Source organism: Aegilops tauschii, chromosome 4 (assembly GCF_002575655.3).
Source record: "Aegilops tauschii subsp. strangulata cultivar AL8/78 chromosome 4, Aet v6.0, whole genome shotgun sequence".
In the NCBI taxonomy this organism is placed as follows: domain Eukaryota; kingdom Viridiplantae; phylum Streptophyta; class Magnoliopsida; order Poales; family Poaceae; genus Aegilops; species Aegilops tauschii.
Genome location: NC_053038.3, coordinates 14,175,964 through 14,237,305, shown reverse-complemented (window position 1 = coordinate 14,237,305; position 61,342 = coordinate 14,175,964). Strand labels below are relative to the sequence as shown.

General features: G+C 46.0%; 3 protein-coding genes across 3 annotated transcripts; 2 read left to right on the top strand and 1 right to left on the bottom strand.

Annotated features, from left to right (window-relative positions):
- Window positions 1–14,769: 14,769 nt before the first annotated feature.
- Window positions 14,770–16,135, top strand: LOC109786371 (1,4-dihydroxy-2-naphthoyl-CoA thioesterase 1). Its single transcript, XM_020344941.3, has 3 exons — window positions 14,770–15,016; window positions 15,145–15,336; window positions 15,805–16,135. Exons 1-3 carry the CDS (start codon window positions 14,879–14,881, stop codon window positions 15,955–15,957), a joined length of 483 nt encoding a protein of 160 aa, XP_020200530.1. The 5' UTR covers window positions 14,770–14,878; the 3' UTR covers window positions 15,958–16,135.
- A 4,963-nt stretch (window positions 16,136–21,098) lies between these two features.
- LOC109786369 (receptor-like serine/threonine-protein kinase SD1-8) lies at window positions 21,099–25,075 on the top strand. The gene is made up of 7 exons (XM_020344937.4): window positions 21,099–22,561; window positions 23,124–23,243; window positions 23,347–23,474; window positions 23,611–23,824; window positions 23,910–24,147; window positions 24,280–24,412; window positions 24,582–25,075. Exons 1-7 carry the CDS (start codon window positions 21,190–21,192, stop codon window positions 24,891–24,893), a joined length of 2,517 nt encoding a protein of 838 aa, XP_020200526.3. The 5' UTR covers window positions 21,099–21,189; the 3' UTR covers window positions 24,894–25,075.
- An 887-nt stretch (window positions 25,076–25,962) lies between these two features.
- Window positions 25,963–30,342, bottom strand: LOC109786373 (receptor-like serine/threonine-protein kinase SD1-8). Its single transcript, XM_045227209.1, has 7 exons — window positions 29,058–30,342; window positions 27,986–28,105; window positions 27,757–27,884; window positions 27,411–27,624; window positions 27,088–27,325; window positions 26,823–26,955; window positions 25,963–26,621 (listed from the first exon to the last, which is right to left on the bottom strand). The coding sequence occupies exons 1-7, from the start codon at window positions 30,325–30,327 to the stop codon at window positions 26,310–26,312; spliced, it is 2,415 nt and encodes an 804-aa protein (XP_045083144.1). The 5' UTR covers window positions 30,328–30,342; the 3' UTR covers window positions 25,963–26,309.
- Between the last annotated feature and the right edge of the window lie 31,000 nt (window positions 30,343–61,342).

The window sequence follows — 61,342 nt, the reverse complement described above, 5'->3', positions numbered from 1 at the left end:
AGGAAAGTAGAACTTGATGAGGTAACTGTACCTGCTCCCTTATTGGAAAGTAGTTCATCACAGAAACCGGTTCCTGTGACATCTACACCAGTTAGTGAGGAAGCTAATGATATTGATCATGAAACTTCAGATCAAGTTACTAACGAACCTCGTACGTCAACCAGAGTAAGATCCGCACCAGAGTGGTACGGTAATCCTATTATGGAGGTCATGTTACTTGACCAAGGCGAACCTACGAACTATGAAGAAGCAATGGTGAGCCTAGATTCCGCAAAATGGCTTGAGGCCATGAAATCTGAGATGGGATCCATGTATGAAAACAAAGTGTGGACTTTGGTGGACTTGCCCGATGACCGGCAAGCCATAGAGAATAAATGGATCTTCAAGAAGAAGACTGACGTTGATGGTAATGTTACTGTCTACAAAGCTCGACTTGTTGCGAAAGGTTTTCGACAAGTTCAAGGGGTTGACTACGATGAGACTTTCTCACCCGTAGCGATGCTTAAGTCTGTCCGAATCATGTTAGCAATTGCCGCATTTTATGATTATGAAATTTCGCAAATGGATGTCAAAACTGCATTCTTGAATGGATTTCTGGAAGAAGAGTTGTATATGATTCAACCAGAAGGTTTTGTCGATCCAAAGGGAGCTAACAAAGTGTGCAAGCTTCAGCGATCCATTTATGGACTGGTGCAAGCCTTTCGGAGTTGGAATAAACGTTTTGATAGTGTGATCAAAGCATATGGTTTTATACAGAGTTTTGGAGAAGTCTGTATTTACAAGAAAGTGAGTGGGAGCTCTGTAGCATTTCTAATATTATATGTGGATGACATATTGCTGATTGGAAATGATATAGAATTTCTGGATAGCATAAAAGGATATTTGAATAAGAGTTTTTCAATGAAAGACCTCGGTGAAGCCGCTTATATATTGGGCATCAAGATCTATAGAGATAGATCAAGACGTTTAATTGGACTTTCACAAAGCACATACCTTGACAAAGTTTTGAAGAAGTTCAAAATGGATCAAGCGAAGAAAGGGTTCTTGTGTTGGAAATATGCCCTAGAGGCAATAATAAATTGGTTATTATTATATTTCCTTGTTCATGATAATCGTTTATTATCCATGCTAGAATTGTATTGATAGGAAACTCAGATACATGTGTGGATACATAGACAACACCATGTCCCTAGTAAGCTCTAGTTGACTAGCTCGTTGATCAATAGATGGTTACGGTTTCCTGACCATGGACATTGGATGTCGTTGATAACGGGATCACATCATTAGGAGAATGATGTGATGGACAAGACCCAATCCTAAGCCTAGCACAAGATCGTGTAGTTCGTTTGCTCAGAGCTTTTCTAATGTCAAGTATCATTTCCTTAGACCATGAGATTGTGCAACTCCCGGATACCGTAGGAATGCTTTGGGTGTACCAAACGTCACAACGTAACTGGGTGGCTATAAAGGTGCACTACAGGTATCTCCGAAAGTGTCTGTTGGGTTGGCACGAATCGAGACTGGGATTTGTCACTCCGTGTAAACGGAGAGGTATCTCTGGGCCCACTCGGTAGGACATCATCATAATGTGCACAATGTGATCAAGCAGTTGATCACGGGATGATGTGAGTTACGGAACGAGTAAAGAGACTTGCCGGTAACGAGATTGAACAAGGTATCGGGATACCGACGATCGAATCTCGGGCAAGTAACATACCGATAGACAAAGGGAATTGTATACGGGATTGATTGAATCCTCGACATCGTGGTTCATCCGATGAGATCATGGAGGAGCATGTGGGAGCCAACATGGGTATCCAGATCCCGCTGTTGGTTATTGACCGGAGAGTCGTCTCGGTCATGTCTGCGTGTCTCCCGAACCCGTAGGGTCTACACACTTAAGGTTCGGTGATGCTAGGGTTGTAGAGATATTAGTATGCGGTAACCCGAAAGTTGTTCGGAGTCCCGGATGAGATCCCGGACGTCACGAGGAGTTCCGGAATGGTCCGGAGGTAAAGATTTATATATGGGAAGTCTTGTTTTGGTCGCCGGAAAAGTTTCGCACTTTATCGGTATTGTACCGGGAGTGCCGAAAGGGGTCCGGGGGTCCACCAAGGGGTCCACCAGCCCCGGGGGGGCCACATGGGCTGTGGGGGGGTGCGCCTTGGCCTATATGGTCCAAGGGAACCAGCCCCAAGAGGCCCATGCGCCAAGAGATAAGATAAACGGAGAGTCCTAAAGGGGGAAGGCACCTCCGAGGTGCCTTGGGGAGGAAGGACTCCTCCCTGGCCGCACCCTTCCTTGGAGGAAGGGCCAAGGCTGCGCCCCCCTCTCCCTTGGCCCTATATATAGTGGGGGAAGGGAGGGCAGCAGCAATCCAAGCCCTGGCGCCTCCCTCTCCCTCCCGTGACACCTCTTCCTCCCCGCTTGCGCTTGGCGAAGCCCTGCCGGGATCCCGCTACTTCCACCACCACGCCGTCGTGCTGCTGGATCTCCATCAACCTCTCCTCCCCCCTTGCTGGATCAAGAAGGAGGAGACGTCGCTGCTCCGTACGTGTGTTGAACGCGGAGGTGCCGTCCGTTCGGCGCTAGGATCATCGGTGATTTGGATCACGACGAGTACGACTCCATCAACCCCGTTCTCTTGAACTCTTCCGCTCGCGATCTACAAGGGTATGTAGATGCACTCCCCTTCCCTCGTTGCTAGATTACTCCATAGATTGATCTTGGTGATGCGTAGAAAATTTTGAATTTCTGCTACGTTCCCCAACAGTGGTATCAGAGCTAGGTCTATGCGTAGTTTCTATGCACGAGTAGAACACAAAGTAGTTGTGGGCGTCGATTTTGTCAATTTTCTTGCCGCTACTAGTCTTATCTTGTTTCGGTGGCATTGTGGGATGAAGCGGCCCGGACCGACCTTACACGTACTCTTACGTGAGACAGGTTCCACCGACTGACATGCACTAGTTGCATAAGGTGGCTAGCGGGTGTTTGTCTCTCCCACTTTAGTCGGAACGGATTCGATGAAAAGGGTCCTTATGAAGGGTAAATAGAAATTGGCATATCACGTTGTGGTTTTACGTAGGTAAGAAACGTTCTTGCTAGAAACCTATACAAGCCACGTAAAAACTTGCAACAACAATTAGAGGACGTCTAACTTGTTTTTGTAGCATGTGCTATGTGATGTGATATGGCCAGAAGATATGATGAATGATATATGTGATGTATGAGATTGATCATATTCTTGTAATAGGGATCACGACTTGCATGTCGATGAGTATGACAACCGGCAGGAGCCATAGGAGTTGTCTTTATTTTTTGTATGACCTGCGTGTCATTGAATAACGCCATGTAAATTACTTTACTTTATTGCTAAGCGCGTTAGCCATAGAAGTAGAAGTAATCATTGGCGTGACAACTTCATGAAGACACAATGATGGAGATCATGATGATGGAGATCATGGTGTCATGCCGGTGACAAAGATGATCATGGTGCCCCGAAGATGGAGATCAAAGGAGCAAAATGATATTGGCCATATCATGTCACTATTTGATTGCATGTGATGTTTATCATGTTATGCATCTTATTTGCTTAGAACGACGGTAGCATAAATAAGATGATCCCTCACTAAAATTTCAAGAGACGTGTTCCCCCTAACTGTGCACCGTTGCGAAGGTTCGTTGTTTCGAAGCACCACGTGATGATCGGGTGTGATAGATTCTAACGTTCGAATACAACGGGTGTTGACGAGCCTAGCATGTACAGACATGGCCTCGGAACACATGCGAAACACTTAGGTTGACTTGACGAGCCTAGCATGTACAGACATGGCCTCGGAACACAAGAGACCGAAAGGTCGAACATGAGTCGTATAGCAGATACGATCAACATGGAGATGTTCACCGATGATGACTAGTCCGTCTCACGTGATGATCGGACACGGCCTAGTTTGACTCGGATCATGTATCACTTAGATGACTAGAGGGATGTCTATCTGAGTGGGAGTTCATTAATTAGATGAACTTAATTATCATGAACATAGTCAAAAGGTCTTGGCAAATTATGTCATACGCTTTAGTTCTACTGTTTAAGATATGTTCCTAGAGAAAAATTTAGTTGAAAGTTGGTAGTAGCAATTATGCGGACTGGGTCCGTAAACTGAGGATTGTCCTCATTGCTGCACAGAAGGCTTATGTCCTTAATGCACCGCTCGGTGTGCTGAACTCAGCGTCGTCTGTAGATGTTACGAAACATCTGACATACACGTTTTGATGACTACGTGATAGTTCAATGCGTAATGCTAACGGTTTAGAATTGTGGCACAAGAGACGTTTTTTAAACGTCGCAGAACATATGAGATGTTCCGAAGACTGAAATTGGGATTTTAGACTAGTGCCCACGTCAAGAGGTATGAGACCTCTGACAAGTTTCTTAAGCCTGCAAACTAAGGGAGAAAAGCTCAATCGTTGAGCATGTGCTCAGATTGTCTGAGTACTACAATCACTTGAATCGAGTGGGAGTTAATCTCCCAGATGAGATAGTGATGGTTCTCTATAGTCACTGCCACCAAGCTAGTAGAGCTTCGTGATGAACTATAACATATCAGGGATAGTTATGATGATCCTTGAGCTATTCGCGATGTTTGACACCGCGAGAGTAGAAATCAAGAAGGAGCATCAATTGTTGATGGTTAGTAAAACCACTAGTTTAAGAAGGGCAAGGGCAAAAGGGATACTTCATGAAACAGCAAGTCATTTGCTGCTCTAGTGAAGAATCCCAAGGTTCAACCCAAACCCGAGACTAAGTGCTTCTGTAATGAGGGGAACGGTCACTGAAGCGGAACTACCCTAGATACTTGGTAGATGAGAAGGCAGGCAAGGTCGACAGAAGTATATTGGATATACGTTATATGAATGTGTACTTTACTAGTACTCCTAGCAGCACCAGGGTATTAGATACCGGTTCGGTTGCTAAGTGTTAGTAACTCGAAATAAAAAGCTGCGGAATAAACGGAGACTAGCTAAAGGAGAGATGACGATGTGTGTTGGAAGTGTTTCCAAGGTTGATGTGATCAAGCATCGCATGCTCCCTCAACCATCGAGATTTGGTGTTTGCGTTGAGCATGATTGGATTATGTTTATCGCAATACGGTTATTCATTTAAGGAGAATAATGGTTACTCTGTTTATTTGAATAATACCTTCAATGGTCTTGCACCTAAAATGAATCTCGATCGTAGTGATACACATGTTCATGCCAAAAGATATAAGATAGTAATGATAGTTCCACATACTTGTGGCACTGCCATTTGAGTCATATTGGTATAGAACGCATGAAGAAGCTCCATGTAGATGGATCTTTGGACTCAATCGTTTTTTGAAAAGATTGAGACATGCGAACCATGTCTATTGGTATATATGCATGAAGAAACTCCATGCAGATGGATCGTTTGGACTCACTTGATTTTGAATCACTTGAGACATGCAAATCATACCACATGGGCAAGATGACTGAAAGGCCTCGTTTTCAGTAAGATGGAACAAGCTGAGGCATGCAGTGGATATCGTTATGTTCTTACTTCACAGATGATTTGAGTAGATGCTGAGTGTATTTACTTGATGAAACACAAGTCTGAATTATTAAAAGGTTCAAGTAATTTCAGAGTGAAGCTGAAGATCGTCGTGACAAGAGGATAAAATGTCTATGATATGATCATAGAGATGAGTATCTGAGTTACGAGTTTGGCACACAATTAAGACATTGTGGAAAGTGTTTCACAATTAATACCGCATGGAACACCATAGTGTGATGGTGTGTCCGAACATCATAACTGCACCCTATTGGATATGGTGCATACCATGATGTTTCTTATCAAATTACCACTATCGTTTATGGGTTAGGCATTAGAGACAACCGCATTCACTTTAAAAGGGGCACCACGCAATTCTGTTGAGACGACACCGTTTAGAGAAACCTAAGTTGTCGTTTCTTAACAGTTTGGGGCTGCGATGCTTATGTGAAAAAGTTTCAGGCTGATAAGCTCGAACCCAAAGCGGATAAATGCGTCTTCATAGAATACCCAAAACAGTTGGGTATACCTCCTATTTTAGATCTGGAAGCAAAAGTAATTGCTTCTAGAAACAGGTCCTTTCTCGAGGAAAAGTTTCTCTCGAAAGAATTGAGTGGGAGGATGGTGGAGACTTGATAAGGTTATTGAACCGTCGCTTCAACTAGTGTGTAGCAGGGCACAGGAAGTTGTTCCTGTGGCACCTACACCAATTGAAGTGGAAGCTTATGATAGTGATCATGAAACTTCGGATCAAGTCACTACCAAACCTCGTAGGACGACGAGGATGCGTAATACTTCAGAGTAGTACGTGATCCTGTCTTGGAAGTCATGTTGTTGGACAACGATGAACCTATGAGCTATGGAGAAGCGATGGTGGGCCCATATTCCGACAAATGGTTAGAAGCCATGAAATCCGAGATAAATCGATCTTTAAGAAGAAGACGAACGTGGACGGTAAGGTTACCGTCTATGAAGCTCGACTTGTGGCAAAGAGTATTTCCACAAGTTCAAGGAGTTGACTACGATGAGATTTTCCCATCCGTAGCGATGCTTAAGTCCGTCGGAATCATGTTAGCATTAGCTGCATTTATGAAATCTGGCAGATGGATGTCAAAACAAGTTTCCTTACCAGTTTTTGTAAGGAAAGGTTGTATGTGATACAATCAGAAAGGTTTTGTCGATCCTAAGGATGCTAAAAGGTATGCTAGCTCCAGCAACCCTTCCATGGACTAGAGCAAGCATCTCGGAGTCAGAATATATGCTTTGATGGAGTGATCAAAGTTTTTGGGTTTATACAAAGTTTGTTAGAAACTTGTATTTACAATAAAGTGAGTGGGAGCGCTACAACATTTCTGATAAGTATATGTGAATGACATATTGTTGATCTGAAATGATGTAAAATTTCTGGAAAGCATAAAGGGTTGTTTGAAAGGAGTTTTTCAAAGGAAGACCTGGATAAAGCTGCTTACATATTGGGCATCAAGATCTATAGAGATAGATCAAGACGCCCGATGATACTTTCAAAGAACGCACACCTTGACATGATTTTGAAAGAGTTCAAAATAGATCAGCAAAGAAGGAGTTCTTGGCTGTGTTACAAGGTGCGAGTATTGAGTAAGACTCAAGACCTGACCACAGCAGAAGAGAGAGAACGGACGAAGGTCGTCCCCTATGCTTTAGACGTAGGCTCTACAGTATGCTATGCTGTGTACCGCACATGAAGTGTGCCTTGCCATGAGTTGGTCAAGGGGTACAATAGTGAACCGGGAATGGATCACATGACAACGGTCGAACTTACCCTTAGTATCTAGTGGACTAAGGAATTTTCTCGATTATGGAGGTGAAAAGGAGTTCGTCGTAAAGGGTTACGTCGATGCGAACTTTGACACTAATCCGGATGACTCTGAGTAGTAAACCGGATTCGTATAGTAGAGCAGTTATTTGAACTGGCTCCAAGTAGCGCGTGGTAGCATCCACAAGATGACATAGATATTCGTAAAGCACACATGGATCTGAAAGGTTCAGACCCGTCGACTAATAACCTCTCTCACAAGCATAACATGATCAAACCAGAACTCATTGAGTGTTAATCACATAGTGATGTGAACTAGATTGTTGACTCTAGTAAACTCTTTGGATGTTGGTCACATGGTGATGTGACCTATGAGTGTTAATCACATGGTGATGTGGACTAGATTATTGACTCTAGTGCAAGTGGGAGACTGTTGGAAATATGCCCTAGAGGCAATAATAAATTGGTTATTATTATATTTCCTTGTTCATGATAATCGTTTATTATCCATGCTAGAATTGTATTGATAGGAAACTCAGATACATGTGTGGATACATAGACAACACCATGTCCCTAGTAAGCTCTAGTTGACTAGCTCGTTGATCAATAGATGGTTACGGTTTCCTGACCATGGACATTGGATGTCGTTGATAACGGGATCACATCATTAGGAGAATGATGTGATGGACAAGACCCAATCCTAAGCCTAGCACAAGATCGTGTAGTTCGTTTGCTCAGAGCTTTTCTAATGTCAAGTATCATTTCCTTAGACCATGAGATTGTGCAACTCCCGGATACCGTAGGAATGCTTTGGGTGTACCAAACGTCACAACGTAACTGGGTGGCTATAAAGGTGCACTACAGGTATCTCCGAAAGTGTCTGTTGGGTTGGCACGAATCGAGACTGGGATTTGTCACTCCGTGTAAACGGAGAGGTATCTCTGGGCCCACTCGGTAGGACATCATCATAATGTGCACAATGTGACCAAGGAGTTGATCACGGGATGATGTGAGTTACGGAACGAGTAAAGAGACTTGCCGGTAACGAGATTGAACAAGGTATCGGGATACCGACGATCGAATCTCGGGCAAGTAACATACCGATAGACAAAGGGAATTGTATACGGGATTGATTGAATCCTCGACATCGTGGTTCATCCGATGAGATCATGGAGGAGCATGTGGGAGCCAACATGGGTATCCAGATCCCGCTGTTGGTTATTGACCGGAGAGTCGTCTCGGTCATGTCTGCGTGTCTCCCGAACCCGTAGGGTCTACACACTTAAGGTTCGGTGACACTAGGGTTGTAGAGATATTAGTATGCGGTAACCCGAAAGTTGTTCGGAGTCCCGGATGAGATCCCGGACGTCACGAGGAGTTCCGGAATGGTCCGGAGGTAAAGATTTATATATGGGAAGTCTTATTTTAGTCGCCGGAAAAGTTTCGCACTTTATTGGTATTGTACCGGGAGTGCCGAAAGGGGTCCGGGGGTCCACCAAGGGGTCCACCAGCCCCGGGGGGGCCACATGGGCTGTGGGGGGTGCGCCTTGGCCTATATGGGCCAAGGGAACCAGCCCCAAGAGGCCCATGCGCCAAGAGATAAGATAAACGGAGAGTCCTAAAGGGGGAAGGCACCTCCGAGGTGCCTTGGGGAGGAAGGACTCCTCCCTGGCCGCACCCTTCCTTGGAGGAAGGGCCAAGGCTGCGCCCCCCTCTCCCTTGGCCCTATATATAGTGGGGGGAGGGAGGGCAGCAGCAATCCAAGCCCTGGCGCCTCCCTCTCCCTCCCGTGACACCTCTTCCTCCCCGCTTGCGCTTGGCGAAGCCCTGCCGGGATCCCGCTACTTCCACCACCACGCCGTCGTGCTGCTGGATCTCCATCAACCTCTCCTCCCCCCTTGCTGGATCAAGAAGGAGGAGACGTCGCTGCTCCGTACGTGTGTTGAACGCGGAGGTGCCGTCCGTTCGGCGCTAGGATCATCGGTGATTTGGATCACGACGAGTACGACTCCGTCAACCCCGTTCTCTTGAACGCTTCCGCTCGCGATCTACAAGGGTATGTAGATGCACTCCCCTTCCCTCGTTGCTAGATTACTCCATAGATTGATCTTGGTGATGCGTAGAAAATTTTGAATTTCTGCTACGTTCCCCAACATCTTGCCCGTGTTACAAGGTGTGAAGTTGAGTCAGACTCAATGCCAGAAGATAGAGAGAAAATGAAAGATGTTCCCTATGCTTCAGCCATAGGCTCTATCATGTATGCAATGCTGTGTACCAGACCTGATGTGTGCCTTGCTATTAGCTTAGCAGGGAGGTACCAAGTAATCCAGGAGTGGATCACTGGACAGCGGTCAAGAACATCCTGAAATACCTGAAAAGGACTAAGGATATGTTTCTCGTTTATGGAGGTGAAAAAGAGCTAGTCATAAATGGTTACGTCGATGCAAGCTTTGACACTGATCTAGACGATTCTAAATCGCAACCCAGATACGTGTTTACATTGAACGGTGGAGCTGTCAGTTGGTGCAGTTCTAAACAAAGCGTCGTGGCAGGATCTACGTGTGAAGCGAAGTACATAGCTGCTTTGGAAGCAGCAAATGAAGGAGTCTGGATGAAGGAGTTCATATCCGATCTAGGTGTCATACCTAGTGCATCGGGTCCAATGAAAATCTTTTGTGACAATACTGGTGCAATTGCCTTGGCAAAGGAATCCAGATTTCACAAGAGAACCAAGCACATCAAAAGACGCTTCAATTCCATCCGGGACCAAGTCCAGGTGGGAGACATAGAGATTTGCAAGATACATACGGATCTGAATGTTGCAGAGCCGTTGACTAAGCCTCTTCCATGAGCAAAACATGATCATCACCAAGACTCCATGGGTGTTAGAATCATTAATGTGTAATCTAGATTATTGACTCTAGTGCAAGTGGGAGACTGAAGGAAATATGCCCTAGAGGCAATAATAAAGTTATTATTTATTTCCTCATATCATGATAAATGTTTATTATTCATGCTAGAACTGTATTAACCGGAAACATAATACATGTGTGAATACATAGACAAACATAGTGTCACTAGTATGCCTCTACTTGACTAGCTCGCTGATCAAAGATGGTTGAGTTTCCTAACCATAGACATGAGTTGTCATTTGATTAACGGGATCACATCATTAGGAGAATGATGTGATTGACTTGACCCATTCCGTTAGCTTAGCACTTGATCGTTTAGTATGTTGCTATTGCTTTCTTCATGACTTATACATGATCCTATGACTATGAGATTATGCAACTCCCGTTTACCGGAGGAACACTTTGTGTGCTACCAAACGTCACAACGTAACTGGGTGATTATAAAGGTGCTCTACATGTCTCTGAAGGTACTTGTTGAGTTGGCGTTTTCGAGATTAGGATTTGTCACTCCGATTGTCGGAGAGGTATCTCTGGGCCCTCTCTGTAATGCACATCACTATAAGCCTTACAAGCAATGTGACTAATGAGTTAGTTGCGGGATGATGCATTACGGAACGAGTAAAGAGACTTGCTGGTAACGAGATTGAACTAGGTATTGAGATACCGACGATCGAATCTCGGGCAAGTAACATACCCATGACAAAGGGAACAACGTATGTTGTTATGCGGTTTGACCGATAAAGATCTTCGTAGAATATGTGGGAGCCAATATGAGCATCCAGGTTCCGCTATTGGTTATTGACCGGAGACGTGTCTCGGTCATGTCTACATAGTTCTCGAACCCGTAGGGTCCGCACGCTTAAAGTTCGGTGACGATCGGTATTATGAGTTTATGTGTTTTGATGTACCGAAGGTAGTTCGGAGTCCCGGATATGATCACGGACATGACGAGGTGTCTCGAAATGGTCGAGACATAAAGATTGATATATTGGACGGCTATATTCGGACACCGGAAGTGTTCCGGGTGGTTTCGAAGAAAACCGGAGTGCCGGAGGGTTACCGGAACCCCCCGGGAGAAATAGTGGGCCTTATGGGCCTTAGTGGAGAGAGAGGGCTGGCCTAGGGCAGGCCGCCCGCCCATCCCCCTCTGGTCGGAATTGGACTAGGAGAGGGGGGACGGCGCCCCCCTTTCCTTCTCCCTCTCGCCCTTCCTTTCCCCCTCCTAGTAGGAGTAGGAAAGAGGGGAGTCCTACTCCTACTAGGAGGAGGAGGACTCCTCCTGGCGCGCCCTACAGGGCCGGCCGGCCTCCCCCCTTGCTCCTTTATATACGGGGGCAGGGGGGCACCTCTAGACACAACAATTGATCTCTTGATCTCTTAGCCGTGTGCGGTGCCCCCTTCCACCATATTCCACCTCGGTCATATCATAGCGGTGCTTAGGCGAAGCCCTGCGTCGGTAGCAACATCATCACTGTCATCACGCCGTCGTGCTGACGGAACTCTCCCGTGAAGCTCTGCTGGATCGGAGTTCGCGGGACGTCATCGAGCTGAACGTGTGCTGAACTCGGAGGTGCCGTACGTTCGGTACTTGGATCGGTCGGATCGTGAAGACGTACGACTACATCAACCGCGTTGTGCTAACGCTTCCACTTTCGGTCTACGAGGGTACGTGGACAACACTCTCCCATCTCGTTGCTATGCATCACCATGATCTTGCGTGTGCGTAGGAATTTTTTTGAAATTACTACGTTCCCAAACAACCGGCCGCCTCATCGTCATGGACACATGATGTAGGTTCTTGATTCTTCCAACTAGTGCCATCTCTAAGCAATAATACCACCTACTATGTATGACTATGCCAATACAGTATTGATTGATTGGCACCTAATTCTCCACTTTTCCTATGTCCATATATCCCCATTTTCGCTATATAACACGTCCAAACATGCAACACCAAAACAGTAAGAAAAGGAAAATAGAAGAGAAACACCAATTAGAGAAAAAGATCTATGATCACAATAAGAGAGACGAGAGTCAGATCATCAAATGTTTCAATTGTCTTCATTTGTTCATGTTAGCGTAAGGATGGGAGGCATCGGGGAACGGATTTCTCCAGCATCATCATAATAAGCAAGACTAAATTGTGGTTTTCTCTCAGAGAAAACAAGCACCGAATTCCTTAACAATGCATTATACTAGGTGATGGAGTTGTTCCTTGGTTCGACTACTCAGGCACGTAGTTCACTGTGCCATTGCATTTGTGTGATGGTGTGAGTATGGGTGCGTCAGTGCGTGTGTGTACGTCTGACTTGTAATCTACAATATGTTTCTAAAAAAAAAACTGTTGGTAAGTCCGGGTGTTCTTAAAAAACCCAACATATCAAAAAAAGAAAAAAGAACGGTTGTTCTTAAAACCCCCAACATATCAACTTTCCAAAGGCCATACATATAAACATGGCGCTGACCCATTTGCAATTTCCCACGGGCCACCACACGCACACCTGCACAACACCCACACCTTCTCTTTGAATTTTTGTCCAAAAGAACCACCCGACGAATGCAATTGACAGAAAGGACCATCAATGAGTCAAAATGGCAAAAAAGACCAGTTGGGCTGTTACGGCAGGCGCGCCAGCCAACACGTGGCACATGCCGCCATGTGCGGAGCTGGCAGGCCCTGCCCCAGGCGGCAGGCGCCACGTAATAGGTTTCCGCGGCCCCGGGCGAGCCACGACGAAACGGGGCAGGGCAAATGGGCCCTGCCGCAATGCTGTGAGGCGGCATCGGTTCGGGCGATGTGATCGAAGCATCTTGGCCCCGACGTACGCCACCACAAGGAGCTGATGATAAGGCATGGACTACCTGAGCTCGTGCCAACTCAAGCATTGTGGTAGAATATTAGCATCACCTAATGTTTATGTTGTATTCATTTATCCATGTCGGCTTAAGGATGCGAGGCATCAAGGAAATGATTTTTGAACTGTTATCCTAAATTAGACTAACTTGTGGTTTTCTCTAAGAGAAAACGGACACCCTAGCAATGCATTGTCCTTTTCTTTTTTGCGGGTAGCAATGCAACATAGTCGATAGAGTTCTTGCGTTTATTGGATTTGACTTTGCAGCAAAGAATCACTGAATTGTAGGTACATACGGGTGTACTCTCACTATCTGGTGGCGTTGGCTCCAAAATACAAAAAAGGTATTAAGGACTTAATTGGTTGGTGACTAATTTTGTTACTGTTTGCCATACTATTTTTGCTTTACTTGTCTTACCTTGGTTGTTCAAAATCTTAACCACATTTTTGCTTGCCTAAGGGAATTTTGCGACACTTTTCATGTGTATGACATATGTGTTTATTTCTCAAACAAAAAAAATCTTCGCTTAAATATTGTTAAAATCAAACACCTGCTAGCTAAGTTGATTAAAGTATCTAACTTAAAATGTGACATAGCATGGTAAGATGTGATTAGGAACCAAATAACCCCTTATTGCTCCACGTCTCTCGCCAAATTCTCCCAACCTCGACCGTGCCAGTCACGCTCAGCTATACTAATAACTTTCAAAAAGTCCATACATACACGACCCTGACTCATTCCTCACCCGCGAGCACACACACACGCGCGCGTGCATAGAACCCGCACCTAGACCTTCCCCCTACCACGCCGTCACGGCTCACCGGCCGCCTCGTCGTCATGGAGACATGCTGCTAGGTTCTTAATTCTTTCAACTAGTGCTATCTCTAAGCAATAATACCACCTACTATGTACGACTATGCCAATACATTATTGATTGATTGACACCTAATTCTCCACTTTTCATATGTTTATATATCCCCCTCTTCGCTATATAAAGCGTCCAAACATGTAGCACCAGAAAAATAAAAAAAAGAGAACAAAAGAGAAACACAATTAGAGAAAAAGAATTGATGATCACAATAAGAGAGACGAGAGTCACATCACCAAATGTATCCATTGTCTTCATTTGTTCATGCTAGCTTAAGGATGGGAGGCATCGGGGAATGGGTTTCTCCACCATCATCCTAAGCTGGACTAAATTATGGTTTCCTCATCGAATTCCCTTGCAATGCAGTGTAGGTGATTGAGTTGTTTCTGGGCTCGTCAACACAATCGAGTATCACTAGGTCTTCAATAGGCGTTGTGTGAGTGCATTCGTGTGATGGTGTGAGTGCATGCGTGTGTATCTGTATTCGATGTTTCTAAAAAAGAAATCGTGGGTAAGAGCATCTATAGCGGACCCCCTACTTCCCCCTCAATCATCCAAAACGCACATCTGGGCACTGACCGGACGCGTTTGTGGATGTTTGAGGGACGAAATTTATACATTATGGATGTAGATGCTTTAAGGCGGGGTGTTCTATCTGGTGGGGTCGGCTCGAAAAAATGAATTCTCCCTGTCTTGATCGTGCCAGTCACTCTCAGCTAAACTTTTCGAAGGCCATACATACATACATACGCGCCGCTGACCCATTCGCAGTTTCCCACTGGCCACCACACGCGCGCGCACACGTGCACGGCACCCGCACCTTCCCTTCCCCCGACCGCGCCTCGGCTCGGCCAGTCAACCCAACGAACCCCGGCGGCGCCATGGGCGACGCCACGGCCCCGGCGGGCAGCAAGACGGCGGAGCTGGACGCACCGCTCAGCGCCCTCGGCTTCGAGATCGAGGAGGTCTCGCCGTCGCGTCTCACCGGCCGCCTTGTCGTCACGGACACCTGCTGCCAGGTCCGTTCTCCTCTCTTGCAGCCATCGATCAGCGAGTCCCCTCGCGAGCTTTTTTTGGTTTCTTTTGTGCGTGTACCGAAACTGAAAGAAGCCGCGTGTGCTTGCTCTCGTGGCCGGCCGGCCGGCAGCCGTTCAAGGTGCTCCACGGCGGCGTGTCGGCGCTCATCGCGGAGGGCCTGGCAAGCATGGGCGCGCACATGGCGTCGGGCTACCGCCGCGTCGCCGGCATGCAGCTCAGCATCAACCACTTCCGGAGCGCCGCCGCCGGCGACACCGTCCTCGCGCGCGCCGTCCCCATCCACATCGGCCGCTCCACCCAGGTTATATTATTTCGCTTCCCCCTGCTATTTCCTCTGTTTTTTCTGTATGTAACTATTGCTTAGTCCAACCACTAGGAATTGTCAACATCTTCTCTAGCAATTTCGGGTGGATTCCCTTCGATTCCATTGTGTTTTTACTGAACCAACTGATTATGCTTTTTTTTTTACTGAAGCATGCTGTATGCTACAGATATTATACTGTATTTCATTGATACTCTGAAACAACTGTCAGAATTCCACTTCATGTTAGTATCAAGTATGGTAGTTTGGCAGTGTAATTAACGTGGCTGGCATAAACAACCCGCAACTTGTTCTGTGGTGTTTAAGAGGAGAATAATGCGACATATCCTGATCTCACTGACATTGAAGGAATTGTTAAAGCTATCTTCCATAGATGCGTATCGCTATCAAATCTGAATGATGAAAGGATGCTAGAAATTAATAGTTGCTGCTGGAATGGGTTTGAAGGTATGGGAGGTGAAGCTATGGAAGATGGATGCATCCACACAGGGGGAAGGGCCTCAAATCGCCGAGGCAAGGGTCACGCTCCTCTGTAATCTACCCGTGCCGGATGAGATGAAAAGTGCGGGAGAATCCCTTAGAAAATACTCTAAACTGTAAAACTCGGGACAAATTAAGCTTGACATGGGATGATCCATTGATATGTGATTCTGTGAAAAAATATTCTTGTAAGCTTCTTACTTTTCGCTTGTGTGAACACTGATGGATCAACTCGGCAGAAACAATCTTCCTGTGTGTGGTTGATGAACCTCACTATCCAGCAATTACTAATTTCGAATGTGCTTCCATTTTGTATTTATTCATCATTCCAGTATATATATTAAAGGGCCTTTGAGCCAATAAAATTCACCCTTTGTCAACAAAAATATATTAAAGGGCCTACTATGTAAAGGGCTATACCATAAATACCAGGTCCCCTTTTCCCTGTCTTCCCAGTCTTGGTTATAAAGTCTCGTAAAGGAACATAAGAGATCAACAGACATTAAGAAAAGATACACAATGTGCACAAAAGTCTGTACCGCTTTTCTTTGTTTCACAAAATCGGAATTTGAATAGTTTGATCTTAAAATACTACGCAAGAAATGGGCCATACAATGTTCACATATACGCTTAGATATCAAATTTGACTGTTGGAAATACTCTTAGATATCTCTTTCTTAGTGACTGTAAGATAAGTAGCAGAGTAACGGACATGACATAAATAAACTGCAGGTTCTGTTCGCTTAAGAGAAAGTAACGCAAAATAAAATTTTGCTCTCGAGATGAAACACCCGAAAATTTTATCCGTGAGCTCATCAGCACTGACGGAGCTGTTAAAACTACTTTCTTTAGGCGCTTATCCCTATGAAATCACATAGAATAAATTATGTGTCCTTTTAGAACGTTTAAACCATTGCTGAAATTAAGCAGCCGTATTTTGCAGTAACACGAAAGTATAAGGAAAAGGGAAATAGTAATCATATATACCTTTTGTATTTGGATTTATTCCTTTTACAGATATATGCAGATCTGTTGGCATTTTTAAATGGTGTACGACTGTGCGTCAATGCCGGGTCCACTTGTCCATATATACATACGCCTTTCTTCCCATCTTGGCTACATATATTGTTCACTGAGAACATAGGAAAGGAACAAAATTGTAGGGTACAACAAAGACATCAGGTGTGGAAATTGTATTTCATGGTTTTTCCATTTCACGTCATTTCTGTCGGCATAAGGATGAGAGGTATCAGGAAAAGGATTTCCATTCTGCTAGAGAGTGAAGGTGCGCAACAATCTAAATCGTGTTTCTTTATTTCGGGAACTTTGCATATCATATTGCATTAGTTTGAACATGGAAACGAAAATGAAGGTACCTAAAAATTACTATCTTACTCAGACATTTGGACTGATGCTGGATAGACCGCAACTCAGACATTTGGCGTGCAGGTTCACAGGAAGTTTGAGCACCGGGTGATTGCTTTGGTCCTGGGGCAACCACTTTTCAAGGACAAGTCATGTTTGGTGCATCGCTGTATTCACCATTTAATTCAGTTGCTACGTATTGGCGGGAGCCACATATTTCAGTGTCTTGGCGATCAGTTCCTTGTACGCGCTTAATCTATCTTTTAATTTGCAATGGTCTTGCTGTTTTCCTTCACTCTTTTTCTGAAGTCTTGTTTAAGCTTTTCGTGTGGATTCCCTTTGATTCCAATTTCTTCTGCTAGCATTTACTTATGTCAGCGAAAAACTTCCTTCATGTGGAAGCATATGGCCGATACGATGGTTGTTATTACATAAGGTCCCGCTTGGGACTACAGTGCAGTACAGTGTTATTTCACTGGTGTAAACTGGACAATCACAAATCAATAGACTAAAGTTAGCACTCAACCAAGGAACCGGTCCATACATCTCTAGCAACACCAGATCAACAACTGAACCGTGCGTCCAGTCATAGAGTCGGCTTCAATAATTACAAGAATTGGAAAAATAATTGATTCCAGACGTCAAAGTTCGATTGCTAAACATACAAAGATATCAACTGACTGGTCTTAAACCGGCTACATGATAGCCTTGGTGCATGTCTTGATGCCCACATTCTCCTGACGAGCGTTTGCAATTGCTCATCACCATTCTTTGGTGTTCGGCACAAACTAATGCATATACTGTTTTGTTGTGGTACACTATGGAGTTTATCTGCTCGATGATGCTGCTCTAGAGTTTGGGAGATGGCGCCCTCTTAGAGATGAACCATACAAAGCTATTTAGGTACACTCAAAGGGCCGTGAATCTGGTTAGTGTCCATATGACTTCTGCAAATTTATTGGTCGAGGATGAGCAAAGTTATGACTGTATGTCTTGGACTTCAGTATAACATGTTGAACTGATAATATATCTATACTAAGTAATTGTTAGTAAAAAATACATATTAGTCTATGTGTATCACTACTGCAATTTCCAGGTTTCCTTAGTTCTTGGAAAACTCGGGGAAAGTCAGTTCCAACTCGGCAAAGCATTAGTGTTGAAATTGCAATTTCAGGGTATTTAAAAATCTCTTTGGCAAAAATATCTGAAACTTACCATAATGATCACTATATTAGTGTTGATTTTACAATAGTTTTTTCAAATTTTTTAGACACTTTCATTTTTTTGGACAAAAAAGGGCTGGAATTGAACTTTTAGGGTATTTTTTAATTTGTTAGGCAAAAATATCTGGAATGATCACTATATTAGTGTTGATGTTACATATTTTTCACATTTTTCTGGGCACTTTTTTTTTACAAAACTTGACAAAAAAGTTGACTAAGATAACTGATTCGACAATCAACGAGTCAAAGCCGGCTTACTCGGTGAAAATTGGTTCCAGGAGCGTGGAAGGTTGAATCTTAGACGTTTTCGATAGTACATGGTTGAATCTTAGACGGTTTCAGTGTTCAAGGTCTTAGCCAAACGGACTTCACTCGAGACTCAACTATGAGGAAAAGATTGTTGAGCCAAGAGTGAAAGTTGTGTCTGTGGCATTTTGGTTGTCTTCATTTGCGCTTGCATCATTGTGGAACATAGGAAAGGAACAAAAAGTAGGGCACAACAAAGATATAAGGTGTGGAAATTGTATTTCATGGTCTTCCCATTTCACTTCATTTCTGTCGGCATAAGGATGAGAGGTATCAAGAAAAGAATTCCCATTCTGCCAGAGAGTGAAGGTTCGTAACAATCTAAATCGTGTTTCTTTATTTGGGGAACTTTGCATATCATATTGCATTAGTTTGAACATGGAAACGAAAATGAAGGTACCTAAAATTTACTATCTTACTACAATCCTATTTCCATCTTGTCCACATGCCATCCAACACCAGGTGAGGAAGCATGTAAGACAACCCTCCTAGAACTCACGAGGTAAATTATTGTGGACGGGGATAAGATAAATAAGAAAGACGAAGCAAAATCAACACATATTGGTAAACGGTTTTACCTCGACCTAGTGGTAAGTTTTTAGATTTGTATCAATGATAATTATTTCACATGAGTTCTATGTCCTGGAAGGTCTCGCAAAGGGTTTTACCTCGACCTAGTGTTATTTTTTTAGATTTGAGTCAATGATAATTATTTCACATGATTTCTATGCCTTTTCTTCTAAAACTATATTTCTGACGCCTTGAAGGTGTTGGTTCTTCTTCTACCTTTGATATGTTTATGGGAGCCACAGATGAAGGAAATAATTGATTTGGTACTCTTTTGTATCCCACCATTATTATTATTATTATTATTATTATTATTATTATTATTATTATTATTATTATTATTATTTTATGTTTTATCTATGTTGTCGGGTCGTTAACCATTGAGTTTAAACTCTAGATTTATTGAGCAATTGAGATTTAGTTTGTTTGTTTACGAATGGGTTTAATTTTGGGGAATGTTACGAGGTATTTTTGGGTACTTATAACTCAAGATTCATCTATGTTTTGAGGGGGAAATGGGCCCGGGGTTTGCTTCAATCCTGGCTTCGCCACTGGTCCCGACGAGCGCCCGCGCCCGGCTCTTGGAGATCAATCGCCGACGACGTTAGCTCCCGGCACATCTCGTCGACGACTGAAGGTACGACGTGGACTCGCCCCTTTGGGATACCTCGTTCCGGGATGAGAACTACGTGTGGCGGCCGTGCTCATAGCCCGTCACCAGTGCACACCTCGTAAGCGTCCTCCCAACCCTCCCCGTGCGCGCAGGCGCCCTCGCTACCCCCATTACGACCACATCAACCGATGACGGCCGAAGAGGAGGAGCCAATGAGGAAGGTGCTCGAGGACTCGAGAGGGAGTACGAGCGGAGCCAACGGGAGCAGTGGGACGACCTTTAGGTTCAGATGGCACTGTCAGCCGCCGGTGACGTCACCATCCCGAAGCTCGAGGGGATGGAGGAGTCGGACGACGCGGAGCCGCGGTGGAACACGGCGGCGGTGGCCAGTCGAGAATGTGGACTTCGATCGTGCTGTGTACGCCGGAGTTGGTGTCAACGCCGGTCGTGTGGGTTGGTGCTGATACATGGTCACCGCCCCGCGTGCCACTAACGCCCCGTTGGAGTGTAGCCGCCGTAGGCGCCACCAGCCCATCTATGGTAGTCGCCTCCTTTCATCGACCTTAGCACGGGCGAAGGAGACGGCGACGACGGCATCCAGTGAACACGGCAGTCAGGATGGCGGCAACGGCCATTCTAGGGTTTCTTTTGGAGTTTAAGTTCATTTTTTTTAATGTTTTAAGTTTAATGCATGTGAACCGTTCGGCCGTGCATTGAACGTAATATATAGTCATCATTTTAAATTTAGTTGCTTTATTATGTCTTTTTTAGATTTGAATTTAAGTTTAAATCCGGATGCTTTTGTCAAATGTGTCGGGTCGTTGGGTGCGATGACCGGCGGACGACCGCAAACGGACACTCATGTCCGTTTTACCCCCGCAAACGAACCAGACAAAACGGATGTCCATTTACCGTCGGGCGTTGGAGTTTTGTTTTTAACATCAATACAGACGCAAGCGCTCATACATACGCGCATACACGCATCTCTATGAATGCACATAGGCACACTCTACCACTATTAGCACCTCCGAGAGACTGAGCCGGCATGTCATCTTTAAATTTACAAAGTCACCGTAGGCGCCTCGTCGTCGACAGGGACGTCTCCTCCCACGAAAAGCGCATCGCCGAAAATCCTAAAATAAATCCAGAAATAATGCGAGCACGAAGACTTGAACCCTGATCCCTCTAATCATTCAACCACAGGTTGGCTCGCGTCTGGCGTTGGAGTTGGCCCAAGGTTCAGCGTACACCTGGCAGCCGGACCAGTTCCAGCGTGAAATGGTCAAATCACGATATCACCAAGGTTCAGTGCTGAGCGACTTGTTGATTGCTACATTCCTCTACTCTCGGCGAAGCTACGACGCGCGCAAGACCATGAGGCCGAGCCAGAGGCGCCACCGGCTCCCGCTCGCTTTTCTGTCTGTGCTGCTTCTCACATCCTCGGCCGTCGCCGACAGCACCTTGACGCAGGGGACGGCCATCGGCGGCGACCAGAGGCTGGCCTCGCCGGGCGGCGTCTTCCAACTCGGCCTCTTCTCCGTCGCCAACAACACCAGGTGGTTTCTCGGCATATGGCTCACTGCCTCCCCGGCCGGCGTCGTCTGGGTCGCCAACCGCGATCGCCCGCTCAACGCCTCGTCCTCCGGCATAGTCGCGCTCAGCGGCCGAGGGGACCTCGTGCTCCTCGACGCCGCGAGCAATAACGAAACCATCTGGTCCTCGTCCAGCTCCTCCTCGGCGGCGGCGTCGGTGGCGCAGCTCCGCGACGACGGCAACCTGGTGCTCGCGGACGCGGCCGACGTCGCGGTGTGGCAAAGCTTCGACCACCCGACCAACACGTTCCTCTCCGGGTCGCGGGCCGGGCAGGACCTCCGGACGGGCGTCGTGTGGTCCGTCTCGTCGTGGCGCAGCGCCGACGACCCGTCGCCCGGCGACTTCCGGTACGTGATGGACACTCGGGGCTCGCCGGAGCTGCACGTCTGGAGGAATGGAAGCAAGAGGTACCGGACGGGCCCGTGGAACGGGCTGCGGTTCAGCGGCTGCCCGGACATGACCACCTTCGAGGACCTGGTAGAGTTCCGGTTCACCCACACCGCCGACGAGGTCTCCTTCGTGTACCGCGACCGCGTCGGCTCTCCGGTGTCCCGCCTCGTCCTGAACGAGTCCGGCGCGATGCAGCGCATGGTCTGGGACGGCGCGTTGTGGCGGGTCTTCTGGTCAGGGCCGAGGGACCAGTGCGACATCTACGGCGCGTGTGGCCCGTTCGGCGTGTGCAACGCGGTCGGCGCCGTCATGTGCGGCTGCATCAAGGGTTTCATCCCGAGTTCGCCGGCGGAGTGGCGCATGCGGAACGCGTCCGGCGGGTGCGCCCGCAGCACGGTGCTGCAGTGCGGGGGCGGCGACGGGTTCTACACCCTGCGCGGCGTGAAACTGCCGGAGACGCATGGCAGCAGCGTGGACGCCGGCGCATCGCTCGCGGAGTGCGGCCGGAGGTGCTCGTCCAACTGCTCTTGCACGGCGTACGCCGCGTCGGACATTCGAGGTGGCGGGACCGGGTGCATACAGTGGTTCGGCGAGCTGATGGACACGCGCTTCGTCGACGACGGCCAGGATTTATTCGTCAGGCTGGCAATGTCTGACCTTCATCTAGGTAATTAAACACTCTACTCTCTCTTTACGAAAATGTGCAGTAGAATGGTAGGGGTCCTTTTACGAAAATGACACGACTTTTTTCACATACATTACATGCAAATAGGTTGGTCAGAAATAACAGATGACAAACACACCATCGTCGTGAAATGGTAGGAGTAGAGATATTATAACTCCTTTAGCTTACTTCAGTACCGATTAGACAAAAAAAATTATGTTGTAACTTTCAATTGAAGTCATGAAATTAGACTTTTTGAGTTGCCAATTAGACAGAAATAATTCACGCTGTAACTTTCGATTGCAGTCATAAAATCAGACTTTTTAAGTTACCAGTTACACAAAAACAATTCATGTTGTAACTTTTGGTTGAAGTCAAGAAATCAGACTTTTTGTTCATTAACAGAATGATATTTTCAGTGCCAGGAGATAAGGACCTTGTCAATCTTATGCCATGACAAAGATGCCAAGCTCACACATTACGATGCACCTTATACTAGTATAATAATGGCTTAAGGAGTACACAATTTTCGTGCGTTTACACTGGACATGCATCTTAATTTCAGAGACAACCAAGACCAGCAAGCTCGTCGTGATCATCGCCGCGGTGATAACAGCATTTGCATTGCTTCTGCTATCGCTTGGCCTCGTGATCTGGAGAAAGATCCGGCAGCGCAGTAAGCAAGGTGAGTTGCCTTCCTTGGTGAGTTTGTTTCAGGAGGATAGCCTGAAACTACTACTTGCTCTATCAGCTGTTCATGTATTGTTGCTTCCTTCTCCATTTTCTAGTTACCAACTTTGATGACATGGTGAGAGGCGAGTGTCTGACGTACCATCTCGAAACCCTTAGAGACGCCACCGACGGATTCTGCCCCAAAAATGAAATAGGGCGCGGCGGCTTCGGCATTGTTTACAAGGTGATAATGCTTGTAAAATCCATGTGAAATCAGACTGAAAATTTCCTATGCTCGTATGGACAACATGCGGATAGTGCTCGCCATGTTGTACTTGTATGACAAATGTCTCATTGATTACCTGAATTTTCTTTCTCAGGGTCAAATGGAAGATGGCCAGGAAGTCGCGGTGAAGAAGCTATCAGCAGGAAACAGTGTGCAAGGTCTGAAGGAGTTCAAGAATGAGGTGGACCTGATCGCCAAGCTGCAACACCGTAACCTCGTACGCCTGCTCGGTTGCTGCATCCACTGCTCCGAGAGGATATTGGTCTATGAGTACATGAGCAACAAGAGCTTGGACACTTTCATTTTTGGTATGTATGACGTGTCTGGCTAACTGCAGTATACCAGTTACTACCATTTATGATGAGAAATTCAATTGTGTAAATTTGCCAACAGATCCAAGGAGGCGCGCTGACTTGAGCTGGAGAACTAGGATGGACATCATCTTCGGTGTTGCAAGAGGGCTTCTCTACCTTCACCAGGACTCGAGGCACACGATGATCCACCGAGATCTCAAGGCGGCCAACGTTCTCCTCGATCGGGAGATGGTGGCCAAGATATCGGATTTTGGAATCGCCAAGTTGTTTAGCAGCATCGGCGACCATCAGGTCACGGAAAGGATTGTTGGGACATAGTAAGAACTGCAAACCTTATATAACACAAACAGTGGAAAAGTATTATAGTTACGTCGACTCTTTGTTTCTTTTCAAGTGTGCCCATGATGGATTCCCTAACTGATTTTTATGCTGCCCGTGTGTGGCTGCAGTGGTTACATGTCACCCGAATATGCGATGGACGGCATGGTATCGTTCATGCAGGACGTGTACAGCTTCGGTGTGCTGTTGCTGGAGATCATTAGTGGCAGGAGGAACCAACGAAGTTTCAACCTCATTGCTCATGTAAGCAGTCGATTGCCTCTTGCAATTGAATTCAAAATAGTCAAAATGAGTCTTGTGTGAGTTTATAAATTCATCCGATGTCAAAATACCATGCCAAGACGACCAAAGTCCCAACCCCGTTTGTTTGAATCCCACAATGGCATTGACAAGCATAATAATCTTTTTGCAGGCATGGGGGCTATTTGAAGAAAACAAGAGCCTCGAGCTCCTTGACCCAGCCGTGCGGGACGGCTGTAGCCCGACGGAGCTAGAGCAGGCCACGACGTGCATCCAGGTAGGGTTACTGTGCGTTCAGGAGAGCCCGAGCCAACGACCGCAAATGGCTGCCATAATACCCATGCTGTCGCAACAACAGGCGCCGGGACGGCCTCTTCGGCCGGTGGTTTGCATGCCTGTGAGCTCTCTGGTGGACCTTCTAGGCGTGCAGGAGGACACGTCCGGCAATGCTGAGCTGACCATCACAAACCTTGAAGGCCGGTAGGATGGCTCTAGGGCAAGCTAGAGCCAAATATTGGAGACGTTACTTACAATTTCTCATGCCATTGGGTAGGACACGTGCATGCACCCCAAAAACGTAATGATTGTACAAGTCACAATTCACGCAAGCATACACGCTATATGTATATGGTTCAATGCTATGTGGCTGTGTAGGTTTTTTTTTAACATGTGTTTGTAGTATTTTACGACATCACATACCACCCACCTGGCCTCCTCATAAGCTGACCTCTTTGCCTTAGCAATGTGGGACTGAACCTTTGTGTTGGTCAATGCTTTGGATTTTCAGAAATTTTAGACTCATGCACACATGGGCCATCCTATCACTTCAATGAAACGGGTGGAACTTGTGTGAGGTTCTTTGTTGTTGAACACAGGAAGCAAGCTTGCTCGAGCTGAACTTCTGCCAGTGCTGGTTTCGGCTAGGTATATCCCCAACCTTAAACGTGGTTGATCTCTTGAGAGGATCGGTCAATGGTCCATTTTAACGCCAACCTTAAACAAAGGAAACGTTTAGCCCCCAGTACTTTTGTGAGTACTGTTACTATTGGTTTTCGTGTAGTACTCAAGATTCAAGAGCATGTGCATTTTTTCTGCATCCTCCCTCGGCCAACTTCACTGCGGCCTTTTGACATATAACAAAATTAAGCAAATGCTAGAGCCCCATTACAAATAGTAAATACATGAGGTTGTAGTAGTATCTATCCATCTTCCCGAGAGATCAATCACATCATCAAGAGAACAAGCTTAGCTAGAAAATGGTCCATTGACAGATCTTCTCGAGAGATCAGCCACGTTTAAGGTTGAGCATACACCTGGCCGAAACAAGCAGTCGCGGAAGTTCAGCTCGAGCACGCTTGCCTTCTGCTTTCAACAACAAAGAATATCACAAAAGTTTCATCTGTTTCATTGAAGTGATATGATGGCCCATGTGTGCATGAGAACCACCCTAAAATTTCTGAAATTCCAAAACGATTCCCAACATAAGGTTCAGTCACACATTGCTAAAGCAAGGAGGTAGAGATCAACTTATAAGGTGGCCAGGTGGGTCTCATGTGATGTTGTAAAATACTAAAAACACATGTTTCAGAAAACTAATAGTACAAACCCACATAGTATTGAACCACGTACACATAGGCCCTGTTCGGAGTCACTCCAGCTCCTAAAAATACAAGGAGCTGGAGCATCTGTTTCCCAGCTCTGTGCCTTTTGACTCCAGCTCCAGGAGCGGAGTGGTGGAGTGGTGGGTCTCTGAACAGGGTCATAGTGTGTGTGGTCGCCTGAATTGCAACATGTACAGTTATTATGTTCTTGGCGTGCATGCACGTGTCCTACCCAATAACATTGAGAAAGTCATCAGTAACGTCTTCAATCTTTGGTTCCAGCTTGCCTTGCATCCAGCCTATCGTCCTTCAAGGTTTGTGATGGTCAGCTCAACTTTGCCGGATGTGTCCTCCTGCACGTTGAGAAGGTCCGCAAGAGTGCTCACGGGCATGCATACCACCGGCCGAAGTGGTCGTTCCAACGCCTGTTGGTGCGACATCATGGGTATTACGGCAGCCATTTGCGGACGTTGGCTCGGGCTCTCCTGAACACATAGTAGCCCTACTTGGATGCACGTCGCGACCTGCTCTAGCTCCGTCAGGCTGCAGCCATTGCACATGGCTGGGTCAAGGAGCTCGAAGCTCTTGTTTTCCTCAAATAACATCCATGCCTGCAAAAAGGTTATTATGCTTGTTAATATCACTGTGGAATTCAACGCGATTCCATCATGATGTGTTCCTTGGTTCAAAAAATGGGGTTGGGACTTTGGCCGTCTAGGCACGCTATTTCGAGTTCGTGTGAAATTTATAAAATCACACAAAACTCATTTTGACGGTTTCTATTTAGTTGCAGGAGGTAATTCAGTACTTACATGAGCTATGAGGTTGAAACTCCGTTGGTTCCTCCTGCCACTGATGATCTCTAGCAACAGCACACCGAAGCTGTACACGTCTTGCATGAACGAAACCATTCCGTCCATGGCGTACTCTGGTGACATGTAACCGCTGCCGCCACACACGGGCAGCATAAAAATCAGTTAGGGAATCCATCATGGGCACACTTGAAAAGAAACAAAGAGTCGACGTAACTATAATACTTTTCCACTGTTTGTGTTATATAAGGTTTGCAGTTCTTACTATGTCCCAACAATCCTTTCCGTGACCTGATGGTCGCCGATGCTGCTGAACAACTTGGCGATTCCGAAATCCGATATCTTGGCTACCATCTCCCGATTGAGGAGAACGTTGGCTGCCTTGAGATCTCGGTGGATCATCGTGTGCCTCGAGTCCTGGTGAAGGTAGAGAAGCCCTCTGGCAATGCCGAAGATGATGTCCATCCTAGTCTTCCAGCTCAAGGTGGCGCGTCTCTTCGGATCTGTTAGCGAATTCACACAATTGAATTTCTCATCATAAATGGTAGTAACTGGTATACTGCAGTCAGTCAGACATGTCATACATACCAAAAATGAAGGTGTCCAAGCTCTTGTTGCTCATGTACTCGTAGACTAGTATCCTCTCGGAGTGGTGGATGCAGTAGCCGAGCAGGCGTACGAGGTTGCGGTGTTGTAGCTTGGCGATCAAGTCCACCTCGTTCTTGAACTCCTTCAGACCTTGCACTCTATTCCCTGCTGACAGCTTCTTCACTGCAATTTCCTGGCCATCTATCATTTGACCCTAACAAAGAAATCCAGTTAATCAATACATTTGTCATGCAAGTACGACAAGACTAGTACTATCCACATGTTGTCTATACGAGCATAGGAAATTTTCAGTCTGATTTCACATGGGTTTTACAAGCATTATCACCTTGTAGACAGTGCCGAAGCCACCACATCCTATTTCATTTTTGGGGCAGAATCCGTCAGTGGCGGCTTTAAGGGTTTCGAGATGGTATGCTGGACACTCGCCTCTCACGATGTCATCAAACTCGGTGACTGGAAAATGGAGCAGGAAGCCATAATACATGAGCAATAGATAGAGCAAGTAGTTTCAGGTTATCCTCCTGAAACGAATTCACCAAGGACTCTTGACTCACCTTGCTTATTCCGCTGCCGGATCTTTCTCCAGATCAGGAGGCCAAGTAATAACAGAAGCAACGCAAATGTTGTTATCACCGCGACGATGACCACGACAAGCTTGTTGGTCTTGGTTGTCTCTGAATTAAGATGCAGACGTAGTGTAAACGCGCGAAAATTGTGTACTCCTTAAGCCATTGTACTAGTATATGGTGCATCATATTGTGTGAGCTTGGCATGTTTGTCATGGCATAGGATTGACAAGGTCCTTACCTCCAGGGACTGAAATATCAATATGTTAATGAACAAAAAGTCTTATTTCTTGACTTCAACCAAAAATTACAACATTATTTTTTGTTTAACTGGTGACTCAAAAAGTCTGATTTCATGACTTCAATTGAAAGTTACAACATGAATTATTTTTGTCTAATTGGTATCTGAAGTTGCGCCAAAGGAGTTAGAATATCCCTACTCCGACCAGTTCGTGATGATGGTGTCATCCATCGTTTTTGACCAAACGTATGTGAAATAAGTTGTGCCATCTTTATAAAAAGACCCCTACCACCCCCACTCCACTCCACGTTTGCAGAAAACCCCTAAGTCTAACCCTACCTCATCCCGATAGATAATATAAATTGATGTAAAAAAAACAGATAATGTGAATGCCATGATTCTGGAACTCGAAATCAACACTTGCGGAATAACATTTTGTTCATGAACAAAAAAGTCTGATTTCATGATTTCAACCGATAGTTACAAGATGATGTTTTAACTGGTAGCTCAAAAAGTCTGATTTCATGACTTCAACCGAAAGATACAACATGTTTTGTTTTGTCGAATTGGTAACTCAAGTCACGGTAAAGAAGTTATCTCTAATCCTAGCAGTTTGTGCTGATAGTGTGTCTTCATCCATCATTCTGATCATGGGAAATAAGCTATTGCAATTTTTTTTGAAGGCCCCCAACCACTCCCTACCTCATCAGAACAGATAAGATGAATTGATGAAAAAAAAACAGATAAGGTGAATAAGATTTGGATGAAATCGATCTGGTTCCAGCGATCCATGCTGAGGAGTGTAGAGGGTTTAATTACCTAGGCGAAGTTCAGACATTGCCAGCTTGACGAACAGATCCGGGCCGTCGTCGCCTAAGCGCGTGTCCATGAGCTCGCCGAACCACTGTATGCACCCAGTCCCGCCGCCACGGATGTCCGACGCGGCGTACGCCGTGCAGTAGCAGTTGGACAGGCACCTCCGGCCGCACTCCGCGAGCGAGGCGCCGGCGTCCACGCTGCTGTTGTGCGTCTCCGGCAGCTTCACACCGTGCAGAACGTAGAAACCGTCGTCGCCGCACTGAAGCGGCGTGCTGCGGGCGCACCCGCCGGACGAGTTCCGCATGCGCCACTCCGCCGGCGACCTCGGCAGGAACCCCCTGATGCATCCGCACACCACGGCGCCGACCGCGTTGCACACGCCGAACGGGCCGCACACGCCGTAGACGTCGCACTGGTCCCTCGGCACCGACCAGAAAACGCTCCACGCGAGCGTCGCAGGGTTCCAGACCATGCGCTGCACCTCGCCGGACTCGGTCAGGACCATGCGGGACACCGGCGACCCGACGCGGTCACGGTACACGTACGACACCTCGTCGCCGGTGTGGGTGAACTGGAATTCGACAAGGTCCTCGAAGGTGGTCATGCCCGGGCAGCCGCTGAACCGCACCCCGTTCCACGGGCCCGTGCGGTACGTCTTTCGCCCCTTCCTCCAGACGTGCAGCTCCGGCGAGCCCCGCGTGTCCATCACGTACCGGAAGTCGCCGGTCGACGGGTCGTCGGCGCTGCGCCACGACGAGGCGGACCACACGGCGCCTGTCTGGAGGTCCTGCCCGGCCCACGACCCGGAGAGGAACGTGTCGGTCGGGTGATCGAAGCTTTGCCACTGGACGGCGCCGGCCGCGTCCGCGAGCACCAGGTTGCCATCGTCTTGGAGCCGCGCCACCGCAGCGGCCGAGGAGTTGGACGACCAGATGGTTTCGTTGTTGCTGGCGGCGTCGAGGAGCACGAGGGCCCCTCGCCCGCTGAGCGCTACTATGCCGGAGGACGAGCCGTCGAGCGGGCTATCGCGGTTGGCGACCCAGACGACGGCGTCCGGGGAGGCGGTGAACCATATGCCGAGAAACCACTTGGTGTTGTTGGCGAGGGAGAAGAGGCCGAGCTGGAAGGCGCCGCCGGGCGAGGCCAGCCTCTGGTCGCCGCCGATGGCCCTCTGCTGCGTCAACGTGCTGTCGGCCACCGCCGAGGCTGTGAGAAGCAGCACGGACAGAAAAGCGAGCAAGAGTCGGTGGTGGCCGAGGCTTTGGCTCATGATCTTGTGCGTGCTTCACCGAGAGTATGCGAGGGAACGTAACGGTGGAGTGAGTCTGTGCCCACGTTTTATACAAGAGCAGTTACGGTTTGGGGATTAGGATCGCCGGTCACCGGCTTAGGATTATCGTAAGATCGCTCTTGCACCGGCCGTCTCCTTCACCGTCCACGTACCACACGCATAGAACCTCCTCTGCTCCCGCTTGCAGCGTCACGTCAACTTGTAGCAACTGAGACCAAGATGAGTTCGAAACCTCGCCATGGTCGCGCCTGACCTTGCCGCCGCCCCGTCCCATCACAATCGTTGGTTCGTTGCGGCACAGTGTCCTCTCACTCGCAGCATCGGTGCAACCCCTGTCAATCGCGATGCCGCCGCCCTTCGTCTCACAGCATCTCCCTCACCGTCCTCGCAACAACACACTTAGTTCGTGACATCAAATGTCATTGGTCGCAGCACCGTGCGTCATCGGTCGTGGCAGCACCGTCCTTGCAGCGACGCGCTCAACTCTTAATACTGGTCGCGTCAGCATCGTCCTAGCAGCATCGCATGACGTAGTCACAGCAGAGTGCGACTTGGCTCGGAACAAAGCGCGGCTCAGTTCTTAGCATCATCTGTCGCTGGACACAACATCCTCGTGGGCGAACGATTTGTAGCGGCAAGCGACGTCGGTCAACACCCTCCTTGTAGACCCCGGAGGCTGGGTTGTAGCAACGTGCAGGCGGCCTTGCAGCACCCACTCCCGACATGCAGCACCGACGCTGGACCTACAACACCGCAGCCTCGGGCTGTAGCAATGAGGGTTGACATTGTGCTGCTCGTCTACGACTTGCAGCATTGCAGCAGTGGGCAACCTGAATCTAGAAGCAGGGAGAGGAGAGCGGGGTGTGATGAGATCATGCGGTGGTGACGACGTGGTCAACGTGTGAGATTAGAGAGGAGGCGGGTGCGCTAGGGAAGAACAACGGGTGGTCGAAGGGCGCCAATGGATAAGGAACGAGTGAACATGAATGGGAGCTTGGAGGAGGGCTGATTGAATGGACAAGACGGTACTGCCGTTGGATTGCTGTGCGATCGACATCTCTTGCATCGACCAATTGCTTCTTCTGATCGGTCGGCTGAACCAGAACATTTTTCTTATCGTTTATATATTGATGGCTTCGTAGTATGCATTTCAGAGAATGTTGATAATTATTTGTTGTTGAGTTTGCCGACTCATCTAATTTGTTGGCATTTACCAAATTGTTTCGTTGTCTACAGATGCAACAATCTAGAATTGCTGGTCAAAAGTGAACTGAGTGTAGCTCAAATGGCTAGGTTTCTTGTGGTGAAATCTGTCCACCAGGAATCAAGTTCTAAACTTGGCATGGATGGTCATATTTTTTCTGGATTTATTTCAGTCTTCTCCGCACTAGCGTGATGACATGAGATTTGACCATTTCACACTAGAACAGGGCCCGTTCTCTCTGCAGAACTTATTAGTTCTGCATATTGCCAGATGCGTATATCAGTGTGTAGTAATCCAACGTTCAATTGACATATATATTTTGTTGCATATAAGGCATTTCACGTGGCTTAAAATGTGAAATCATAATGATACATAGTTGGTTTGCAAAAATACTAATTTGCCGAGATCAATTTGGAATATTCTACGCAAATAATTGTCTGGCATCTCATTTTAGGAGAAAAAACAATTATAGTATGAAAAGAGTTGACAAATAATTACATTTTTTTCAAAGGAACATGTCACAGAAGAAACTACTTGTTAAGTTAATATAGGTAAAATATGAGCCGGATTTAGGTATCTAAACTCGGGTCATCGGATTGTACACATCCACCTAGCTAATCAAAAAAAAAAGAGATGGAAGTGCATGGTTACCCTCTTGCACACACCTCTGTTTTTTTTAACAAGTGACCACATCCTTTTAATCATGTACTAGCAAGATGCCCGTGCATTGCACGGAACATTAAGATGCATTATTTTTTTTACAAAACACATGTTGTGATTGACCCATGCGGGAGTAATCCCGTATGTGAAAACTAATGATATCTCGAGAAAGAGGAAGGATAAGGTGAGGAGGAGTGGGGCGTGGTGGTGATTGGTGGTCGGACTGAGCGGAGGCATGGGGATGGATGACACCAGCAGCGGCTACCATGCCAGATTGTTCCAGAGGCTTACTTTTTTAATTACTCAAAAATGAGGTTGTGGGAGATAAGGATGAAAGAAGAAAAGCCTTATCTGCAAATGTGAAGAGAGGTGCGGGTATCTTTTTGCAAAATTATCATAGTTTGCTTTCTATCTGTCAGATATAGATCGAACGGTCTATACTGCAAGATGGTAGGCACATCATCATCGCCAACTCAATCTTTTTATAAGAATAGAGATACTGAACTTACAGCCACAAGCAACAGTCGACTGCTCAAGGTTGGAGTCATCTCATTCACTTTTGTGTGAACCATTAGATAAAAACTGAACTATATGGATTTCTTTCCTTCTTTATCTCCCCATTGCTATTCTAAAAGGCCCTAGACGCGTCCTACTCGAAGTACCTTGCTGCCAAACTTGGCTCCTTCTTTCCGTCTTAGCGAGCAGGAGAAGACCCTCACCTGAACTCGTGAGGTCAAACATTGTCGAAGTGCAAAGAGGAGTAGGAGATTGATGTATGAAACTTCTTGGTCTAAGGACCAACTAAGTCTTCTTGTGGTGAACGTTCACAAGAGAAGGTTGCATGGGAGTAGTTAGATGGGCTAATAACTCTTGAGGAAAAAAGGTATCAGTATAGCCAATTACCTACATGATGTGTGTGTGGATCAGGGTATTCTTTCCTCGTTGCCACCCATTTTTACCATACACAAATGAAATGGATAATGGATAAAGCATGCTCTCTCATCTGCTTTTTTTTTGCGGGTTCTCTCATCTGCTTCTTTATTGCCACGTCATCCATTCGGCATTTCATCTTATGTTTTGCATATAGACAGTTGAGTAAATAAGAGAAGAGTCCTTTAAATAAGGAAGAGTTGATATGGCTGAATAAATTGGCATTCGAGATGTCAGTAAAGGAAAAAAATCATGAATGAGAAGTGACCTAAAGCTTAAATAAAACTAATAACTAGCTACAAACTAATTCTGAGTTTGTGACACTATCGTTTACCATGTTCGAGTGTACAAGTGACAACCTCTAAGTTCCAATTATGCTTAATTAAATGGGTGAATACCTTGCATGTCACTGGAAAGCACCTCAATGCTTTCTAAGCCGTTGACCAAGGTTTTATTCCCTACATACTACTCCCTCCGTCCGTAAATACTTGTCCGAGAAATGGATGTATCTAGACATATTTTAGTTATAGATACATCCATTTTTATCAATTTCTCCGACATGTATTTCCGGACAGAGGGAGTACTTGGAAAAGGTTTTGAATTCCCTCTATGCTATTTTGTTGACCTCTAATTAGTATGTGTAAAGATATGTTATTACCCTTGTAGTGCACTTGTAATACAAGTCCATCTATGACATACTTGCAAAGAGCATGATCAATGTACTTATTTTGCCGGCACCAACATAATTTAAATGGTGCGAAGTTAGATTTGACACTGCTAGAGGGGTTTCCAAGTTATTTTTTTCTAGACCATCATAAGATAGATTGGTCCAAGCTCCCCCTCTTCCCCCACCCCCCGGTGCGGCGGTGCCGCGCCACACCAGGGCAACCCTGCCGGCCGCCTCCAGCTGCCACCAGCGAAGGATCCCGCCCTCCCGTTGCCGCCACCAGGGGTGTCACAGGCTAAGCCTGCGTGCCACAGCGGCGGCGGCGACAATTCTCCTTAGTCGGTGATCGGATCTGGGTGGCGCCGATCCACTCTGCCAGATCAAGGGCAGTGGCACAGACCGGCGGTGACCAGGGCCGGCGTGCTAGCGGCAGCGAAGGTGAGATCTCCACGGCGGCTAGGGCACCCTATCTGGGCCCAATTGGGCCTCAACAGGCCACACCTCTGCCTGTCGTGCATCCCTTCTGATCAGGCGACGACAAGCGGCTTCTGGGCTAGACACACAACACAAGGACGTCGGGGACTCCGTCCCTGGGAGGTGGCGTTGTCTGGCCCCGTGGTGGTGTCGATGGCAGGCCTGACAAGGTCGATGCGTCAATACCTGCTCTAAAGATGGATCAGTGGAAGACGGCGTCGGTGGCCTCTAAGAGTGCGCCCAACTGATGTGTGCCCGAGACTAGGCAAGCGGCTTGGTTGGGCTCTCCAGCTTTAGATGTTAGGATTTGGTGCGAGGTCTGTTTGGTATTCGGCTCGGACAATCGGTATCCCTTTATCAACTAGATATGAGTAGCGACAGATGTTGTCAAGTTGGTGGCTTCAGACTTACTGTTGTATTACTTTGTAAGGTCTTTATAAATAATTAATAAAATGATTGCATGCACCGCCCAGATGCAGAGGCGGGGGGTCATCCTCCGTTTCAAAAAAAATATATTAAAATTTTCTTAGATGATTGCTAGGAGAGATAGGTGAACATAAATTTTTAGTGGTGGGACCCAGTGTAGTATTTTGGGAGGACTAATTAAACACTGCAAGGAAATTACTACTTGACTCTCCAACGGCGTGACAGAGCTCCAAACCATTTGATACTACACTTGAAGATATCAAATGGTTGTCTGTACCTATAGTTCAAGAAATCCAGTACGCTTAGTTCAAAAAATTCAGTAAGCTTCAACATTTGAACTATATATATGTTAATTTCAGAACTAAGTGCAAGGCAGAGCCGGACAGGAAGTGCAAGATAGAAACAATGGGGATCTTGCTGAAATTATTGGCGTGCGAAGACGTACAGGCGTACAAAATTAATTAGTTCAATGCAACTTACAGCTGAACATTATGTACGGCGCCAAATAACAACATACAGATAAACATGTCTTGGATAACGGTGGACAAAGCTAAATGATGTGACGAGGTAGGCATAAAATATCTGCTACAAAAATGGCAAAATCGTAGCTTGAACTACCAAATAAAGTTTTCTATGTAACCAAGGTTTCAGTAACAGAATGGAGTCTCTTACCTGCAACTACTTAAAAGCAGTGGCGGATCCAGGATTTGAAGTTAGTCAGGGCGGACTCTTAAAGGAAACAAAAAATCGACCGCACGATACAATTAGATAAGACATTCGGTAAAATTAGCTGGTATGCAATCTGGCAGGACAATCAACAAAACTAATTGTTCAAAGTAGTTTCATTCTCAAAAACTAGACGAAAAATATAACGCATTTGAAAATTCATATAAGGTCTAATTTGGACCCCTCAATCTTCCACTAGGCCAATGTGACAAGAAATTAAAAAAAAATGATAGAATGGAACGGGAGAAGCAATCCCCGAAAGAAGGCAAGATTACGGAGGGAGCGAAAGAACCTGCTTGTTATTATGTTGGCTGCTGGCTTGCAATTCCAATTTTGAGTGGGCAAGTTGGTATGGCGATGATGTCTCCCATGAAGACGGCGCCCATATCAGGAACGGTTGGACTTCATCCTTCCCCATCCAGCGCCATCGGTGGCACGTTGGCACCGCTGCGGCGAAGCAGCGAGTCGGCGTGCGTGGAGGCGTGATCGCTTTTCCAGATCGATCGTCCATAGGGGAAACTGGTGGAATTGGCAACATCAAGGCTCAACCGTGTATAGACAATAATGGGCTTAAGTTTAACTGGGCCTGTACTATCAATTTTTGTGATTTAACTTCTAGCCCATCTCGTAAAACGAAACAGTATCTTCACGAAATCACTAATTAAGGAGTACTCGTTGCAAAGAACACTCCATCTTCCCAGGTCACGACAAGTGACGCACATACAGCACGCCACTTGTCGCAACCTGAAAGTTTTCCCTTTTTTCGTATATTCGTTTATTCAAAACGTTTTATCTCTTAAACCGTGCGTCCAAATCTCAAACCGTTTTCACCATTGGATTTCTCGCATCGAGATCTTCAAAACTAGATCCCATGTTGATAGGTTTTGACGAACTTTTTTTTCACGAAAAAAACCGGACGAAAAAACCAAACCGGAAGCACGGTTTTTTCCCTTTCCGAAAGAGGCACGCCCGTCCCTCTCACGAAATCACAACCGTGCCTCTCGCGGAAGCAAAACTGTGACTCTCGCGAAAGAAAAAAAAAAGAAAACGTGTTTTGTTTTTCCCTTTCCGAGAGGCACGGCCGTGACTCTCACGAAAGCACAACCGTGCCTCTCGCGGAAGTAAAACCGTGACTCTCGCGAAAGAAAAAAAAAATAGAAAACGCGTTTTTTTCGTTTCCGAAAGGCACGGCCGTGACTACTCTCGCTAAAGCACAACCGTGCCTCTCGCGAAAAAAAGTGACTCTTCACGAAAGAAAAAAAAAAGTAAACGCGTTTTTTCGGGAAAAAAAAATTTCCTAAATTTTTTTGGTCAAAACGCTAAGGAAGACCGGGGAAAAACCAAAACGTCGAAAAAACCCGGGAAAAACCGTTTAAAAAGCCGAAAACGCGTGCGGAAAAAAAAACAAAATCTGAAGGGAACGTCCAGAGCGCGACACGTGGCGAATGGCTGAGAGCGCGCCAAATGGCGCTGATCGTTGCGAGGCTCCCGAAGGAGCGCTCGTTAACTAGTTGCTCCCGTATCTTCACTCTTTTCATCTTCCTGCTCGATCTCCCAGCTATGTAGACGTACAGATCTCGGATGACAGATTTGTGGTGTGGAATCTGTCAAGAAACGGAATTTTCTCGGTGCGGTCTGCCTACCACGAGGAGTTGGAGAGTCAATTTGGTCACAAAATCCAGGTGAATAATTCTTCATCGATTCCTAGGAATACATGGGACTCGGTTTGGAGATTGCAATGCCCTGCTAAGATTAAAATATTTATTTGGAGAGCTCTTCATAGTGCTATACCATGCCGTGCTATCTTGGCAGCAAAACATATGAAGGTTAGACCCCACCTTCCAGCATGCAATCAAGGTCCCGATAATATCATGCATGTGCTATTTCAATGCACGAAAGCAGTGGAAGTTTGGAAACTACTGGGAATCTATGATATTGTGAAGAAGGCATGCCAAGTTGACCGTTCAGGAGAAGTGGCTCTCGAGCATCTTATGTGCCTCCCAGATCCGGATGTGCACATCCTTGGCCTACGAAATCTTAGAGAAACTATTGCTACTGCAGCCTGGTACTTATGGTTTGAGAGAAGAAAGCTTACCCATGGAGATCAGACAAAGAATGCTACCCAAATTTAGTTAGTTGTGAGGGGCCTTGCAGCAAACTTTGTGATCGCTCGTAAACCCAAGGCAAAGGTGCGATCTGCAACCTGGACTAGACCAAGAGCAGGCTACATGAAGCTTAACGTGGATGCCGGCTTTCATAATGATCTCTTAGAAGGAACGGTCCACTAGTAGAAAAAGAGGCTTCCATACGCCCCCATTAGTCCCCAAAATAATCGAACTGCGACCAAAGGGGTCTTTAGTCGCGGTTCGGGAGGAGACCCGCGACCAACTATCTGGGCCCAACGCGCTCGGTCGACAGCTGGCGGACGGGAGGGGCTTTAGTCCCGGTTGGCCTGGCCAACCGGGACTAAAGGTCCTCAGGCTGGCCCGAAGGCCTTTAGTCGCGGTTGGCCAGGCCAACCGGGACTAAAGGCCCATCCCTATATATAGGACTCAGCTCACTTCACTTCACTCAGCTCACTTCACAATATTCAGAAGGGGGGTGGTGGGTTTGCTTTTGGTTCCTCCTATGCACACAAGGTGTTCGATGAAATGCCCGAGAGCATGAAACAAACATGATATGAAGTGTCCGAGCCACACTTGAGCTTTCTCATTTATTTTTCCTCCGCGATCGCGGTTAGCAACTTGAACCTTTCATGTGTCATTGATAAAATATGCATGTCTGTAGTTCATTGTTCAATTTGTATTATTTCTAGCTAGTTAGTTTAACAAATGCATGATGGTTAATTATATACTTTATATAATAATAATGCAGATGAATCGGCAATGGATGTACGGTCCCCGACTCTCCGGCGAGTTCACTACGGGTTTGAAAGATTTCCTCGTAGTGGCAAATGCGAACAAGCAGCGAGGTTTCATTATCTGTCCATGTGCTGTCCGTAAGAATCAGAAGGGTTACTCCTCCTCAAGAGACGTTCACATGCACCTGCTTCGGCACGGTTTCATGGAAGCTATAATTGTTGGACCAAGCATGGAGAAAGAGGGGTTAGAATGGAAGAAGATGAAGAAGGGGATGATATCGATGACAACTATCATGATCATTTCGGTGATACTTTCATGGAGGATGATGCTGAAGGTGGGGAAGGGTTAGGTGAAGGTGAAGAAGAGGCACATGATGAGCCCGCTGATGATCTTGGTCGGACCATTGCTGATGCACGGAGACGCTGCGAAACTGACAAGGAGAGGGAGAATTTGGATCGCATGTTAGAGGATCACAAAAAGTCGCTGTACCCACGATGCGATAATAGTCTGAAAAAGCTGGGCTGCACACTGGATTTGCTAAAATGGAAGGCACAGGAAGGTGTAGCTGACTCAGCATTTGAAAATTTGCTGAAAATGTTGAAGAATATGTTTCCGAAGAATAACGAGTTGCCCGCCAGTACGTACGAAGCAAAGAAGGTTGTCTGCCCTCTAGGTTTAGAGGTTCTGAAGATACATGCATGCATTAACGACTGCATCCTCTACCGCGGCGAATACGAGAATTTGAATGAATGCCCTGTATGCACTGCATTGCGTTATAAGATCAGAGGCGATGACCCTGGTGACGATGTTGAGGGCGAGAAACCCATGAAGAGGGTTCCCGCCAAGGTGATGTGGTATGCTCCTATAATACCACAGTTGAAACGTCTGTTCAGGAACAAAAAGCATGCCAAGTCGTTGCGATGGCACAAAGAGGACCGTAAGTCCGACGGGGAGTTGAGACACCCCGCTGATGGAACACAATGGAGAAAGATCGACAGAGTGTTCAAAGATTTTGCAGCTGACGCAAGGAACATAAGATTTGGTCTAAGTACTGATGGCATGAATCCTTTTGGCGAGCAGAGCTCCAGCCATAGCACCTGGCCCGTGACTCTATGCATCTACAACCTTCCTCCTTGGTTGTGCATGAAGCGGAAGTTCATTATGATGCCAGTGCTCATCCAAGGTCCAAAGCAACCCGGCAACGACATCGATGTGTACCTAAGGCCATTAGTTGATGAACTTTTACGGTTGTGGGGCAGACCTGGTGTACGTGTCTGGGATGAGCACAAAGAAGAGGAATTTGACCTACGAGCGTTGCTTTTTGTAACCATCAACGATTGGCCTGCTCTCAGTAACCTTTCGGGACAGACAAATAAGGGATACAATGCATGCACGCACTGCTTACATGAGACTGAAAGTGTACGTTTGGGTAATTGTAAGAAGAACGTGTACCTGGGTCATCGTCAATTTCTTCCCCGAAATCATAACGTAAGAAAGAAAGGCAAGCATTTCAACGGCAAGGCAGATCACCGGCCGAAGCCTGCGGAACGTACTGGTGCTGAGATATTTGATATGGTCAAGGATTTGAAAGTCATCTTTGGAAAGGGTCCTGGCGGACAATCAGTTCCGCGGGGAGTTGACGGGCACGCACCCATGTGGAAGAAGAAATCTATATTTTGGGAGCTAGAATATTGGAAAGTCCTAGATGTCCGCTCTGCAATCGACGTGATGCATGTTACGAAGAATATTTGCGTGAACCTGCTAAGCTTCTTGGGCGTGTATGGGAAGACAAATGATACAAAGGAAGCACGGCAGGACCAGCAACTTTTGAAAGACCCAGATGACCGGCATCCGGAATGGTTTCAAGGTCGTGCCAGCTACGCTCTTACCAAAGAAGAGAAGGTCATTTTTTTTGAATGCCTGAGCAGTATGAAGGCCCCGTCTGGCTTCTCGTCGAATATAAAGGGAATAATAAACATGGCGGACAAAAAGTTCCTAAACCTGAAGTCTCACGACTGCCACGTGATTATGACGCAATTGCTTCCGATTGCTTTGAGGGGGCTCCTACCGAAAAATGTTCGAGTAGGCATTGTGAAGCTATGTGCATTCCTCAATGCAATCTCTCAGAAGGTAATCAATCCAGAAGATCTACCACGGTTAGAGAACGATGTGGTCCAATGCCTTGTCAGTTTCGAGTTGGTGTTCCCACCATCCTTCTTCGATATTATGACGCACCTCCTGCTCCACCTAGTCGAAGAGATTTCCATTCTCGGTCCTGTATTTCTACACAATATGTTCCCCTTTGAGAGGTTCATGGGAGTATTAAAGAAATATGTTCGTAACCGTGCTAGGCCAGAAGGAAGCATCGCCAAGGGCTATGGAAATGAGGAGGTAATTGAGTTCTGTATTGACTATGTTGTTGGAAATATGCCCTAGAGGCAATAATAAAAGGTTATTATTATATTTCTTTGTTCATGATAATCGTCTATTATTCATGCTATAATTGTATTGTCCGGAAACCGTAATACATGTGTGAATACATAGACCACAACGTGTCCCTAGTAAGCCTCTAGTTGACTAGCTCGTTGATCAACAGATAGTCATGGTTTCCTGACTATGGACATTGGATGTCGTTGATAACGGGATCACATCATTAGGAGAATGATGTGATGGACAAGACCCAATCCTAAGCATAGCATAAAAGATCGTGTAGTTTCGTTTGCTAGAGCTTTTCCAATGTCAAGTATCTTTTTCTTAGACCATGAGATCGTGCAACTCCCGGATACCGTAGGAGTGCTTTGGGTGTGCCAAACGTCACAACGTAACTGGGTGACTATAAAGGTGCATTACGGGTATCTCCAAAAGTGTCTGTTGGGTTGGCACGGATCGAGACTGGGATTTGTCACTCCGTGTGACGGAGGGGTATCTCTGGGCCCACTCGGTAATGCATCATCATAATGAGCTCAATGTGACTAAGGCGTTAGTCACGGGATCATGCATTGCGGTACGAGTAAAGAGACTTGCCGGTAACGAGATTGAACAAGGTATTGGGATACCGACGATCGAATCTCGGGCAAGTAACATACCGATTGACAAAGGGAATTGCATACGGATTGATTGAATCCTCGACACCGTGGTTCATCCGATGAGATCATCGTGGAACATGTGGGATCCAACATGGGTATCCAGACCCCGCTGTTGGTTATTGACCGGAGAGGCGTCTCGGTCATGTCTGCATGTCTCCCGAACCCGTAGGGTCTACACACTTAAGGTCTGGTGACGCTAGGGTTGTAGAGATATATGTATGCGGAAACCCGAAAGTTGTTCGGAGTCCCGGATGAGATCCCGGACGTCACGAGAGGTTCCGGAATGGTCTGGAGGTGAAGAATTATATATAGGAAGTCAAGTTTCGGCCATCGGGAAAGTTTCGGGGGTTACCGGTATTGTACCGGGACCACCGGAAGGGTCCCGGGGGTCCACCGGGTGGGGCCACCTATCCCGGAGGGCCCCGTGGGCTGAAAGTGGAAGGGAACCAGCCCTTAGTGGGCTGGGGCGGCCCCCTTGGGCCTCCCCCCATGCGCCTAGGGTTGGGAACCCTAGGGGGGAGCTTCCCCCTTGCCTTGGGGGCAAGGCAACCCCTTCCCCCCTTGGCCGCCGCCCCCCCCCCTTGGAGATCCCATCTCCCAGGGCTGGCGCACCCCCAGGGGCCTATATAAAGGAGGGGGAGGGAGGGCAGCACACAACAGCCTTGGGCGCCTCCCTCCTCCCCTGCAACACCTCTCTCTCTCTCTCGCAGAAGCTCGGCGAAGCCCTGCTGGAGACCCGCTACATCCACCACCACGCCGTCGTGCTATTGGATCTCCATCAAACTCTCGTTCCCCCTTGCTGGATCAAGAAGGAGGAGACGTCGCTGCACCGTACGTGTGTTGAACGCGGAGGTGCCGTCCGTTCGGCACTCGGTCATCGGTGATTTGGATCACGGCGAGTACGACTCCGTCATCCACGTTCATTGGAACGCTTCCGCTCGCGATCTACAAGGGTATGTAGATGCACTCCCTTCCCCTCATTGCTAGTACACTCCATAGATGCATCTTGGTGAGCGTAGGAAAATTTTAAAATTATGCTACGATTCCCAACAGTGGCATCATGAGCCAGGCCTATGCGTAGTTACTATGCACGAGTAGAACACAAAGAAGTTGTGGGTGTTGAGTTTGCCAATTCTTCTTGCCGCTACTAGTCTTTTCTTGTTTTGGCGGCATTGTAGGATGAAGCGGCCCGGACCGACCTTACACGTACGCTTACGTGAGACAGGTTCCACCGACTGACATGCACTAGTTGCATAAGGTGGCTAGCGGGTGTCTGTCTCTCCTACTTTAGTCGGAACGGATTCGATGAAAAGGGTCCTTATGAAGGGTAAATAGAAACTGGCAAATCACGTTGTGGTCATACGTAGGTAAGAAACGTTCTTGCTAGAAACCTACAAACCACGTAAAAACTTGCAACAACAATTAGAGGACGTCTAACTTGTTTTTGCAGCAAGTGCTATGTGATGTGATATGGCCAGAAGATGTGATGAATGATATATGTGATGTATGAGATTGATCATATTCTTGTAATAGGAATCACGACTTGCATGTCGATGAGTATGACAACCGGCAGGAGCCATAGGAGTTGTCTTTATTATTTTGTATGACCTGCGTGTCATTGAATAACGCCATGTAAATTACTTTACTTTGTTGCTAAACGCGTTAGCCATAGAAGTAGAAGTAATCGTTGGCGTGACGACTTCATGAAGACACAATGATGGCGATCATGATGATGGAGATCATGGTGTCATGCCGGTGACGAAGATGATCATGGTGCCCCGAAGATGGAGATCAAAGGAGCATAATGATATTGGCCATATCATGTCACTATTTGATTGCATGTGATATTTATCATGTGTTTGCATCTTATTTGCTTAGAACGACGGTAGCAAGTAGGATGATCCCTTATAATAATTTCAAGAAAGCGTTCACCCTAACTGTGCACCGTTGCGAAGGTTCGTTGTTTCGAAGCACCACGTGATGATCGGGTGTGATAGATTCTAACGTTCGAATACAACGGGTGTTGATGAGCCTAGCATGTACAGACATGGCCTCGGAACACACGCAATACACTTAGGTTGACTTGACGAGCCTAGCATGTACAAACATGGCCTCGGAACACGGAGGACCGAAAGGTCGAGCATGAGTCGTATAGAAGATACGATCAACATGGAGATGTTCACCGATCTTGACTAGTCCGTCTCACGTGATGATCGGACACGGCCTAGTTAAACTCGGATCATGTTTCACTTAGATGACGAGAGGGATGTCTATCTGAGTGGGAGTTCATTAAATAATTTGATTAGATGAACTCAATTATCATGAACTTAGTCTAAAATCTTTACACTATGTCTTATAGATCAAATGGCCAACGTTGTCGTCAATTTCAACGCGTTCCTAGAGAAAACCAAGCTGAAAGATGATGGCAGCAACTATACGGACTGGGTCCGGAACCTGAGGCTCATCCTTATAGTAGCCAAGAAAGATTATGTCTTAGAAGCACCGCTAGGTGATGCACCAATCCCACAGAACCAAGACGTTATGAACGCTTGGCAATCACGTGCTGATGATTACTCCCTCGTTTAGTGCGGCATGCTTTACAGCCTATAACCGGGTCTCCAAAAGCGTTTTGAGAAACATGGAGCATATGAGATGTTCGAGGAGCTGAAACTGGTTTTTCAAGCTCACGCCCGGGTCGAGAGATATGATGTCTCCGACAAGTTCTTCAGCTGTAAAATGGAGGAGAACAGTTCTGTTAGTGAGCACATACTCAGAATGTCTGGGTTGCACAACCGCTTGTCTCAGCTGGGAGTTAATCTTCCGGATGACGCGGTCATTGACAGAATCCTCCAGTCGCTTCCACCAAGCTACAAGAGCTTTGTGATGAACTACAATATGCAGGGGATGGAAAAGACCATTCCCGAGGTATATTCAATGCTGAAATCAGCGGAAGGGGAGATCAGAAAAGAACATCAAGTGTTGATGGTGAATAAAACCACCAAGTTCAAGAAGGGCAAGGGTAAGAAGAACTTCAAGAAGGACGGCAAGGGAGTTGCCGCGCCCGGTAAACCAGTTACTGGGAAGAAGTCAAAGAATGGACCCAAGCCCGGGACTGAGTGCTTTTATTGCAAGGGAAGTGGTCACTGGAAGCGGAACTGCCCCAAATATTTAGCGGACAAGAAGAAGGCCGGCAACACCCAAGGTATATGTGATATACAAGTAATTGATGTGTACCTTACCAGTACTCGTAGTAGCTCCTGGGTATTTGATACCGGTGCGGTTGCTCATATTTGTAACTCAAAACAGGAACTACGGAATAAACGGAGACTGGCAAAGGACGAGGTGACGATGCGCGTCGGGAATGGTTCCAAGGTCGATGTGATCGCCGGCGGCACGCTACCTCTGCATCTACCCACGGGATTAGTTTTAAACCTCAATAATTGTTATTTAGTGCCAGCTTTGAGCATGAACATTGTGTCTGGATCTCGTTTAATTCGAGATGGCTACTCATTTAAATCCGAGAATAATGGTTGTTCTATTTATTTGAGAGATATGTTTTATGGTCATGCCCCGCTGGTCAATGGTTTATTTTTGATGAATCTCGAACGTGATGTTACACATGTTCATAGTGTGAATACCAAAAGGTGTAAAGTTGATAACGATAGTCCCACATACTTGTGGCACTGCCGCCTTGGTCACATTGGTGTCAAGCGCATGAAGAAGCTCCATGCAGATGGACTTTTGGAGTCTCTTGATTACGAATCATTTGACACGTGCGAACTATGCCTCATGGGTAAGATGACCAAGACTCCGTTCTCCGGAACAATGGAGCGAGCAACCAACTTATTGGAAATCATACATACCGATGTGTGTGGTCCAATGAGTGTTGAGGCTCGCGGAGGATATCGTTATGTTCTCACTCTCACTGATGATTTAAGTAGATATGGGTATGTCTACCTAATGAAACACAAGTCTGAAACCTTTGAAAAGTTCAAGGAATTTCAGAGTGAAGTTGAGAATCAACGTGACAGAAAAATAAAATTCTTACGATCAGATCGTGGAGGAGAATATTTGAGTCATGAATTTGGTACACACTTAAGGAAATGTGGAATAGTTTCACAACTCACGCCGCCTGGAACACCTCAGAGAAATGGTGTGTCTGAACGTCGTAATCGCACTCTATTGGATATGGTGCGATCTATGATGTCTCTTACCGATTTACCGCTCTCATTTTGGGGCTATGCTTTAGAGACTGCCGCATTCACTTTAAATAGGGCTCCGTCTAAATCCGTTGAGACGACACCGTATGAATTATGGTTTGGGAAGAAACCTAAGCTGTCGTTTCTAAAAGTTTGGGGATGCGATGCTTATGTCAAGAAACTTCAACCTGAAAAGCTCGAACCCAAATCGGAAAAATGCGTCTTCACAGGATACCCTAAGGAAACCATTGGGTATACCTTCTACCTCAGATCCGAAGGCAAGATCTTCGTTGCCAAGAACGGGTCCTTTCTGGAGAAGGAGTTTCCCTCGAAAGAATTGAGTGGGAGGAAAGTGGAACTTGATGAGGTGATAGTCACCCCTTCCGAACCGGAAAGTAGCGCAGCGCGGGAAAATGTTCCTGTGGTGCCTACACCGACTGGGGAGGAAGTTAATGATGATGATCATGAAGCTTCGGATCAAGTTACTGAACTTCGTAGGTCCACAAGGACACGTTCCGCACCAGAGTGGTACGGCAACCCTGTCCTGGAAATCATGTTGTTAGACAACGGTGAACCTTCGAACTATGAAGAAGCGATGGCGGGCCCGGATTCCGACAAATGGCTAGAAGCCATGAAATCCGAGATAGAATCCATGTATGAAAACAAAGTATGGACTTTGACTGACTTGCCCGATGAGCGGCGAGCCATAGAAAACAAATGGATCTTTAAGAAGAAGACGGACGCGGATGGTAATGTGACCATCTACAAAGCTCGACTTGTCGCTAAGGGTTATCGACAAGTTCAAGGGGTTGACTACGATGAGACTTTCTCATCCGTAGCGAAGCTGAAGTCCGTCCGAATCATGTTAGCAATTGCCGCATACTATGATTATGAGATATGGCAGATGGACGTCAAAACGGCATTCCTTAGCGGCTTCCTTAAGGAAGAGTTGTATATGATGCAGCCGGAAGGTTTTGTCAATCCTAAGAATGCTAACAAAGTGTGCAAGCTCCAGCGCTCTATCTATGGGCTGGTGCAAGCATCTCGGAGTTGGAACATTCGCTTTGATGAGATGATCAAAGCGTTTGGGTTTACACAGACTTATGGAGAAGCCTGTGTTTACAAGAAAGTGAGTGGGAGCTCTGTAGAATTTCTCATATTATATGTGGATGACATACTATTGATGGGAAATGATATAGAATTCTTGGAAAGTATAAAGGCCTATTTGAATAAGTGTTTTTCAATGAAGGACCTTGGAGAAGCTGCTTATATATTAGGCATCAAGATCTATAGAGATAGATCGAGACGCCTCATTGGTCTTTCACAGAGTACATACCTTGATAAGATATTGAAGAAGTTCAGTATGGATCAGTCCAAGAAGGGGTTCTTGCCTGTATTGCAAGGTGTGCAATTGAGCACGGCTCAATGCCCGACCACGGCAAAAGATATAGAAGAGATGAGTGTCATCCCCTATGCCTCGGCTATAGGGTCTATTATGTATGCCATGCTGTGTACCAGACCTGATGTAAACCTTGCCGTAAGTTTGGTAGGAAGGTACCAAAGTAATCCCGGCAAGGAACACTGGACAACGGTCAAGAATATCCTGAAGTACCTGAAGAGGACTAAGGATATGTTTCTCGTTTATGGAGGTGACGAAGAGCTCGTAGTAAAGGGTTACGTCGGCGCTAGCTTCGACACAGATCTGGATGAATCGAAGTCACGGACCGGATACGTGTATATTTTGAATGGAGGAGCAGTAAGCTGGTGCAGTTGCAAGCAAAGCGTCGTGGCGGGATCTACATGTGAAGCGGAGTACATGGCAGCCTCGGGGGCAGCACAGGAAGCAGTCTAGATGAAGGAGTTCATTACCGACCTAGGGGTGATTCCCAATGCGTCGGGCCCAATGACTCTATTCTGTGACAACACTGGAGCTATTGCCCTTGCGAAGGAGCCCAGGTTTCACAGGAAGACCAGGCATATCAAGCGTCGCTTCAACTCCATTCGTGAAAGTGTTCAAAATGGAGACATAGATATTTGTAAAGTACACACGGACCTGAATGTAGCAGATCCGTTGACTAAACCTCTCCCTAGGGCAAAACATGATCAACACCAGGACGCAATGGGTGTTCGATTCATCACAATGTAACTAGATTATTGACTCTAGTGCAAGTGGGAGACTGTTGGAAATATGCCCTAGAGGCAATAATAAAAGGTTATTATTATATTTCTTTGTTCATGATAATCGTCTATTATTCATGCTATAATTGTATTGTCCGGAAACCGTAATACATGTGTGAATACATAGACCACAACGTGTCCCTAGTAAGCCTCTAGTTGACTAGCTCGTTGATCAACAGATAGTCATGGTTTCCTGACTATGGACATTGGATGTCGTTGATAACGGGATCACATCATTAGGAGAATGATGTGATGGACAAGACCCAATCCTAAGCATAGCATAAAAGATCGTGTAGTTTCGTTTGCTAGAGCTTTTCCAATGTCAAGTATCTTTTCCTTAGACCATGAGATCGTGCAACTCCCGGATACCGTAGGGAGTGCTTTGGGTGTGCCAAACGTCACAACGTAATTGGGTGACTATAAAGGTGCATTACGGGTATCTCCGAAAGTGTCTGTTGGGTTGGCACGGATCGAGACTGGGATTTGTCACTCCGTGTGACGGAGAGGTATCTCTGGGCCCACTCGGTAATGCATCATCATAATGAGCTCAATGTGACTAAGGCGTTAATCACGGGATCATGCATTGCGGTACGAGTAAAGAGACTTGCCGGTAACGAGATTGAACAAGGTATTGGGATACCGACGATCGAATCTCGGGCAAGTAACATACCGATTGACAAAGGGAATTGCATACGGATTGATTGAATCCTCGACACCGTGGTTCATCTGATGAGATCATCGTGGAACATGTGGGAGCCAACATGGGTATCCAGATCCCGCTGTTGGTTATTGAACAGAGAGGCGTCTCGGTCATGTCTGCATGTCTCCCGAACCCGTAGGGTCTACACACTTAAGGTCTGGTGACGCTAGGGTTGTAGAGATATATGTATGCGGAAACCCGAAAGTTGTTCGGAGTCCCGGATGAGATCCCGGATGTCACGAGAGGTTCCGGAATGGTCCGGAGGTGAAGAATTATATATAGGAAGTCAAGTTTCGGCCATCGGGAAAGTTTCGGGGGTTACCGGTATTGTACCGGGACCACCGGAAGGGTCCCGGGGGTCCACCGGGTGGGGCCACCTATCCCGGAGGGCCCCGTGGGCTGAAAGTGGAAGGGAACCAGCCCTTAGTGGGCTGGGGCGGCCCCCTTGGGCCTCCCCCCATGCGCTTAGGGTTGGGAACCCTAGGGGGGAGCTTCCCCCTTGCCTTGGGGGGCAAGGCAACCCCTTCCCCCCTTGGCCGCCCCCCCCCCTTGGAGATCCCATCTCCCAGGGCTGGCGCACCCCCCAGGGGCCTATATAAAGGGGGGGAGGGAGGGCAGCACACAACAGCCTTGGGCGCCTCCCTCCTCCCCTGCAACACCTCTCTCTCTCTCTCTCTCTCTCTCTCTCGCAGAAGCTCGGCGAAGCCCTACCGGAGACCCGCTACATCCACCACCACGCCGTCGTGCTGTTGGATCTCCATCAACCTCTCCTTCCCCCTTGCTGGATCAAGAAGGAGGAGACGTCGCTGCACCGTACGTGTGTTGAACGCGGAGGTGTCGTCCGTTCGGCACTCGGTCATCGGTGATTTGGATCACGGCGAGTACGACTCCGTCATCCACGTTCATTGGAACGCTTCCGCTCGGGATCTACAAGGGTATGTAGATGCACTCCCTTCCCCTCATTGCTAGTACACTCCATAGATGCATCTTGGTGAGCGTAGGAAAATTTTAAAATTACGATTCCCAACATATGTTCCTGACCTTAAGCCGATTGGTATTCCTCAATCGCGGCACGAGGGGAGACTAAGTGGAAAAGGCACGATCGGAAGGAAATCAATGATATGTATGGACGGTCATTCTATGACTGAAGCACACCACACAGTTCTGCAAAATTCCAGCTTGGTGGCTCCGTACTTCGAGCAACACAAGAATATTTTATGCTCGGACAACCCGGGGAAGCCTGAATCCTGGATTAGAAAGGCCCACATGGAGACTTTCGGCAGTTGGTTGCGAAAACATTTAATGAAGGACAATGATGTTGGAGATCAGCTGTACATGTTGGCCAAGAAACCATCTTCGACTATAACGACTTTCCAAGGGTACGAGATAAATGGGAATACATTTTACACCATCGCCCAAGATAAAAAGAGCACCAACCAAAACAGTGGTATCCGCTTTGATGCAGCAACCGAGAATGGGCAAAAGGTCACATATTATGGTTACATAGAGGAGATATGGGAACTTGACTATGGACCCTCCTTTAAGGTCCCTTTGTTCCGGTGCAAATGGTTCAAGCTAACAGGAGGTGGGGTAAAGGTGGACGAGCAATACGGAATGACAATGGTGGATTTCAACAATCTTGGTTACCTTGACGAACCATTCGTCCTTGCCAAAGATGTCGCTTAGGTTTTTTTATTTGAAGGACATGAGTAGCAAACTGAGGAAACGGAAAGATAAGAAAACGATCAGTATATCATGCGATGATCCAAAGCGCCACATTGTTCTTTCAGGTAAAAGAAACATCGTGGGAGTGGAGGACAAGACAGACATGTCAGAAGATTATAATATGTTTGGTGAAATTCCGCCCTTCAAAGTGAACACTGACCCAAGCATTAAGTTAAATGATGAGGATGCTCCATGGATACGGCACAATCGTAAGCAAGCAGGGACACAAGGGAAGAATTGATGTGTAATAATTTATTGTACCAAACTTTGTTGAATGGATCATGTGAATTAAAACGTACGATGGCGAATCCGGATGATTTGTATTTGGTCGATGAACTGAATGATGTATCAAACCTTTTTTGATATATTATTTGTATTTTTAAGATTTTAAAATGAATTAGTTTTATTTTTTCGAATTTTTTGATATATTATTTGTATTTTTAAGATTTTAAAATGAATTAGTTTTATTTTTTGAATTTTTTGATATATTATTTGTCTTTTTAAGATTGTCAAATGAATTAGTTTTATTTTTTTGAATTTTTTGATATATTATTTCTATTTTTAAGATTTTAAAATGAATTAGTTTTATTTTTCTGAATTTTTTGATATATTATTTGTATTTTTAAGATTTTAAAATGAATTAGTTTTATTTTTTTGAATTTTTTAATATATTATTTGTATTTTTAAGATTTTCAAATGAATTAGTTTTATTTTTCTGATTTTTTTGATATATTTTTTGTATTTTTAAGATTTTAAAATGAATTAGTTTTATTTTTCTGAATTTTTTGATATATTATTTGTATTTTTAAGATTTTAAAATGAAAAGTATTTGGAAAAGGACCTTTAGTCGCGGTTCGTGACACGAACCGCGACTAAAGGCTCTTTCCGCGCGGGAACGAAAATGGCGCGAAAGAACCTTTAGTCGCGGGTCGTGACACCAACCACGACTAAAGGTACCCCTTTAGTCCCGGTTGGGGACCAACCGGGACTAAAGGCTTGCCCTATATATTCTCCGCGCCCTCGTCTTCTCCGCGCTAACCAGCAAACGCATCCGGCCAGCCCCTCGTCTCCTCCGCGCCGCCGCCCTCGTCATCTCCGCGCCGCCGCCCTCGTCTTCTCCGCGCCGCCCTCGTCTCCGGGAGGTGCCCGCCGCCGCCTGCCGTCCTCCTCGCGTGCCTAGAAGAAGAGGGGACCGCCGCCTGCCGTCCTCCGCCGCACGCCTTGCCGTCCTCCGCCGCCCGCCGCCGCCTGCCTGCCATCCTCCGCCGCCCGCCGCCGCCTGCCTGCCGTCCTCCGCCGCCCGCCGCCGCCTGCCTGCCGTCCTCCGCCTCCCGCCGCCGCCTGCCGTCCTATTAAAAAGAAAAGGAAAAAGAAAAGGAAAAAGAAAAGGAAGAAGAAAAGGAAGAAGAAAAGGAAAAAGGAAAGGAAGAAGAAAAGGAAAAAGAAAAGGAAAATGAAAAGGAAAAAGAAATGGAAGAAGAAAAGGAAAAAGAAAAGGAAGAAGAAAAGGAAGAAGAAAAGGAAAAAGAAAAGGAAAAAGAAAAGGAAGAAGAAAAGGAAAAAAGAAAAGGAAGAAGAAAAGGAAAAACAAAATAAGAAAAGGAAAAAGAAAAGGAAAAAGAAAAGGAAGAAGAAAAGGAAGAATAAAAGGAAGAAGAAAAGGAAGAAGAAAAGGAAAAAGAAAAGGAAGAAGAAAAGGAAAAGGAAAAGGAAGAAGAAAAGGAAAAAGAAAAGGAAAAAGAAAAGGAAGAATAAAAGGAAGAATAAAAGGAAGAAGAAAAGGAAAGAGAAAAGGAAAAAGAAAAGGAAGAAGAAAAGGAAAAAAGAAAAGGAAGAAGAAAAGGAAAAACAAAATAAGAAAAGGAAGAAGAAAAGGAAGAAGAAAAGGAAGAAGAAAGGGAAGAAGAAAAGGAAAAAGAAAAGGAAGAAGAAAAGGAAAAAAGAAAAGGAAGAAGAAAAGGAAAAAAGAAAAGGAAGAAGAAAAGGAAAAACAAAATAAGAAAAGGAAAAAGAAAAGGAAGAAGAAAAGGAAAAAGAAAAGGAAAAAGAAAAGGAAATTTATTTGGGAATAATTGTATAAATCATTAAATTTGAGCGGCGGCGGAGGAAAAAGAAAAGGAAAAAGAAAAGGAAAAAGAAAATACTTGGCAGTGCTCAAACAAAAACTTCTATGCAAATTAGTGCTCAATAAAAAACTGAAAAGGAAAAAGGAAAGGAAAGAGAGAGCAGAGAGGAAAAAGAAAAGGAAATTTATTTGGGAATAATTGTATAAATTTGACCAAAAAAACATCAATTTTATTTTTTAATAGCTCTTAATCATTCAACCGTCGCTGCTCCTCCTCTATGTCCCCTTAATCTTATTTTTTAGTTCCTTTATACTTAATTAATTTTTACTACATGCAGGAGTGACATATGGCGGACGATAGAGCCGAGCCGCTTAGGGATCCGGAGGCTGAACGTTATTTAATGGGCATCATAAACAACGAGATTCCTTATGTGCCGGGCTCAGCAGATGAGCAAGAAGGGGATGTAGTCTCTTCTTTTCTGAACCTTGACGGTGGAACAGACATTGTCGATGATCAAGAAGGTGAAGGAACGGACATTGTCGACGGAAGTCAACCGTCAACAAACGACGATCTCGAATTGCAAGTAGCAACCACCTCCGGCGAGGTATATATATACATTGAGCCTCTCGTGATACAAACTTACTGAAATGTGAATACATATGTATTAACGCGTGCGACTCTCTTTCTTTTTTTAGCCCTCGGCCGGATCGAGTACGACAAAGCGTGGCAAATCCAAGGCGATGAAAACAGGAGAAACATATACCATTGATTTTGTCAGTGAAACCGGCAAGCCCCTACAGCACAACTCAAAGTTTATCAACCAATGCGGAGTCGTTGTTAGAGACAACGTCCCGATCACCGTCCAGGAATGGAAGGAGCCAAAGAAGGCACGTCTTGGTTTCAGTTTTGTCGACAAGAGAACAAAAAGGATTGCTGGAGAAAGCTTATGGAACATTTCATTCTACCTCTGGAATACAACAAAGTCGATGAATTCGGTAACGAGGTTCCGGGTGGACGTGAGAGGAGGAGGCTAGTTAAAGAGTTCGCTCTTCAGAAGATGGCCGAAGCATTCCGGAACTTCAAGAAAAATTTAACCCGTGACTATGTCAACAAGGGCAAGACTCCGGATTTCAATGGACAACATGAGAAACTGAAAGATGATTGGCCAGAATTTGTGAGGCAAAAGAAATCGGAGCATTTCAAGGAAATATCGAAAAAAAATAAGGATAATGCGAGTACGAAAAAGTACCATCATATTATGGGGCCAGGAGGATACCGCCTTTCGGAGCCTAAGTGGCAGAAGATGGAGGAGGACCTGAGGGTGCGAGGAATCCCTCTAGGTACAGAGGGATGGGACCCAAGGGCCAAAAGCTGGTGGTACGGGCATGGGGGATCGCTAGACCCGGAGACAGGGGTGTGTGTTCACCGGAAGAAAAAGTTTGCTCCCACCCAAGCCCTTATTGACGCAATGACCCAAGCTCAAGAGGGCTTGATCAAGTTCAACAGAGAGAAAGACGCACTGACAACAGCCCTCGGGAATGATGAACACGGAGGACATGTACGAGGCAAAGGCAGAATTCCGTGGAAAGTAGGGTTTTCCCAGGACAATGACCCGTACTGTTACAGAAGTCGTAAGAGAAAGACGGACCGGGATGCAGATCTTTTGGCGAAGTTTGCATCGGAACTCCATGAGTTGAAGCAGACCGTGCATGAACTAGTAAAAGAAAAATCGGCTGCAGGGCCGCATGAAGATCATGAAGCGGATCGCGGAAGCCAGCAGCGGAGAAGCAGCGTGGCTTCCACGGATGCCCCGCCTGGTGCTAATGCACCGACGATCGAGATTCGTGCACCGGAGCCTCACTACCCCGTGGATGATGTAAAGGAGATGAAAGAATGTGATCTGCATTATCCCGTGGGGAACGTTTCCACGAAGGTAGCTACCGGCAGTGCTTTACCCTGTACACCTGGAGCACTCCACCACAACAACCCCATTGCATATGGCTATGCTCGTGTCACGGTGGAAGACATAGTCCAAGAGTTTGAGGACCTGGAGATTGACAAAGCTACACCCGAAGGGGAGAGAAGACTTGGAGATGTCAAGCGCCAGATCATTCTATGGAAAAAGAAGTACATAGTGTTTCCAGGCGAGGCGCCAAGGCTAACAAGTCCACCCCCTCCGATGGTGGTGGTGGTGGTGGTGGTGGTGGTGGTGGTGGTGGTGGTGGCGGTGGTGGTGGTCGTGGTGGTTCACCTACACCTCCTTCACGCCATTCGACGCCGTCCCCCGATCCACAACCTCCGGCGGGTAAGCAGCCGCCGCCCCCCAATCCTCCTCCGGCTGGTACGACGCCCCCCAATCCTCCTCCGGCGGGTACGACGCCCCCCAATCCACCTTCGGCGAAAAAGCAGAAGCAGGCGGACAGCAAGGAAACCCGCTCCTGGACTATTAACCCGGACCCTTATGTACCTAAGACCACAAGGGTACCGGAGCCATCACTGAAGCCTCTCCTCCCAAGGCCTTGGGAACTTAGTGAAGCTGAAACCAAATTGGCCGCGTCTGCTCATTATGAGAAATGGAAGGCGGATATGAAGGCGATAAAAGAGCCTGAGCCCAAGCAAGTATTCACTGAGAAGCAAAAGAAGTGGGCTAAGGATTTTTTGACGACACCGTCCCAAGCCGAGCTGAATATGCCTGACGACTATGGACATGAACTTTGTAGGCAAGCAAAAAATATTGAAGGAGGAGAAAGAAGAAAGTAAAAAAAAGCGGGAAACAAGTTGACCAGCTCGGGATGCAGAATAAACAATCGATCCCCCCGCTCATAGTGAAAGCCGGTCCGGAAGAGGACCCCGAGATCATAGCAGCTGCGGCAGCACTTGGATTGACTGTAGCGAGTGCCATGAAACAAGCGTCCGAGATGGGTTTGACTCTTCGTGCCTTGTTAGGCCTTGAGGATGCGCCAGTATGTGAGATAGCATTACAATATGTGCGTAATGGGCCTCTCGTCGAGCCTGCGCGGGAAAAGAGTCTACCACCACAAATGCGAAATCTGCTACGTTGGTACAAGCATTTCATAACATGGGCCGACAAAGAATATGTTTATGCGGATGTTACAGAGGAGCATCATACCAAACGGTACTCTGTACAAGTTCATATGAGTGAATTGTTCCAGCTGTTCAATCTGCGCGACCTCGACAAATCTATCCTGAGTTGCTACGTTCTGTAAGTGATTTATTTCTATCTCATCTCGTTCTTCATTGCCTGCACTATATATATATATATATATATATATATATATATATATATATATATATATATATATATATATATATATATATATATATATATATATATTGTCCTAACTATATTGTTGCGTACGCTATTATGCAGATTGAAGATTTGGGAATGCAAAATAAGAAACATCCATGATGTTGGGTTCATTGACCCACATATCGTTAATGGACATGTGTTACAAAATCACCCCGAAGACGTGGAGAAAGACTTGTACAAGTCCCTTAGAAAGCATCAACTCAAAATTAATATTCTATTTCCTTACCATTTTGGGTGAGTGTTTCTGTCTTGTGCCCATTCTCTTTTGTTTACTCCATGCATGGTATGTCTAATCGATGAGTTATGCATGACTGTGCATGTAACGTGTCCGCAGGTTCCACTGGATTCTGCTAAATATTGAACTTCACACCTCCAGAGTTCTAATCATGGACTCTATGGATTCGGATTCAAAGCTTTGGGCCGACATGAGAAAAATGCTGCAAAAGTAATTATTTTCAATCATTTGAGCTCTATATCGATCGGTCTCTTTCGTTCATTTCCTAATATCAAGTAACTAATAACTCCCTTGTTCATTTAATTTTCTTTGCCCAGTAGGGTTTGGAGACGGTTCTCAGAAGAAATTGTCGGTGAATTCAAACATGAGCTAGATTTTAGAAGGTTAGTTAATGTGGATAAGCAGCCACCGGGGACCAATCTATGTGGATACTATGTTTGTGAGAACATCCGGAGACACACCTCTGAGCGGAAGGCATCGGATAGCGTGCGGAAGGCGACGGATAACGTGCGGAGGAGGCTTAGTCCAGAAGGTCGCTTCCGACCAATTCAAGATGAATTAGCAGGATTTTCATGAGGGAAGTCATCAATCCTAAAGGAGAACACTATACCGAGGACGAAGACATTTATATGCATACCCGAGATTGAAACTTGTTCGAAGTTGTATATGGTCATCCATCCTAATTGTGTATGGAAACTTGTTCGAAGTTGTATATGATCACCCGAGATTGAATATATATTATATATTCCTCTTGAATTCTTCTTGTTTGAAATTTCATATGCATGTATATAGTAGCGTAGAATATGTGTACTGAAACTTCATCAAAATTAAAATAAAACACAAAATAAAATATAAAAGAAATAAAACACTACAAATTAAAAAGAAACCAGGTTTAGGGGGGCTAAAACCCTAAACCTGCGGAGGAGGCCTTTAGTCCCGGTTAGCCACGAGAACCGGGACTAAAGGTCCTCCGCCCCGACGGACTCCTGGCGCCCACGTGGACGGGCCTTTAGTCGCGGTTCGTAAGAGGCGCGACTAAAGGGGGGGGGGCCTTTAGTCGCGCATATTTAGTCCCGGTTGCACAGCCGGGATTAATGGCCTTTGCGAATCGGGACTAAAGGCATATTTTTTACTAGTGGTCGGTGCTGTCCTTTGGGACCACAAGGGCAAATTTGTGGCAGCAGCAAATGAAAGGTTGAATTTCTGTTATGATCAATTTTCGGCTGAAGCAATTGCAGTCAAGTTTGGATTGAATCTAGCTAAGATGGTGGGGTGCAGTGAAATAGAAGTGATGTTAGATAATTTGGAAGTGGTCTTGACCTTGAAAGATGGTACTTCTAGCTTAGTTGCAAGTGCCATTTTTATGACTGTTATTATACGTCGTTAGATTTTAATCACGTTGTGTATGATCATTGTAATATGGAGAGCAACCAGGTCGCTCATGAACTAGCTAGGCTAGCTAAGTACTCTCCCCCTAGTATCTGGATGGATTCTCCTCCGAATGAGGTGGTTCCCTTGGTTGTAAACGATGCTACTCCATTGACTGAATAAACGAGGAACCAATTTTTCATAAAAAGGAAACAGAACTTGGCTCTTGTCTTCCATGGTGGCCAAAGTAGTACAGGGGTACTCCTAGGTCCAAAAATTTACCTAGGGCGGCCGCCACTACACGACCCCACGTTGGATCCGAGAGTTCCATATTTCCAACTCTATCTAATTCAATGGCCTTGGTGAAAATGCACTTGCGGTTTGGAAAATATTGGCCTCCGTGGCCCTTGCCCTCTGACTTAACGCAACTAAATAGGTGTATGAAACACAAGGACCACAGTGCTACTGACTGAAGTTGAAGAAAGTAATTGGCAAACCATGAACCTAAACCCGGCAGTACAGCTAGTTTGTATTGATTCCCTTTTTTTTTACTCCCTCAAGTATCTCTCAAAAATGAAAATTGTTAGTATCAGATTCAGACTTCCAATCAAACTGGACTTCTTTCTTCTCACCTTTTCTCTTTTGTCATGTCACATGTGCATCCGAAGGTTTATATAGATAGGAATGAGCAAGAAATGTGGGAAAAGGTATAAGATGCAATAATGAGGCCAACTCATGATACCAGTATGGTGGAGATTTTAGGGGACAGAAATAAACATCAAATAGATGATAGGAATGAATGCCGGGATGCTACGTACAACCATCGTTAGTGATATATGTCCAATACTCCACCTAATCTTAGAGACGCATATGTAAAGTGGTGCATTACATGTGCCAAATTTTGAGGTATTTTTTTGGCAAATTTGCACAACACCACCGATTTATAGACTTTCATCTGGAACACTATTTAGCCAAATCTCTATGATAATCTATTAAATGTAGTCCAGATTTAACTTATGCTCTGGACAAATACATATAAGGAGAGATACCTACAATGACATTGCTTATGGAGTACATGGTTTTAATTTGCTTCTCCTTTCTAGCTAATGCTGAGTGTACACCATATATCTTGAAGTTTTGTTTTACATTGATCCATGCAATTCAAAGCCTAAAAGAATCAACGAATCAAATACCAACTATTGGACCATACTCTAACTATAGCTAGTTTGTCGTTGCCTCTAGGAACAAACTCACTACAATTTGTATCTTATTTTTGTTGCCAAGTATTTTAGGGAACATAATCCTTGAAACAACTTCATGATATCCAAGTTTTTCATACTCAATGTAATCCAACTTACAACAACCATATGCAGCACACCATTTATAACCAAAGTGTCATCACATGGTTGAAGTGATGATTCCAATGAGATCATGGGCACACCATTTTGAAACATATATAATTTCATATCAGTGCCTACAAGCAGGTATGCAACGACACGTCACCCATTTAATATATGCACATTGACATGTATGACTCAATGCATGTCAAACGGCCCTCAATGTATGTAACCTCATAAACTATTGTAACCAGGTGATGATGCTATTAGATTAAACCAGGCATAATATTTATCAGTCCATGAAGATGAGGCTCTAGGAGCCTTCCTCTTTGATTTAATTCAATAGGAGCGCTCGCACATATAGCATGTCGATTGGTACACGCAACTTAACAAGGCTCCAGGAGGGAAATCTAGTGTTGCACCTTTTGAGATTGTTCCCCTTTGCTCAAGATCTGGACTTCACTATTTGGAGACTAGCATTTTTCTCCGTTTTTTCATGATGAAAGTTGCCGCTTTATAGTTGAGGAGGCAAGGAATTTTTGTTAATCTATGAACATGACTTGTTTGTTTTTGTCAGCAAGATTTGATAATCTTGTGTCCGAGTTATCATATAATTTTCTTAATATTCCTGAAACACGTGCACGTGGGGATGTCAAGGAACTTGATGTGGAGTTGGTTTATGGTAATATGGTTATTTTTTTCTCGAAAATGATACTTAGCGTACTAAATTTATAAGAGAAAGGAATAATATAGATGATTGCTTATGAATTAGATGATCTTTCCAACAGTTCTTTCTACTGATGTGTCTAGTTGCTAAAGACATAAAATTGATATGGCGAAAATGGCAAGGTATAGTATACTCTCCAATGCTAGTGGTCATCTTCCACTTCGACACATCCTTACTTTTTGGCTACGTGTGCTTTCATTTGTTTCACATTTGAAAGTCTATAGGTAATGTGGTCATAATCAACAAGGGTAGAAGTGGTAGGTTTTGTTTAAATTGGCACCTACTAGTCTATGGTGTCGAACACTCATAAGAACCATTGAATATTTTAAGATTCAACTGCCACAAGTAGGGAAACCCCTTATAGGATTTTACTATTAGCAGCGCCCACAACTATATGGACGCTCCTGCTAACTCGCCTGACAGCCAACAGCGTGTGGGAAAAACCGGAACGTGGCAGTAGTGAGGGGCTTAGCGGCGTTCATTCATTCTAAACGCTGGTAGTGACGTGCATGAAGGTAGACTGTTTGCCGTAAATAACTGGTAGCGTGCACATGGAGGGAACGCCGCTAGTCTCACCTCATGTAGTAGCGTGTTGTTCTGCTCCACACGTTGCTACCGTGTTATTAATACGGATGTCAAATAGCTAATTCAGAACTACTAGCAGATAAATGTTCATAGGCAGTTGGACCAAGCTGGGACCATGTACTTGAGCGCAAAGGAAAAAGGAGACACAATGCATTTAGTTTCAGTCTTGAAGCAAGTATGCTTTTGGCTATATAAAGGTTCATAGATTTTTCTTCTTCAGTTCAGGTCACCAAAAGAAAATGCAGCTAGGAATGTTATTGGTCACAATGCATACCAGTATCACTTCAGCTATGACAACTAACACCTGCTTACCATCAGTCTTACAAGGGATGCAACATGCCACCTTCAGATGTTTGCAAATACGATACGTTGCAGAGTTACGTATTTGCAGCCCACCTATACTGGCCCACCCTGCTTCGGCCGCTGCGCGTGTGGAATATCAGAAATACACATCAAGCGGGCCTTGCTTCGGTAGACCCCCCACCACCACCAACAAAACGTAGAAGGGCAGAATGGTCATACGGAAGAAGGGTATGCCCACCTCGTATTATACGGTTGTGGCAGGCGTACGTAGACCGCACGCATGCAAAAAAAAAAAAAGAAACTGCCAGCACGATCTACCCGCCCACCCCGTCTACTCGCCCGCCCCATCCGATCGCCGCCGCCGCGGATCGCCGCCGTCCGACCCCGTCCGACGCCGCCGTCGCCGTCCCAACGGCGTGTGTCGCCGCATCTCATCGTCATCGTCCACCGCCGCGGACGTGAAAGGCCCGACGTGCCACGCCGCCTCCGCACCACTCTCCCCACCCCCCCCCCCCTCCCCGTCGCGGATCCTGCCAAACATCCGGCCGGTGGCTCGTCGTGCACGTTGCCGGCTGGTAGATTCAAGGCGGCGACAGTTGCCGTCGTCGAACGCCGGCGACGTCTACACCGCAGGGCAAGGTTTGTCATCTAAACCTAGCGGTCATGATGGATAGAAGTTAGGACTAGTTAAGTGCCGAATCTAGGATGTAAATGGAGGGTAGGCTTAATTTAAAAAACGCTATATTTTAGTCATGACGACATCACACAATGTGCACACACCGCTAGGCAACCTCAACTGGTTGTTTCACACAACACTAAAAAGTGTTGTTTGAACCATTGCATTAAGAAAAAATTCATGGTAGCTGCTGGGTTGATGGATTACACATCTTTCTCTTCTTTTGCAAACCAACATGAGTTTTTGTCCTTGTTGTAATCAGCACTTCAAATGTTTTGTAGTTCTGTGAGTTAGGTGTGTTGACATGGACGAAGAATCCACATTCGGTAGGGATGAGAATGATACTGATAAGGTGACTAAGACTGATCACGATAATTTGAACGAAGATGATGACAGCAACGACAATGATTCCGTCTCGTCATATGATATCTTACCTCCGGATGATTTTCATAATAATGAACATGTCGCAAATAGTGAAAACGTAAGTGGCGTATATTTTGATTTTATTTTTGAATTTGCAAAGTATGGCA

Coding starts and splice junctions, on each gene's coding strand:
- LOC109786371 (XM_020344941.3), top strand. CDS start 14,879: ATGGGCGACGCCACGGCCCCGGCGGGCAGCAAGACGGCGGAGCTGGAC. Junction 15,017..15,144: donor TCACGGACACCTGCTGCCAG/GTCCGTTCTCCT, acceptor GCCGGCCGGCAG/CCGTTCAAGGTGCTCCACGG. Junction 15,337..15,804: donor ACATCGGCCGCTCCACCCAG/GTTATATTATTT, acceptor ATGGGTTTGAAG/GTATGGGAGGTGAAGCTATG.
- LOC109786369 (XM_020344937.4), top strand. CDS start 21,190: ATGGTCAAATCACGATATCACCAAGGTTCAGTGCTGAGCGACTTGTTG. Junction 23,825..23,909: donor CTTGGACACTTTCATTTTTG/GTATGTATGACG, acceptor ATTTGCCAACAG/ATCCAAGGAGGCGCGCTGAC. Junction 24,148..24,279: donor GAAAGGATTGTTGGGACATA/GTAAGAACTGCA, acceptor GTGTGGCTGCAG/TGGTTACATGTCACCCGAAT.
- LOC109786373 (XM_045227209.1), bottom strand. CDS start 30,327: ATGAGCCAAAGCCTCGGCCACCACCGACTCTTGCTCGCTTTTCTGTCC. Junction 27,885..27,985: donor CCGGCAGCGGAATAAGCAAG/GTGAGTCAAGAG, acceptor TCCATTTTCCAG/TCACCGAGTTTGATGACATC. Junction 27,326..27,410: donor CTTGGACACCTTCATTTTTG/GTATGTATGACA, acceptor ATTCGCTAACAG/ATCCGAAGAGACGCGCCACC.